General features: G+C 44.1%; 2 protein-coding genes and 1 pseudogene across 3 annotated transcripts; 1 reads left to right on the top strand and 2 right to left on the bottom strand.

The window, feature by feature from the left end:
- Positions 1–50,844: 50,844 nt before the first annotated feature.
- LOC123153487 (disease resistance protein Pik-2-like) lies at positions 50,845–55,290 on the top strand (annotated as a pseudogene).
- Positions 55,291–56,592: 1,302 nt separating this feature from the next.
- LOC123148287 (translocon-associated protein subunit alpha) lies at positions 56,593–60,205 on the bottom strand. Its single transcript, XM_044567668.1, has 8 exons — positions 59,961–60,205; positions 59,057–59,218; positions 58,668–58,718; positions 58,205–58,293; positions 57,663–57,740; positions 57,334–57,537; positions 56,963–57,034; positions 56,593–56,872 (listed from the first exon to the last, which is right to left on the bottom strand). The coding sequence occupies exons 1-8, from the start codon at positions 60,028–60,030 to the stop codon at positions 56,831–56,833; spliced, it is 768 nt and encodes a 255-aa protein (XP_044423603.1). The 5' UTR covers positions 60,031–60,205; the 3' UTR covers positions 56,593–56,830.
- A 906-nt stretch (positions 60,206–61,111) lies between these two features.
- LOC123148286 (pentatricopeptide repeat-containing protein At1g73710) lies at positions 61,112–66,221 on the bottom strand. Of its 2 annotated transcripts, none has more exons than XM_044567667.1 (2): positions 62,716–66,221; positions 61,112–61,688 (listed from the first exon to the last, which is right to left on the bottom strand). In XM_044567667.1, exon 1 carries the CDS (start codon positions 66,158–66,160, stop codon positions 63,389–63,391), a length of 2,772 nt encoding a protein of 923 aa, XP_044423602.1. In that variant the 5' UTR covers positions 66,161–66,221; the 3' UTR covers positions 61,112–61,688; positions 62,716–63,388. The 2 variants fall into 2 exon arrangements, with proteins under 2 accessions (XP_044423602.1, XP_044423600.1); XM_044567665.1 differs by having other exon boundaries at positions 61,112–61,617.
- Between the last annotated feature and the right edge of the window lie 5,868 nt (positions 66,222–72,089).

Raw genomic sequence — 72,089 nt, 5'->3', positions numbered from 1 at the left:
ATTATGTGGGAGAGGACACTGCTAGCATGTCATCCCTGACTTGGAATTCTATGCACTTATGATTGGAACTATTAGCAAGCATCCGCAACTACTAATGTTCATTAAGGTAAAACCCAACCATAGCATTACGGTATATTGGTCCCCCTTCAACCCTGTATGCATCAATTTCTATGTTAGGTTGAAGCTTCTGTCACTCTTGCCCTCCAATACATAGTCCTATCAACATACAACTAACCCTTGGGTGTGATCCACGCGCGCAATCATATGATGGGCACCAAAGGATAGCAACATAACCACAAGCAAATTAAATCAATCATAGCAATTCATCAACCACCGATAGGACAACGAAAATCTACTCAGACATCATAGGATGGCAACACATCATTGGATAATAATATGAAGCATAAAGCACCATGTTCAAGTAGAGGGTACAGCGGGTTGCGGGAGAGTGGACTGCTGTAGATAGAGGGGGAAGGTGATGGAGATGTTGGTGAAGATGGTGGAGGTGTTGGTGTAGATCGCGGTGATGATGATGGCCCCCGGCGGTGTTCCGACGCCACCGGAAGCGAGGGGGAGAGAGCGCCCCTCCTTCTTCTTCTTCCTTGACCTCCTCCCTAGATGGGAGAAGGGTTTCCCCTATGGTACATGGCCTTCATGGAACGAGAGGGGCGAGAGCCCCTCCGAGATTGGATCTGTCTCTCTGTCTCTCTTTGTTTCTGCGTTCTCAGATTCTTCCCTTTCACTGTTTCTTATATTCCCGGAGATCCGTAACTCCGTTTTGGCTGAAATTTTGACATGATCTCTATCCGGAAATTAGCTTTCTTGCGGCGAAAGAAGGGCACCAACCACCTTACGGGTGGCCCACGAGGGTCGGGGGCGCGCCCCCCTGCCTCGTGGCCACCTCGGGCACCGTCTCGCGTGGATTTTTCTTCCCAAAAATCATATATATTCCAAAAAAAATCTCTGTCAGTTTTTATCCCGTTTGGACTCCGTTTGATATGGATATTCTGCGAAACAAAAAACATGCAACAAACAGGAACTGGCACTGTTCACTGGATCAATATGTTAGTCCCAAAAATAGTATAAAAAGTTGCCAAAAATATATGAAAGTTGTAGAATATTGGCATGGAACAATCAAAAATTATAGATACGACGGAGACGTATCAGTCCAACCCTCCCCGGCGCCTACTTGACCCGCCCTCGACCCCTCGGGAACCCTAATCCCCCCTCTTCCTCTCCCACCTCGCGCCGCTCTCTCCTCCTCGCGCAAGGCCGAGCCGCCGTCGACATGCCTCACCTCACTCGTGCGCTCTACGTCGTTCTCATGCCCGGGGACCGTGCCACATAGCCTCGCTGTGCTCTGCTACGTCCTCTACGCCGACGAGAACAAGTCGGAGGCCACTCCATCGCCGGATCCTCGTCGTCATGTACCTCCGCCCCGTCGATCCGCCACCGTCGCTGCACCTCGGCCTCCTCAAGTCGGCTGCGGGCACCGCTGTGAGCCGCCGTTCGTTTTCCCTCTCTCCCTGTTGCTCAATCTAGTCATCGTAGCGCCTTTCCTGCCGAACTCGTGTGAGCACCGCCTTGGAACCCGATGTCGTCGATGAACCTGACCACGCCAGTCCCCACCCTCGCACCACCTGCGTATGAGCTCCAGCGGCCACCTCGCCCCACTGTGCGTCGCCGCCCCACCCTCGCGCCCAACCGCGCCATGGCCCGCTTCCGTCGTTGCTGCATATGCTTTCTGCCGCTCCTACCCTTCCCCCCGCACGCCCGCTGCTGCTACCGCCTGCTCGCACTGGGCCGCGCTCCACCACGTGCGCGCTCGCTACCTCCCGCGCCTGCACACCTCCTCCTTCGTCGCATGCCGCTTGCTTCGCCGGCGCCTCCGCCGCCCGCCCGCGCCACGCGCCGCTCGCGCCACCCGCCCGCACCGGCCACCGCTCGTCGGGCCACGCCCCTCGCCCCGCGTCGCCCGCCTCCAGCTGTTGGCCCCTGCGCCGGCGCCCCGTCGCTCCCCGTCGGCCTGGCCCGCCCGGGCACTAGCGGCCGGTGCCCATGCCCGCGCCCAATCCCCGTTTGTGGCCTGGGCCTATGACAACGGGCCCCACACCCCTTTTCCAAAAAAGGAAATAATGAAATTAATTATTTAATTAATTAACCAATTAATTAGATTAATTAACTTTGTTTAGTTTACCTAATTAACTTGATTAGTTAATTAAAACTATTAGTTAGTTTCTAGTCAATGACACACGGGCCCCACTGCCCCATTTGACCAGTCAATGGTCAGTGTTGACCGCTGACGTCACGATGAGATCATGCCGGTGCAATAACTTTGTTTTAGAATTAATAATACTTTCAGAATATTGTTAAATCTTTAGAAAAATCATAGAAATTAAATTGTAACTCCGATGAAAATGTTTTCTACATGAAAGTTGCTCAGAATGACGCGATGAATCCGAATGCACGGCTTGTTCATCCGCCACACATCCCTAGCATAGCAAACATCGAACTTCCCCTCCCCCGGTTCGTTTGTCCGAAAATGCCAAACTTCGGGAAAGCATTCCCGGATATTACCCCCCTTCGCCGGTAGCATGTAGCACCGCGTTAGAACACGTCTAGCTCTGCATGTTATCCTGTTATGCTCTTGCTTGCTATGTATTTACTATTTCTCCCCCCTCTTCTCTTCGGTAGACCCCGTGATGGCTGCCGATGCCACTGTAATCGACTACGTCACTGACGACCCCTCCTTCTCATCTGAGCAACCAGGGAAGCCCCCCTTTGATCATCCCGATATCGCCTATTCCATTCTCTCATGCTTGCATTAGATTTGCTACTGTTATTGTTTGCTCCTATTCTAATGCATAGTCTGTTTATTGTAACATGTTGTTGTTACCTACCTGCTTATCCTAAACTATTTAGTATAGGCTGGGTAGAGACCCATTAGAGACCCCCACTTTGTCCCGACTGCCCCGTTGGATTATCAGAAGACCCGATCAATGGGATTGAAGACCAAGCCCCGGCAACGCACATCACTTTCTCCTTAGTTGCTCGACACTACTGGGTTACTATCGAGTGCCGAGGGTGAGACCTCATTAGCACTTATGATGTTAACCCTGTAGTGTAGCTATTTGGTCGTGGTCATCGAGGGCGATTCCGCCTTAACCACTTCCGATATGACTCTGCCATGCAACCCCTCAAGTGTGAACCTAGAGGGTGGATCCTCTTACGTTCACCTTGATGATTACATCGAGTGGAATCCATCAAGGGTGATTCCTCAGGTTTTCCCCTTGGTGTTAGACACACGGTTACTACGGTTACTATGACTTTACACTGAACCATGTTACTAAAGATGGGTCGGCCCTGAGGGGTACCCGTGCGAGCATATTCGCGAGTGATGAGGAGTCGGGTTGACCTGGAGGGTGCCCGCGAGATAATTGTGAGGCGTGACCGGGCATTCCTAGCCCTTGCCGCAAGTCCTCGAGACGGGGCGACGGGGTCACATCTTTCGTGAGTCTCTGCTTGTTACCACGCGTTCCTAATCCACTACGATTTGGATATTTGATCCGGGGGGCCTCTGGCCTAATAGCACTAACCATCTCGTGGGCATAGTATGGGCGTTCTGTGTCGTATGCATCAGCTGAAGCTTAATAGATGTCAGCGACTGAGCGGCACGCGCCGGGTTGGACTGGTAAGCACCTGCCTTTTTGAAGGAGGTCGCTAGGTCTGCTCACCGGCCGCCCTCGCAACGTGCAGGAGTTCCCAGGGCGATGGCCCATGACCCCTGGGGGCATAGGTTTATTCCGGCGTGCTGACCTCTCTATTAAGCCTAGGTCGGGTTGTGATACGTCTCCAACGTATCTATAATTTTTGATTGTTCCATGCTATTATATTATCAACCTTGGATGTTTTATATGGATTTATATGCTATTTTATATGATTTTTGGGACTAACCAATTAACATAGAGCCCAGTGCTAGTTTCTGTTTTTTCCTTGTTTTAGAGTATCGCAGAAAAGGAAAATCAAACGGAGTCCAATTGACCTAAACCTTCACGGAACTTATTTTTGGACCATAAGAAGCCCACAGAGTATCGGAGTTGGACCAGGAGAGTCCCGGGCTGCCCACGAGGGTGGGGGGCACGCCCACCCCCCTGGGCGCGCCCCCTGCCTCGTGGACAACCCAGACGTCCACCGATGTACTTCTTCCTCCCATATATACCCATATACCCTAAAAACATCGAGGAGCACAACAGATCGGGAGTTCTGCCGCCAGAAGCCTCCGTAGCCACCGAAAACCAATCTAGACCCGTTCAGCACCCTACCGGAGGGGAAATCCCTCTCCGGTGGCCATCTTCATCATCCCGGTGCTCTCCATGACGCGGAGGGAGTAGTTATCCCTCGGTGCTGAGGGTATGTACCAGTAGCTATGTGTTTGATCTCTCTCTCTCGTGTTCTTGAGGTGGTACGATCTTGATGTATCGCGAGCTTTGCTATTATAGTTGGATCTTATGATGTTTCTCCCCCTCTACTCTCTTGTAATGGATTGAGTTTTCCCTTTGAAGTTATCTTATCGATCGAGTCTTTAAGGATTTGAGAACACTTGATGTATGTCTTGCGTGGGATACATGTGGTGACAATGGGGTATTCTATGATCCACTTGATGTATGTTTTGGCGATCAACTTGCGGGTTCTGTGACCTTGGGAATCTATGCATAGGGGTTGGCACACATTTTCGTCTTGACTCTCCGGTAGAAACTTTGGGGCACTCTTTGAGGTTCTATGTGTTGGTTGAATAGATGAATCTGAGATTGTGTGATGCATATCGTATAATCATACCCACGGATACTTGAGGTGACATTGGAGTATCTAGGTGACATTAGGGTTTTGGTTGATTCGAATAATCGTACCCTACCATAATCTCTTTGTTTGTTCTCCGCTATTAGTGGCTTTGGAGTGACTCTTTGTTGCATGTTGAGGGATAGTTATGTGATCCAATTATGTTATTATTGTTGAGAGAACTTGCACTAGTGAAAGTATGAACCCTGGGCCTTGTTTCAACGCATTGCAATACCATTTGTGCTCACTTTTATCATTAGTTACCTTGCTGTTTTCATATTTTCAGATTACAAAAACCTTTATCTACCATCCATATACCACTTGTATCACCATCTCTTCGCCGAACTAGTGCACCTATACAATTTACCATTGTATTGGGTGTGTTGGGGACACAAGAGACTCTTGTGTCTTGGTTGCAGGGTTGTTTGAGAGATACCATCTTCATCCTACGCCTCCCACGGATTGATAAATCTTAGGTCATCCACTTGAGGGAAATTTGCTACTGTCCTACAAACATCTGCACTTGGAGGACCAACAACGTCTACAAGAAGAAGGTTGTGTAGTAGACATCAAGCTCTTTTCTGGCGCCGTTGCCGGGGAGGTTAGCTCTTGAAGGTATATCTTTAGATCTTGCAATCGAATATTTTTGTTTCTTGTTTTAGCACTAGTTTAGTTTATAAAAGACAACTACACAAAAATATGGAATTGAGTTTGCCTCATACGCTTCATCTATTTAATATCTTACGTGAGTATGATGGAAAGGAAAATTGTGCCAAAGTGTTAGAAGAAGAATGCATTAAAATGTTTGGCACTAAATATTTGAATGATGAGCATGATTGCAATGTTGTTAGTATGAACTCCTTGAATATCCATGATGCTAATGATATGCAAAGCCACAAGCTTGGGGAAGCTATGTTTGATGAAGATGATATTTTTTGTCCCCCAAGTTTTGATGAGAAAATTTATTATGATGAAAGCATGCCTCCTATTTATTATGATTATATTGATGAAAGTGGATTTGGAGAGGTCATGACTTTATTTTATGATGAATCCACTATTCCGGAAGAGGTTCCAATTGATTATGAGAACAAAGTTGCTATCTATGATGATTATTGTGATGACTTGTATGCTATAAAGAATAATGATATCCATGAAACTTTTCATCATGATTTTAGTTTTCAATTGTATTATGCCTCACATGATAATTATTTTGTTGAGTTTGCTCCCACTATTATTTATGAGAAGAATCTTGCTTATGTGGAGTGTAGTAAATTTTCTATGCTTGTAGATCATGAAAAGAATGCTTTGTGTGATGGTTATATTGTTGAATTCATTCATGATGCTACTGAAAATTATTATGAGGGAGGAACATATGCTTGTAGGAATTGCAATAATATCAAGTTTCCTCTCTATGTGCTTAAAGCTTTAAAGTTATGCTTGTTTTGCCCTCCTATGCTAGTTGATTATTGTTACCATAAGTTGTTTAATCACAAAATCCCTATGCATAGGAAGTGGGTTAGACTTCAATGTGCTAGTCATATTCTTCATGATGCTCTCTTTATGTTACAATTCTTATCTTTTATGTGAGCATCATTGAAATCATCATGCCTAGCTAGGGGCGTTAAACGATAGCGCGTGTTGGGAGGCAACCCAACTTTATTTTTGTTCCTTGATTTTTGCTCCTGTTTAGTAATAAATAATTTATATAGCCTCTGTTATGATTGAGTTTTTATGTTTTAATTAGTGTTTGTGCCAAGTAGAACCGTTGGGAAGACTTGGGGAAAGTCTTGTTCATCTTGCTGTAAAAAACAGAAACTTTAGCGCTCACGAGAATTGCTGCCATTTTTATTTGAATAGCGATATTTAGTTAATTATTTTTGAAGATGATTTATAGATAAATTCCTCACGTCCAGAAATTTATTTGAGAATTTTATGAGTTCCAGAAGTGGTCGAAACCTACAGATTACTACAGACTGTTCTGTTTTTGACAGATTCTGTTTTCATCGTGTTGTTTGCTTATTTTGATGAATCTATGAGTAGTATCGGAGGGTATGAACCATAGAGAAGTTGGAATACAGTAGATATTACACCAATATGGATTTAGAATGAGTTCATTACAGTAACTTATGATGTTGATTTGCTTTCTTATACTAACGGAGCTTACGAGTTTTCTGTTAAGTTTTGTGTTGTGAAGTTTTCAAGTTTTGGGTAAAGATTCGATGGACTTTGGAATAAGGAGTGGCAAGACCCTAAGCTTGGGGATGCCCAACGCACCCCAAGGTAATATTCAAGGACAACCAAAAGCCTAAGCTTGGGGATGCCCCGGAAGGCATCCCCTCTTTCGTCTTCGTTCATCGGTAAGTTTACTTGGAGCTATATTTTTATTCGCCACATGATATGTGTTTTGCTTGGAGCGTCAGTTCATTTTATTTTGTTTTGCTTGCTGTTTGAATAAAATACCAAGATATGAAATTATTAAATGTTATAGAGTCTTCATATAGTTTCATAATTGTTCGACTACTCATTGATCTTCACTTATATCTTTCAGAGTAGTTTGTCATTTGCTCGAGTGCTTCACTTATATCTTTTTAGAGCACGGTGGTGGTTTTATTTTGTAGAAATAGATGAACTCTCAGGCTTCACTTATATTATTTTGACAGTCTTTATAACAGCATGGTAATTTCCTTTGGTTATGAAATTAGTCCTAATATGATGGACATCCAAGAGGGATATAATAAAAACTTTCATATAAGTGCATTGAATACTAAGAGAAGTTTGATACTTGATAATTGTGTTGAGATATGGAGATGGTGATATTAGAGTCGTGCTAGTTGAGTAGTTGTGAATTTGAGAAATGCTTGTGTTGAAGTTTGTGATTCCCGTAGCATGCACGTATGGTGAACCGTTACGTTAAGAAGTCGGAGCATGATGTATTTATTGATTGTCCTCCTTATGAGTGGCGGTCCGGGATGAGCGATGGTCTTTTCCTACAAATCTATCCCCATAGGAGCATGCGCGTTGTACTTTGTTTCGATAACTAATAGATTTTTCCAATAAGTATGTGAGTTCTTTATGACTAATGTTGAGTCCATGGATTATACGCACTCTCACCCTTCCACCATTGCTAGCCTCTCTAATACCGCGCACCTTTCGCCGGTATCATAAACCCGCCATATACCTTCCTCAAAACAGCCACCATACCTACCTATTATGGCATTTCCATAGCCATTCCGAGATATATATCCATGCAACTTTCCACCGTTCCGTTTACTATGACACGCTCCATCATTGTCATATTGCTTTGCATGATCATGTAGTTGACATTTTAGTTGTGGCAAAGCCACCATTCATAATTCTTTCATACATGTCACTCATGCATCATTGCACATCCAGGTACACCGCCGGAGGCATTCATATAGAGTCATGCTTTGTTCTAGTATCGAGTTGTAATCTTTGAGTCGTAAATAAATAGAAGTGTGATGATCATCATTAATAGAGCATTGTCCCAAAAAAAGGCCAAATAAAAAAAGGCCAAAAAAAGGAAGGCCAAATAAAAAAATAAAATAAAATAAGGGGGCAATGCTACTATCCTTTTACCACACTTGTGCTTCAAAGTAGCACCATGATCTTCATGATAGAGAGTCTCTTATGTTGTCACTTTCATATACTAGTGGGAATTTTTCATTATAGAACTTGGCTTGTATATTCCAACAATAGGCTTCCTCAAATGCACTAGGCCTTCATGATCAAGCAAGTTGGATACACACCCACTTAGTTTCTTTTGTTGAGCTTTCATACATTTATAGCTCTAGTGCATCCGTTGCACGGCAATCCCTACTCACTCACATTGATATCTATTAATGGGCATCTCTATAGCCCGTTGATACTCCTAGTTGATGTGAGACTATCTTCTCCTTTTTGTCTTCTCCACAACCACCATTCTATTCCACCTATAGTGCTATGTCCATGGCTCACGCTCATGTATTGCGTGAAGATTGAAAAAGTTTGAGAACATCAAAAGTATGAAACAATTGCTTGGCTTGTCATCGGGGTTGTGCATGATTTGAATATGTTGTGTGGTGAAGATGGAGCATAGCCATACTATATGATTTTGTAGGGATAACTTTCTTTGGCCATGTTATTTTGAGAAGACATTATTGCTTTGTTAGTATGCTTGAAGTATTGTTATTTTTATGTCAATAGTAAACTTTTGTCTTGAATCTTATGGATCTGAATATTCTTGCCACAATAAAGAGAACTACATGGATAAATATGTTAGGTAGCATTCCACATCAAAAAAATTGTTTTTATCATTTACCTACTCGAGGACGAGCAGGAATTAAGCTTGGGGATGTTGATACGTCTCCAACGTATCTATAATTTTTTATTGTTCCATGCTATTATATTATCAACCTTGGATGTTTTATATGGATTTATATGCTATTTTATACGATTTTTGGGACTAGCCTATTAACCTAGAGCCCAGCGCCAGTTTCTGTTTTTTCCTTGTTTAGAGTATCGCAGAAAAGGAAAATCAAACGGAGTCCAATTGACCTGAAACTTCACGGAACTTTTTTTTGGACCAGAAGAAGCCCATGGAGTATCGGAGTTGGACCAGGAGAGTCCTGAGCTGCCCATGAGGGTGGGGGCGCGCCCACCCCCCTGGGCGCACCCCCTGCCTCGTGGACAGCCCGGAGGTCCACCGACGTACTTCTTCCTCCCATATGTACCCATATACCCTAAAAACATCGGGGAGCACAATATATCGGGAGTTCTGCCACCAGAAGCCTCCATAGCCACCAAAAACCAATCTAGACCCGTTCCAGCACCCTGCCGGATGGGAAATCCCTCTCCGGTGGCCATCTTCATCATCCCAGTGCTCTCCATGATGCAGAGGGAGTAGTTATCCCTCGGGGCTGAGGGTATGTACCAGTAGCTATGTGTTTGATCTCTCTCTCGTGTTCTTGAGGTGGTACGATCTTGATGTATCACGAGCTTTGCTATTATAGTTGGATCTTATGATGTTTCTCCCCCTCTACTCTCTTGTAATGGATTGAGTTTTCCCTTTGAAGTTATCTTATCGGATTGAGTCTTTAAGGATTTGAGAACACTTGATGTATGTCTTGCGTGGGATACATGTGGTGACAATGGGGTATTCTATGATCCACTTGATGTATGTTTTGGTGATCAACTTGCGGGTTCCGTGACCTTGGGAATCTATGCATAGGGGTTGGCACACGTTTTCGTCTTGACTCTCCGGTAGAAACTTTGGGGCACTCTTTGAGGTTCTATGTGTTGGTTGAATAGATGAATCTGAGATTGTGTTATGCATATCGTATAATCATACCCACGGATACTTGAGGTGAGATTGGAGTATCTAGGTGACATTAGGGTTTTGGTTGATTTGTTTCTTAAGGTGTTATTCTAGTACAAACTCTAGGGTTGTTTGTGACACTTATAGGAATAGCCCAACGGATTGATTGGAAAGAATAACTTTGAGGTGGTTTCGTACCCTACCATAATCTCTTCGTTTGTTCTCCGCTATTAGTGGCTTTGGAGTGACTCTTTGTTGCATGTTGAGGGATAGTTATGTGATCCAATTATGTTATTATTGTTGACAGAACTTGCACTAGTGAAATTATGAACCCTGGGCCTTGTTTCAATGCATTGCAAGTTTGTGCTCACTTTTATCATTAGTTACCTTGCTGTTTTTATATTTTCAGATTACAAAAACCTTTATCTACCATCCATATACCACTTGTATCACCATCTCTTCGCCGAACTAGTGCACCTATACAATTTACCATTGTATTGGGTGTGTTGGGGACACAAGAGACTCTTTTTTATTTGGTTGCAGGGTTGTTTGAGAGAGATCATATTCATCCTACGCCTCCCACGGATTGATAAACCTTAGGTCATTCACTTGAGGGAAATTTGCTACTGTCCTACAAACATCTGCACTTGGAGGCCCAACAACGTCTACAAGAAGAAGGTTGTGTAGTAGACATCAGGTTGCGGCATATTGTTTACCGAGGCCGGGCATGACCTAGGAAAGTGTGTCCGACCGGAGTTAATCAAGCATGGTGGGTAAGTTGGTGCACCCCTACAGGGAAGAAAACATCTATCAATAGCCTGTCCTACAGTAACGGACACTTGGAGTTGTATCTCGATCGATACAACTAGAATTGGATACTTGAGATGAGAAATGGTTATGAGAAATGGATAGTATGGCTCTGGGATTGCTTTCTCGCAGGGAGTCAAGAAAGGATCTCTGGCCGAGATTGATAACACTACTACTACTACTTTACATTATGTTGATCTGTACTCTTCTATATGTGGCAAGATGCTTGAAGATGCTAGTCTTCTATAGGCTAGGCTTTTCCCTTCTTTTCTGCCATTCTGCAGTTTAGTCCACAGATACAGCCCATTTTCCGTTGATACAGATGCATACTTAGTTTAGATCTGATGTAAGTCTTGCGAGTACTTTGGATGAGTACTCACGGTTGCTTTGCTACCTCTTTTTCCCATATACCCGATTGTTGCGACCAGATGACGGATCCCAGGAGCCAGATGACACCACTGATGACTACTACTACCCCGAGGGTGCCTACTACTACGTGATGTCCGCTGACGACCTGGAGTAGTTAGGAAGCTCCCAGGCAGGAGGCCTTGCCTTTTCGATCGTTGTTGCTTTTGTGCTAGCCTTCATAAGGCAGACTTGTTTAACTTATGTATGTACTCAGATATTGTTGGTTCCGCTGACTCTTGTGTATTCGTGCTTATGTATTAGAGCCCTTGAGGCCCCTGGCTTGTAATATAAAGCTTGTAATATTTTAATTTGTGTCCAGAGTTGTGTTGTGATATCTTCCCGTGAGTCCTTGATCTTGATCGTACACATTTGCGTGTATGATTAGTGTATGATTGAATCGAGGGTGTCACACTTGTCTCCACGCTTCCGGTCCTCCTTGTTCCCTCAACATCGCGGATGTGCAGCAACCCCTCACTGACACGTCTCCAACGTATCTATAATTTTTGATTGCTCCATGCTATATTATCTACTGTTTTGAACATTATTGGGCTTTATTATCCACTTTTATATTATTTTTGGGACTAACCTATTAACCGGAGGCCCAACCCAGAATTGTTGTTTTTTGCCTGTTTTAGGGTTTCGAAGAAAAGGAATATCAAACGGAGTCCAAACGGAATGAAACCTTCGGGGACGTGATTTTCTCAACAGATAAGACCTGGGAGACTTGGACCCTACGCCAAGGCACGTAGCAGGAGGCCACGAGGTAGGGGGCGTGCCCTACCCTACCAGGCGCGCCCCCCACCCTCGTGGGCCCCCTGTTGCTCCACCGACGTACTTCTTCCTCCTATATATATATCCACGTACCCCCAAACGATCAGATACGGAACCAAAACCCTAATTCCACCGCCGTAACTTTCTGTATCCACGAGATCCCATCTTTGGTCCTGTTCCGGAGCTCCGCCGGAGGGGGCATCAATCATGGAGGGCTTCTACATCAACACCATAGCCTCTCCGATGAAGTGTGAGTAGTTTACCTGAGACCTACGGGTCCATAGTTAGTAGCTAGATGGCTTATTCTCTCTTTTTGGATCTCAATACAATGTTCTCCCCCTCTCTTGTGGAGATCTATTCGATGTAATCTTATTTTTGCGGTGTGTTTGTTGAGACCGATGAATTGTGGGTTTATGATCAAGTCTATCTATGAATAATATTTGAATCTTCTCTGAATTCTTTTATGTATGATTGGTTATCTTTGCAAGTCTCTTCGAATTATCAGTTTGGTTTGGCCTACTAGATTGATCTTTCTTGCAATGGGAGAAGTGCTTAGCTTTGGGTTCAATCTTGCGGTGTCCTTTCCCGGTGACAGTAAGGGCAGCAAGGCACGTATTGTATTGTTGCCATCGAGGATAACAAGATGGGGTTTTCTTCATATTGCATGAGTCTATCCCTCTACATCATGTCATCTTGCTTAAGGCGTTACTCTGTTTTTAATTTAGTACTCTAGATGCATGCTGGATAGCGGTCGATGAGTGGAGTAATAGTAGTAGATGCAGGCAGGAGTCGGTCTACTTGTCTCGGACGTGATGCCTATATACATGATCATACCTAGATATTCTCATAACTATGCTCAATTCTATCAATTGCTCAACAGTAATTTGTTCACCCACCGTAGAATACTTATGCTCTCGAGAGAAGCCACTAGTGAAACCTATGGCCCCCGGGTCTATCTTTATCATATTGTTCTCCTACTACTTTGCTATTTACTTTGCCTTTATTTTACTTTGCATCTTTATCATAAAAATACCAAAAATATTATCTTTATCATATCTATCAGATCTCACTCTCATAAGTGGCCCTATAGGGATTGACAACCCCTATTTGCGTTGGTTGCGAGGATTTATTTGTTTTGTGCAGGTACGAGGGACTTGCGTGTAGCCTCCTACTGGATTGATACCTTGGTTCTCAAAAACTGAGGGAAATACTTACGCTACTTTGTTGCATCATCCCTTCCTCTTCGGGGAAAATCAACGCAGTGCTCAAGAGGTAGCAAGAAGGATTTCTGGCGCCATTGCCGGGGAGGTCTTCGCAAAAGTCAACATACCAAGTACCCATCACATACCCTTATCTCCCGCATTACATTATTTTCCATTTGCCTCTCGTTTTCCTCTCCCCCACTTCACCCTTGCCGTTTTATTCGCCCTCTCTCTCTATCCTCCCTCTCTTTCTCTATTTGCCCCTTTTTGCCCGCTTGCTTTTTGTTTGCTTGTGTGTTAATTTGTTTGCTTGTTGTTATGGCTAGTCCTTTACCTTCTGCCTCTATGTCTGAAATTGGGGAAACTATCGTCAATAATTATTCCGATGCTCCTACTAGAGAACCCACTATCTCACGTATAAAAAGATTCTGTGTTGGTAGTGGTAACATTATTGGAAAACGAGTTATTCAAGATTTCTTTACTTGTGTTGGTGCTTTACCTTCTATGGGTAGTTCTATCCTTCATAGAACCAGTAGCCTTGCGGACGCTATTGCCATGCTTGTAGTTGAACTCGAAAGACAATTCATGCACTTGCATCCTTCCATACAAAGGATTTTTCTGGAATTTTCTAATATTGAGCATTCTTCTGTTAAGCGTGCCGCTACTATCTTTTTGGCTCATGAGTTTAGATTCATAATAAAAGAGGCCAAAGAAATCTTTGAACATTATAGGGTGGACGCTTGTCGTCCTCCCATAGAGGCTATCCTCTTTGATCAAGAAGAAATAATGCGTTTTCAATCTCTAGACTATGTTGCTTTCAATGAAAATCTTAGAAAAAGGGTTCCTACCAATGTTTTAGTTGACAGAATCTCTGAACTTAATGATGATTTGGCTATTCGAAATAATGAACTAGGATATTCTCTTGAATATAGACTCACAAAGTTCTGTCAAAAGAATGCTTATAATGATGAATTGGTTGTGCAATATGAAGGACCAAAGGAGGAACCTATACCTCCCAAGGTTGATCTTGGGGACTTCTATCCCATTAAATTTAGCCCTTTTGATTAATTTTTATTGCCTCAAAGAAAGCTTGCCGCCAAACGTAGAGAATATGAGATGAGTTTTAATAATCTATCTTACTATTATGGCAATACCTAGATCTATCCTTGCTTGTTATGCCTAGCTAGGGGCGTTAAACGATAGCGCTTGTTGGGAGGCAACCCAATTTTATTTTTATTCCTTGATTTTTGCTCCTGTTTAGTAATAAATAATTTATCTAGCCTCTGTTTTGGTTGTGTTTTTTGTGTTTAATTAGTGTTTGTTCCAAGTAGAACCGTTGGGAAGATTTGGGGAAAGTCTTGTTAAACTTGCTGTAAAAAACAGAAACTTTAGCGCTCACGAGAACTACTGCCATTTTTATTTGGAAAGTGATATTTAGTTAATTCTTTTTGCAGATGATTAATAGATAAATTCCTCACGTCCAGCAATTTATTTTAGAATGTTTTGGGTTCCAGATCTTGCGCTAGCCACAGATTACTACAGACTGTTCTGTTTTTGACAGATTCTGTTTTTCGTGTGTTGTTTGCTTATTTTGATGAATCTATGGCTAGTAAAATAGTTTATAAACCATAGAGAAGTTGTAATACAGTAGGTATAACACCAATATAAATAAATAATGAGTTAATTACAGTACCTTGAAGTGGTCTTTTGTTTTGTTTCGCTAACGGAGCTCACAAGATTTTCTACTTTAATTTTGTGTTGTGAAGTTTTCAAGTTTTGGGTAAAGATTTGATGGATTATGGAACAAGGAGTGGCAAGAGCCTAAGCTTGGCGATGCCCATGGAACCCCCAAGATAATCTAAGGACACCTAAAATCCAAAGCTTGGGGATGCCCCGGAAGGCATCTCCTCTTTCGTCTACTTCTATCGGTAACTTTACTTGGAGCTATATTTTTATGCCACATGATATGTGTTTCCTTGGAGCGTCTTGTATGATTTGAGTCTTTGCTTGTTAGTTTACCACAATCATCCTTGCTGTACACACCTTTTGAGAGAGCCATACATGATTTGGACTTTGTTAGAATACTCTATGTGCTTCGCTTATATCTTTTGAGTTATATAATTTTGCTCTAGTACTTCACTTATATCTTTTAGAGCACAGTGGTGGATTTGTTTTATAGAAACTATTGATCTCTCATGATTCACTTATATTATTTTTAGAGTCTTTAATAGCATGGTAATTTGCTTAAAATCTTAATATGCTTGGTATACAAGATTAATAATAAAACTTTCTTATGAGTGTGTTGAATACTATGACAAGTTTGATGCTTGATAATTGTTTTGAGATATGAAGATGGTGATATTAAAGTTGTGCTAGTTGAGTAGTTGTGAATTTGAGAAATACTTGTGTTGAAGTTTGTGATTCCCGTAGCATGCACGTATGGTGAACCATTATGTGATGAAGTCGGAGCATGATTTATTTATTGATTGTCTTCCTTATGAGTGGCGGTTGGGGACGAGCGATGGTCTTTTCCAACCAATCTATCCCCCTAGGAGCATGAGTGTAATACTTTGCTTTAATAACTTGTAGATTTTTGCAATAAGTATATGAGTTCTTTATGACTCATGTTGAGTCCATGGATTATACGCACTCTAACCCTTCCACCTTTGCTAGCCTCTCTAATACCGCGCACCTTTCGCTGGTATCATACACCCACCATATACCTTCCTCAAAACAGCCACCATACCTACCTATTATGGCATTTCCATAGCCATTCCGAGATATATTGCCATGCAACTTTCCACCATTCCGTTTATTATGACACACTCCATCATTGTCATATTGCTTAGCATGATCATGTAGTCGACATCGTATTTGTGGCAAAGCCACCGTTCATAATTCTTTCATACATGTCACTCATGAGTCATTGCATATCCTGGTACACCGCCGGAGGCATTCATATAGAGTCATACTTTGTTCTAAGTATCGAGTTGTAATTGTTGAGTTGTAAGAAAAATAAAAGTGTGATGATCATCATTATTAGAGCATTGTCCCAGTGAGGAAAGGATGATGGAGACTATGATTCCCCCACAAGTCGGGATGAGACTCCGGACGAAAAATAAAAAAAGGAGAAAGAAAAGAGGCCACAAAAAAGAGAAAAGGCCCAAATAAAAAATGAGAGAAAAGAGAGAAGGGACAATGCTACTATCCTTTTACCACACTTGTGCTTCAAAGTAGCACCATGATCTTCATAGTAGAGAGTCTCTCATGTTATCACTTTCATATACTAGTGGGAATTTTTCATTATATAACTTGGCATGTATATTCCAATGATGGGCTTCCTCAAAATGCCCTAGGTCTTCATAAGCAAGCAAGTTGGATGCACACCCACTTAGTTTCTTTTTGAGCTTTCATATACTTATAGCTCTAGTGCATCTGTTGCATGCCAATCCCTACTCACTCACATTGATATCTATTGATGGGCATCTCCATAGCCCGTTGATACGCCTAGTTGATGTGAGACTATCTTCTCCCTTTTTGTCTTCTCCACAACCACCACTCTATTCCACCTATAGTGCTATGTCCATGGCTTGCGCTCATGTATTGCGTGAAAATTGAAAAAGTTTTGAGAATGTCAAAAGTATGAAACAATTGCTTGGCTTGTCATCGGGTTGTGCATGATTTAAATATTTTGTGTGGTGAAGATGGAGCATAGCCAGACTATATGGTTTTGTAGGGATAACTTTCTTTAGCCATGTTATTTTGAGAAGACATAATTGCTTAGTTAGTATGCTTGAAGTATTATTATTTTTATGTCAATATGAACTTTTGTCTTGAATCTTTCGGATTTGAATATTCATACCACAATTAAGAAGAATTACATTAAAATTATGCCAAGTAGCACTCCGCATCAAAAAATCTGTTTTTATCATTTACCTACTCGAGGACGAGCAGGAATTAAGCTTGGGGATGCTTGATACGTCTCCAATGTATCTATAATTTTTTATTGCTCCATGCTATATTATCTACTGTTTTGAACATTATTGGGCTTTATTATCCACTTTTATATTATTTTTGGGACTAACCTATTAACCGGAGGCCCAGCCCAGAATTGTTGTTTTTTGCCTGTTTTAGGGTTTCGAAGAAAATGAATATCAAATGGAGTCCAAACGGAATGAAACCTTCGGGAACGTGATTTTCTCAACAGATAAGACCCGGGAGACTTGGACCCTACGCCAAGGCATGTAACAGGAGGCCACGAGGTAGGGGGGCGTGCCCTACCCTACCAGGCGCGCCCCCACCCTCGTGGGCCCCCTGTTGCTCCACCGACGTACTTCTTCTTGCTATATATATATATCCACGTACCCCCAAACGATTAGATACGGAGCCAAAACCCTAATTCCACCGTCGTAACTTTCTGTATCCACGAGATCCCATCTTGGGCCTGTTCCGGAGCTCCGCCGGAGGGGGCATTGATCATGGAGGGCTTCTACATCGACACCATAGCCTCTCCGATGAAGTGTGAGTAGTTTACCTCGGACCTACGGGTCCATAGTTAGTAGCTAGATGGCTTCTTCACTCTTGTTGGATCTCAATACAATGTTCTCCCCCTCTCTTGTGGAGATCTATTCGATGTAATCTTATTTTTGCGGTGTGTTTGTTGAGACCGATGAATTGTGGGTTTATGATCAAGTCTATCTATGAATAATATTTGAATCTTCTCTGAATTCTTTTATGTATGATTGGTTATCTTTGCAAGTCTCTTCGAATTATCAGTTTGGTTTGGCCTACTAGATTGATCTTTCTTGCAATGGGAGAAGTGCTTAGCTTTGGGTTCAATCTTGCGGTGTCCTTCCCGGTGACAGTAAGGGCAGCAAGGCACGTATTGTATTGTTGCCATCGAGGACAACAAGATGGGGTTTTCTTCATATTGCATGAGTCTATCCCTCTACATCATGTCATCTTGCTTAAGGCGTTACTCTGTTTTTAACTTAATACTCTAGATGCATGTTGGATAGCGGTCGATGAGTGGAGTAATAGTAGTAGATGCAAGCAGGAGTCGGTCTACCTGTCTCGGACGTGATGCCGATATACATGATCATACCTAGATATTCTCATAACTATGCTCAATTCTGTCAATTGCTCAATGGTAATTTGTTCACCCACCGTAGAATACTTATGCTCTCGAGAGAAGCCACTAGTGAAACCTATGGCCCCCGGGTCTATCTTTATCATATTGTTCTCCTACTACTTTGCTATTTACTTTGCCTTTATTTTACTTTGCATCTTTATCATAAAAATACCAAAAATATTATCTTTATCATATCTATCAGATCTCACTCTTGTAAGTGGCCCTATAGGGATTAACAACCCCTATTTGCGTTGGTTGCGAGGATTTATTTGTTTTGTGCCGGTACGAGGGACTTGCGCATAGCCTCCTACTGGAATGATACCTTGGTTCTCAAAAACTGAGGGAAATACTTACGCTACTTTGCTCCATCATCCCTTCATCTTCGGGGAAAACCAACATGGTGCTCAAGAGGTAGCACTCATGCATCTCAATGGTTTGAGGGTGTTGCAGGACCTCCACGAGGTAGGGGTTGATGACCTTCTCGAAGAACTTGTCCTTGGGGAACTTGAAGACGCCATGGTGATCTAGATCTGTCAGAAAAACAGCTCGAAACAAAGACAGAAGATATTTGCATGATACGGTGGTCAAAACATTCGGGAGATTATATAATGGATTTTTACTGACCAAAAGAAGTATCATGCAGAAAACGGAGTCCGGAGGGCACATGAGGTGCCCACGATGAAGGGGGTGTGCCCTCCACCCTCGTGGAAGACTCGTGTCCTTTCCGGACTACTTCTTATTTTCCTATTTACTTAAATATTCCAAAACGGATAAAAATTGCCATTAGAACTGTTTTGGAGTCGGTTTACCTATCGTACCATGTACCTATTCTTTTTCGGAGTCTGAAATGTTCTGGAAAGTGACTCTTATGTATTCCTCCGGGGTTACGGTTTCAATAACATTTGTTTCAACATTTATGGGATTACCTGAGATATAATGTTTGATTCTTTGACCGTTCACCACCCTCGGATTTGTGCCTTCAAAGTTGTTGATTTTTATGGCACCGGAACGATAGACCTCCTTGATGATGTAAGGACCTTCCCATTTAGAGAGGAGTTTGCCTGCAAAAAACCTTAAACGAGAGTTGTATAGCAATACATAATCACCTACATTAAACTCATGCTTTTGTATCCTTTTATCATGCCATCTTTTAACTTTTTCTTTAAATAGTTTGGCATTCTCATAAGCCTGGGCTTTCCATTCATCAAGTGAGCTAATGTCAAAAAGCCTCTTCTCACCAGCAAGTTTGAAATCATAATTGCGCTCTTTAATGGCCCAGTATGCCTTATGTTCTAGTTCAAGAGGTAAGTGACATGCCTTTCCATAAACCATTTTATACGGAGACATACCCATAGGATTTTTATATGCAGTTCTAGAAGCCCATAATGCACCATCAAGTTTCTTGGACCAATTCTTTCTAGATCTATTAACAGTCTTTTGCAAAATTAATTTAAGCTCTCTATTACTCAGTTCTACTTGACCACTAGATTGTCGATGATATGGAGATGCAATTCTATGATTAACATCATACTTAGCAAGCATTTTACAAAAAGCACCATGAATAAAATGTGAACCACAATCAATCATTAAATATCTAGGGACTCCAAACCTTGGAAAAATAACTTCTTTAAGCATCTTAATAGAGGTGTTATGATCAGCACTACTAGTTGGAATAGCTTCTACCCACTTAGTAACGTAATCAACAGCAACTAAAATATGTGTATACCCATTAGAGGAAGGAAACGGTCCCATATAATCAAAGCCCCAAACATCAAATGGTTCAATAATAAGTGAATAATTCATAGGCATTTCTTGATGTCTACTAATATTACCAATTCTTTGGCATTCATCACAGGACAAGACAAACTTACGGGCATCCTTGAAGAGAGTAGTCCAATAAAAACCGGATTGCAATACCTTATGTGCAGTTCTGTCTCCAGCATGGTGTCCTCCATAAGCCTCGGAGTGACACTTGCGTAGGATTTGTTCCTGTTCATGCTCAGGTACACAACGTCTAATAACACCATCTACTCCTTCTTTATAAAGGTGTGGGTCATCCCAAAAGTAATGCCTTAAATCATAGAAGGACCTTTTCTTTTGCTGGTATGTGAAACTAGGTGGTATAAATTTAGCAACAATATAATTAGCATAATCCGCATACCATGGAGCAGTACGAGAAGCATTTATGATATCTAGTTGCTCATCAGGAAAGCTATCATCAATAAGTAGTGAGTCATCAAGAACATTCTCTAACCTAGACAAGTTGTCTGCAACGGGGTTCTCATCTCCCTTTCTATCAATAATATGCAAATCAAATTCTTGAAGCAAGAGAACCCATCTAATAAGTCTAGGTTTAGCATCTTTCTTTTCCATAAGATATTTATTAGCAGCATGATCAGTGTGAATAGTTACTTTAGAATCAACAATATAAGGTCTGAACTTATCACAAGCAAACACAACTGCTAAAAATTCTTTTTCAGTAGTAGCATAGTTTCTCTGGGCACTGACTAAAGTTTTACTAGCATATTGTATAACATTTAATTTCTTATCAACTCTTTGTCCTAGAACAGCCCCTACAGCATAATCACTAGCATCACACATAATTTCAAATGGTAAATTCCAATCAAGAGGCTGAATAATAGGTGCAGAAATCAAGGCTTTCTTAAGTATTTCAAATGCTTCTACACAATCATCATCAAAAATAAAAGGAACATCTTTTTGTAAGAGATTAGTCAGAGGCCGAGAAATTTTGGAAAAGTCCTTAATGAACCTCCTATAAAAACCGGCATGACCAAGGAAAATTCTTATACCTTTAATGTCCTTAGGACACAGAAAATTTTCAATAGCATCAACTTTAGCTTTATCAACTTCAATACCTCTTTCAGAAATTTTATGCCCCAAGACAATACCTTCATTAACCATAAAGTGGCACCTCTCCCAATTCAAAACAAGATTAGTTTCTTTACATCTCTGCAAAACTCGATCAAGGTTGCTTAAGCAATCATCAAAAGAAGTTCCGTAAACGGAGAAATCATCCATGAAAACCTCAACAATCTTTTCACTAAAGTTAGAGAATATAACAGTCATACATCTTTGAAAGGTAGAAGGTGCATTACATAAACCAAAAGGCATACGTCTATAAGCAAAGGTACCGAAAGTGCAAGTAAAAGTTGTCTTTTCTTGATCCTCTTTTGATACAGGTATTTGAGAGAAACCAGAATAACCATATAGAAAGCAAAAATGTGTATGTTTGGATAATCTTTCTAGCATTTGATCAATAAAAGGTAAATGGTAACGATCCTTTTTAGTAGCTTTATTTAATTTGCAGAAATCAATTAGCATTCTATAACCTGTAACAAATCTTTGTGAGATCAATTCATCTTTATCATTAGGAACTACAATAATACCTCCCTTCTTAGGGACACAATGGACAGGACTTACCCACTGACTATCAGCAACGGGATAAATTATACCTGCCACCAGAAGCTTTAGTATTTATTTTCTTACCACTTCTTTCATCTTAGGATTTAACCGTCGTTCATGATCAACAACCGGTTTCGCGTCTTTCTCCAATTTTATTTTGTGCTGGCAGAGAGTGGGACTAATGCCCTTAAGATCATCAGAGTATATCCAATAGCAGCATGGTGCTTCTTCGGAGTTTTCAATAATTTCTTTTCTTCATGCTCTGAAAGGTTAGCACTAATAATAACAGGATAAATCTCTTTCTCATCAAGATAAGCATATTTAAGAGTATCGGGTAAAGGTTTAAGCTCAAACACGAGATCACCCTTGGGTGGAGGAGGATCCCCTAAGATTTCAACAGGCAAGTTGTGCTTCAAAATAGATCCCTATTTAAATAATACTTCATCTATTTCCCTTCTTTCATTCATGAACATATCATTTTCATGGTCTAGCAAATGTTGTTCTAAAGGATCACTAGGAGGCACGGCAATAGAAGCAAGACCAATAATTTCATCTTTACTAGGCAATTCTTTATCATGGGGTTGTCTACGAAATTTAGCAAAATTAAATTCATGAGACATATCCCCTAAACTAACAGAAACAATATCTTTATTGCAGTCTATCTTAGCATTAACAGTATCCAAGAAGGGTCTACCAAATATAATGGGACAAAAGTTATCTTGTGGGGAACCAAGAACAAGAAAATCAGCAGGGTATTTAACTTTCCCACACAAGACTTCAACATCTCTAACAATCCCAACTGGTGAAATTGTATCTCTATTGGCAAGCTTAATTGTAACATTAATTTCCTCTATCTCAGTAGGTGCAATATCAAGCATAATTTCTTTATATAAGGAATGAGGTATTGCACTTGCACTAGCACCCATATCACATAAGCAATGATAGCAATGATCTCCTATTTTAACAGAAATAACAGGCATGCCTACAACAGGTCTATGTTTATTTTTAGTATCGGGTCTAGCAATTCTAGCAGATTCATCACAAAAGTAAATAGCATGCCCATCGATATTATCAGCCAAGAGATCTTTAACCATAGCAACACTAGGTTCAACTTTAATTTGCTCAGGGGGCTTGGGTGGCTTAATATTACTTTTGTTGACCACAATTGAAGCTTTAGCATGATCCCTTATTCTAACAGGGAAAGGTAGTTTCTCAATATAAGCAGTAGGAACAACATGATCATTATAAGTGATAGTCTTTTCTTCAACTTTAATAGGTGCAACTACTTTTACTTCAATGGGAGGATTATATTTAAACCGCTTCTCCTTAGGGAGATCAACATGAGTAGCAAAGGATTCACAAAAAGAAGTTACTATCTCAGAGTCAAGTCCATATTTAGTTCTAAATTCACGAAAAGCATCAGTATCCATAAAAGATTTAACACAATCAAACTTAGGTGTTATACCTGACTCCTTACCTTCGTCAAGATCCCAATCTTCAGAGTTGCATTTAATTCTCTCCAATAAATCCCATTTGAATTTAATAGTCTTCATCATAAAAGAACCAGTACAAGAAGTTTCGAGCATGGAGCGATTACTGAGAGAAAGTCGAGCATAAATTTTTTGAATAATCATTTCTCTTGAGAGATCATGATTGGGGCATGAATATAACATTGAATTAAGCCTCCCCCAAGCTTGAGCGATGCTTTCTCCTTCGCGAGGCCAAAAATTATATATATAATTACGATCACGATGAACAAGATGCATAGGATAAAACTTCTGATGAAATTCCAATTTCAATCGGTTGTAGTTCCATGATCCCATATCATCACATAGCCTAAACCATGTCAATGCCTCTCCCTTCAAAGATAAAGGGAAGACCTTCTTCTTGATAACATCCTTGGGCATACCTGTAAGCTTAAACAATCCACAAAATTAATCCACATAGATTAGGTGCAAATCGGGATGCAATGTTCCATCTCCTATAAAAGGATTAGGTAGCAGTTTCTCTATCATACCCGAAGGAATTTCAAAGTAAACATTTTCAGTAGGTTCAGTAGGTTGAGGAGTAACTCTTTGCTCTACTGGTCGGGGTGAAGATACCTAGAACAAGCCCCTCAAAGGATTATGTTCCATAGTAACAAGTGACAGTAAATTCCAGCACACCATATAAATTTTTCCTTACCAAATTCCACCTAGCAAAGGCGCTTCACTCCCCAGCAACGGCGCCAAAAAAGAGTCTTGATTACCCACAAGTGTAGGGGATCTATCATAGCCTTTTCGATAAGTAAGAGTGTTGAACCCAACGAGGAGCAGAAGGAAATGATAAGCGGTTTTCAACAAGGTATTCTCTCCAAGCACTGAAATTATCGGTAACAGATAGTTTTGTGATAAGGTAATTTGTAACGGGTAACAAACAGTAAAAGTAAATAAGGTGCAGCAAGATGTCCCAATCCTTTTTGTATAAAAGGACAAGCCTGGACAAACTCTTATATAAAGGAAAGCGCTCCCGAGGACACATGGGAATTATCGTCAAGCTAGTTTTCATCACGCTCATATGATTCGCGTTCGGTACTTTGATAATTTGATATGTGGGTGGACCGGTGCTTGGGTACTGCCCTTACTTGGACAAGCATCCCACTTATGATTAACCCCTATTGCAAGCATCTGCAACTACAACAGAAGTATTAAGGTAAAGCTAACCATAGCATGAAACATATCGATCCAATTCAGCCCCTTACGAAGCAACGCATAAACTAGGGTTTAAGCTTCTGTCACTCTAGCAACCCATCATCTACTTATTGCTTCCCAATGCCTCCCTCTAGGCCCAAACAATGGTGAAGTGTCATGTAGTCGACGTTCACATGACACCACTAGAGGGATGACAACATACATCTCATCAAAATATCGAACGAATACCAAATTCACATGACTACTTATAGCTAGACTTCTCCCATGTCCTCAGGAACAAACGTAACTACTCACAAATCATATTCATGTTCATAATCAGAGGGGTATTAATATGCATAATGGATCTGAACATATGATCTTCCACCAAGTAAACCAACTAGCATCAACTACAAGGAGTAATCAACACTACTAGCAACCCATAGGTACCAATCTGAGGTTTTGATACAAAGATTAGATACAAGAGATGAACTAGGGTTTGAGATGAGATGGTGCTGGTGAAGATGTTGATGGAGATTGACCCCCTCCCGATTAAAAGATCGTTGGTGATGACGATGGTGATGATTTCCCCCTCCGGAGGCAAGTTTCCCCGGTAGAACAGCTCCGCCGGAGCCCTAGATTGGTTCCGCCTCGTGGCGGCGGAGTTTCGTCCCGTGAGCTAGCTTATGGTTTTTTTTCCTCGACAAAAGACTCCATATAGCCAAAGATGGGCATCAGAGGGCCACTAGGGGGCCCATGAGGCACGGGGCGCGCCCAGGGGGTAGCCCCCCCCCCCCCACCCTCGTGGACGGTGGGTGGCCCTCCTCTGGTATTTCTTTCACCCAATATTTTTTATATATTCTGAAACATGCTCCCGTGAAGTTTCAAGACTTTTGGAGTTGTGCATAATAGGTCTCTAATATTTGCTCCATTTCCAGCCCAGAATTCGAGCTACCGGCATTCCCCCTCTTCATGTAAACCTTGTAAAATAAGAGAGAAAAGGCATAAGTATTGTGACATAATGTGTAATAACAGCCCATAATGCTATAAATATCAATATAAAAGCATGATGCAAAATGGACGTATCACTTATTATGATGTGCATTACCGAGGGGGCCCAGAGATACCTCTGTGATACTCGGAGTGACAAATCCTAATCTCGATCTATGCCAACCCAACAAACACCTTCGGAGACACCTGTAGAGCATCTTTATAATCACCCAGTTACGTTGTGACGTTTGATAGCACACAAGGTGTTCCTCCGGTATTCGGGAGTTGCATAATCTCATAGTCAAAGGAATATGTATAAGTCATGAAGAAAGCAATAGCAATAAAACTTAACGATCATTATGCTAAGCTAACGGATGTGTCTTGTCCATCACATCATTCTCCTAATGATGTGATCCCGTTAATCAAATGACAACACATGTCTATGGTTAGGAAACTTAACCATCTTTGATCAACGAGCTAGTCTAGTAGAGGCTTACTAGGGACACGGTGTTTTGTCTATGTATCTACACATGTATCAAGTTTTCGGTTAATACAATTCTAGCATGGATAATAAACATTTATCATGATATAAGGAATTACAAAATAATAACTTTATTATTTCCTCTGGGCATATTTCCTTTAGTCTCCCACTTGCACTAGAGTCAACAATATAGTTCACATCGCCATGTGATTTAACACCAATAGTTCACATCATCAAGTGATTAACACCCTATAGTTCACATCGCCATGTGACCAATAAGGGTTTACTAGAGTCAATAATCTAGTTCACATCGTCATGTAATTAACACCCAAAGAGTACTAAGGTGTGATCATGTTTTGCTTGTGAGAGAAGTTTAGTCAACTGGTCTGCCAATTCAGACCATATGTATTTTGCAAATTTCTTTGTCTACAATGCTCTGTATGGAGCTAATCTAGCTAATTGCTCCCACTTTCAATATGTATCCAGATTGAGACTCGGAGTCATCCGGATCAGTGTCAAAGCTTGCATCGACGTAACCCTTTACGACAAACTCTTTGTCACCTCCATAACCGAGAAGCATATCCCTATTCCACTAAGGATAATTTTGACTGTTGTCCAGTGATCCACTCCCGGATCACTATTGTACCCTCTTGCCAAACTCATGGTGAGGTACACAATAGGTCTGGTACACAACATAGCATACTTTATAGAACCTATGACTAAGGCATAGGGAATGACTTTCATTCTCTTTCTATTTTGTGTCGTGGTTGGGTTTTGAGTCTTACTCAACTTCACACCTTGCAACACAGGCAAGAACTCCTTCTTTGGTTGTTCCATTTTGAACTACTTCACAATCTTGTCAAGGTATGTATTCACTAAAAAAATCTTATCAAGCGTCTTGACCTATCTCTATAGATCTTGATGCTCAATATGTAAGAAGTTTCACCGAGGTCTTTCTCTGAAAAACTCCTTTCAAACACTCCCTTATGCTTTCCAGAAAATTCTACTTCATTTCCGATCAACAATATGTCATTCACATATACTTATCAGAAAGGATGTAGTGCTCCCACTCACTTTCTTGTAAATACAAGCTTCACCTCAAGTCCGTATAAAACTATATGCTTTGATCAACTCATCAAAGCGTATATTCCAACTCCAAGATGCTTGCACCATTCCATAGATGGATTGCTGGAGCTTGCACATTTTGTTAGCACCTTTAGGATTGACAAAACCTTCTGGTTGTGTCATATACAACTTTGTCGGATCACGGGTTCTGGCAAACCCTCGAGGTTCGAACACTGGGTGCGCGTGAAGGTTTTCTCCCTATCGATCCACGCCCTAGCTCTCTAAGATCCCGCGGACGAACTCGACGAACTCACAGCATAGAAAGACTCAAGATTTATACTGGTTCGGGCCACCGTTGTGGTGTAATACCCTACTCTAGTGTGGTGGTGGTGGATTGCCTCTTGGGATGATGATGAACAGTATAAAAGGAAGAACAGCCTCCCGAGGTTGAGGTGTTCTTGTGCTTGGCTCACTTGTGTGGGTGAGATGATCTTGGATCCGTCCTCGATTCGTGATGAGGTCGATCCCCCCTACTGTGGTGGCTAGTTCTACTTATATAGGCCCTGGTCCTCTCCCCAAATATTGAGCGGGAAGGGAGCCAACAACGGCCAATTTGAAAGGGGACAGCTAGTACAACTTATCCTGACAAAAGTGGTCTTCGCCTGCAAAAGGCTCTGGTGGTGACGCCGTCTTGGGCTCCATGGTGACCTCCGTATGGTCGTCCCGCTGGTCTTGGTCTCGTTGCACCGATATGGAAACCTTTGCTTGATGCCTCGGTACTCCGCGCCTGCGCTTGCCCCCTTGGCACCAAAGAGGAAGCAAGGACACTACGCGCGCTGGCGCCCGCCTGGTCTCGATCGTCATGGCTCATGTCACGAGGACCTCGTGAGGTTTGCCTTGCCTTGATCTCTCCGCCCCTCATGAGCCTGCCTAGCGAGGACCACTCCTGAGGAGGTCTTGCGTCGTCCGCCTCGCGAGGCTTGGCCCCTCGTGAGGGTCTTGAATGCCTTGTCAATGAAGATGGGTCGTACGGGTCTGCTAGCTCAGCCACACCGTGGGCCGCAGGCAGGCAAGTCTAGGGACCCCCGTTCCCAGAACGCCGACAGTAGCCCCCGGACCCAAGGCGCGCTTGGGCTTGGCTTCGAGGCGAAGCCAAAGGCCAAGTGTGGAGCGCCGCGGTTCCCAAAAGCCTGCGACCTCGGTTGACGCGTGGCGGTTGATTGGATGTGGGCATCTCCGCTTCCCCACACTGCCTCGGCAACTGCCTGACTTGACAAGTCCCTGCGAGATGCAAGGAAAACCATCATTACATGTGATCGTGGGGGGCGCTGGTTGGCCTTCTCCTGCTATAAATAAGGAAGGGGGCGGAGCCCCTGTCCCCCACTTCTTCCCATTCCGCCTGCTTCTTCCTCCTTTGCTCTACTGCTAGTAGCAACTCCAATGGCACCGATCCGTAGGTTTTTAGCTGAGGAGAAGGGAAAGGTTCCTCTCGACATGCCAGTGCCGCTCCCGCCGAAGAAGAGGTCGGTCCACCGCCTCGACGCCGCGGAGATGCAGGTGGTGACGAGGCCTTGGTGCGAGCGGCCTCCTCCTGGGTATCCACTGCCCTTGTACGCCCAAGCCAGGGGCTCGGGAGGAAGGAGCAACGAGCATCGGCGCCTGCACAGCGGCCAAGGTCGACGCGCCGCGACGACGAGCATCGTCGCTCCTGGAGTCCATGCTGCGGACTCCTCACGCGAGCTCGTGTTGTGGCCGGTGATGCCCCCAAGCTCCTGGATCCGCTTCTCGCGCTTCTTCTCCGACGTGATGCCGCTGAGGGGGCCTCTCAAGCCCTGGCTGCAGCATGCCGACTGTGACGCTCCGGCGACCGGGGTAGAGGTTGAAGCAGTCTCCACCGGCAAAATCTTCATGACCCGCGGCTGGGGCGAGGTCGCGCGGGTTTGCTGTGCGGAGGGCGCCCTCGTGATCCACTTCGAGTACGATGGCGCCTCCACGCTGTTCTTCAATGTCTTCGACGCGGAGGGTCGCCGCTTGGAGTGTTGCCCCAAAGGGGAGCACCAGGATGAGGCACGCAGCAGTGACTCTTGGGAGTCCAGCGGTTCTCCCGAGCTCTGCGAGACTCCGGAGACGAGCGACGACAGCTACGTGCCCCCGAGCTCTCGTCGCGCCCGGAGCAGGGCCGCAAAGTCCGGCCGCCACCTCGTTGATCTGGATGAGGTTGGCGCCGGCCTCCCGCGGCCCACTGTTGATGATGGCGTCAGCCGCAGGGCTGTGTAGATAGGATTCTCCTAGGTTCTCATCTTTTGTTCCCTTGACGGTCTGGGGTCGATTCTTCGTGATGCGCCAGACCTATGCGCGAACATCCACAGCGTAGCTAGGTCAGGCCCATACGAGTCCTCCCCCTTTCAATGCTCTCCTTTGTGCTCTACGTCCTCAGGTTTCCGCCCTCAAGCGAGCTCAGCCGCCGCTGGTATGCTAGGTCGCGTGTCGTGGTCAAGGCTAGGAGGTGAGGGCTGGAGAGCCAGTAAGAGATCCCGTGAGTCGCGATGCTCAAGAGCCCCCATTTTAACGTGCAAGCGGATTACTTGGAAGAGGTGGGAGCTCGCAGTGCCGCTCGGTGCTATCCTCGTGAGATTCCTGTAAGCCAGCACAAGGAAGAACACGATCTGTTGTTATGGTTGCCAGCCTATCGCTGGTTGCTCCGCAAGGGGGTGAAGGCACTGAGGGTCTGGTGAGGCGACGTGCACAGGGCATGCCGCGAGCCAGAGCTCGACCGCTTAGGTTTATCGACATGGTAGGGACGGACCCGTGCACCATCGCTGTGCCGGCGTGAGGAGGCCCCGTGGGAGGCGACGGTTGAGCAGGTAGTAATCATAGGTAGATCAAACATGAGAGTAGCAGGCTTAAGTAAGTGCATGGGATATACATGCCACTGGATCAGGCCCGAGCGGCTTGGGGATGATGCAGCCCGAGGGGCGCCCCCAACACGATAAGTTGAAGACATAAAAAAGGGATACATGCCATAGGGACGGACCCACACGGCTTGGGAATGACGCAGCCCGAGGGGTGCTCCCAGCTAAATGAACTTGGAAAACGTCACCTGGCTCTGTTGATGAAGGAGAGTTGGGGCAGCTGAAGGTGCACGGCGAAAGGGTTGCTCCTCACGAGCCACCGGGGCCCTGAGCCTAGGAGGCTCTGGGGGCTCAGGTGGTTCCTTGAGGACCGTCTCCATCTCCATCGGGACGGCATGGTGTCTGGCCTCCTGAGCCGCTAGGATGCACCGCAAGCTGCGCTGGTAGGTGGACGATACACTCGGCAGGCCAAAGGGCATGCGAACGTAGTTGTTCGGTGGGCCCTCGCAGCGTCCCACGCGGGAAGGCTAGAAAAGCTCCTGAGAAGCGGCCCTGTTGAGCCATGGAACGTTGATGCAGACGCGCAGCCCGCCATCCTCACCTGGATGGGAAGCTGCGCCTCGTGAGCGGCGGTCGCCGCGCATGGCCCTTGCATCTTGCAATTCCTGGGTGGTCTTGGTGATGAACTCCTGAACGGTGGGCAATCCTTGCCCTGCGCCCTCCTGAGGGAAACGTGACGCAAAGCACGCCTCCAGGTGGTGCCCGAGCGCCTCCCTCGTGATGCGGGCAAGGTGTGAGGCCTTCCAGAAGAAAGCCCCCGAGCCCTGCCCGAGAAGGGCGTCGGGCGTGCCTTCCTATGTGATGGAGGGAGGCGCCCCTAGAGTGGGCACTGATCCTGACGAGGCTCCGGCTGTGACACCACCCTCCTTAGGTCCTGCGCGTCGCAGCTGCTTCTTCTTCTTGGGGATAGCCTCAGGAGGGCCCTCGCCCTTGCTGTCGAGATCATCGATTGCTGCAGCTTCGAAGGCACGCTCGAGGGAGCACACCGCATCCCTTTCTTCACATGGGGTCGTGATGATCCCGCCGCTTCCCGGCATCTTGAGGACATTGTAGCCGTGATGGGTCACCACCATGAACTTGTCCAGGGCTGGATACCCGAGGATGGCATTGTATGACAGGCGGATGTGCGTGACGTCGAAGTCGATGAGTTCGGTGTGGTAGTTCTTGCGTTCCCCGAAGGTGACAGGGAGGCAGACCTGCCCTATCGGCGTGGTGGAACCGTCGGTCACTCCTGAGAAAGGCTTGGTGGGTTGAAGTTGGTCATATGGCACTTGGAGGTTGTCGAACGTGTCGACGGACAGGACGTTGAGCCCTGCGCCACCATCGATGAGGGTCTTGGTAACTTACACATTGCTGATGACTGGGGAGCAAAGCATCAGGAGGGCACCAGCGGTGGCTGCGCACTTGAGCTGATCTGCCGAGTTGAACATGATGGGGCACTGGGACCATCTGAGCGGGTGTGTGGCTTCGAGCTTGGGGAGGGCTGCATTCACTTCACAAGCAAACTGCTTGAATATACGCTGCAAGGCTAGGGCCTGGGATACGCCCAAGATGCAGGCGATAGCACGTGGTTCCTGGAAGCCCCCAGCCCCCTCGTCTTGATGGTGTTCATCATTCCTTCTTGGTAGTGGTGGCAGCGGAGGGAGTTTGGCGTTGCCTCGAGGACGATCCTCATGAGGCTGATCCCTCCAGGCTCCCTCACGAGGCTGATCCTGCCAGCAGTCCTCACGAGGCCGGTCGCGCCACTCCTAGCGCGGGCACGGTCGTCCCAGCATCCGCCACCACGTCCTCCTCCTCGGCTGTAGCCCCGGTCGCCGCGCTCGGGGCGTCGACCGAAGCATCCTTTGCGAATGGCTCTGAGCTCTTGATAGTCACTAGTGTTGTGGGTGTTCAGGTTTTGGAAGGCGCAGAACGGACGGCTGCTCTTAGATGACTCTGGCTGGTCTCTGCCATGCTTGGTGTCTGGTTCCACTGCGAGCACGGCTGCTCCCTTGTACTTCACGTCCTTGGCCTTGGCTTTCTTCTCCTCTGGGTTCGCAGCAGGGAGCTCGAGGAGGGAGAGGCGCCCCTCCTCAGCCCTAGCACACTTGGTCGCGATGTTGAACAGCTCCAGGGTCATGCACAACTCTTCATGGATGGCGAGCTCCTCCTTCATCTTGACATCACGGACACCGTCGGAGAATGCTGAGATGATGGCCTCGTCGGTCACCTTGGGGATCTTGATCTGTGCGCTGTTGAAGCGTTGAATGTACTTTTGCAGGGTCTCTCCTGGTTGTTTCTTGATGCGACGCAGGTCGCCCGTGACCGGGGGGGCGGTCGCGAGTGCCCTGGAAGTTGGCGATGAAGCGGTTGTGCATTTCGTCCTAGGAGGAAATTGAGCCTGGAGGCAGGTTCAGGAGCCAGGAGTGAGCGCCCTCCTTGAGAGCCATGGGAAACTAGTTCGCCATGACTTTCTCATCGCCGTTGGCCGCTTTGATGCTCAGCTCGTAGAGCTGCAAGAACTCCGCGGGGTCGGGGGTTCTGTCATAGTGAGGAGGCAGATCCGACTTGAACTTGCTCGGCCAGGCGAGCTACGCAACTCGTGGGTGAAAGCGCGGTAGCCAGCTGTGGTCACCGGGGCCCGCCTTGGGGTGGAGCTTGGTCTTGAAGGGGTCCGCGCCCTACCGCTACAGGTTGCGCACGGTCTTGTCGCAGCAGCCGGTCCCGATGCGGGGAGCAGCGGAGCGTTTTCTTGCGGTCAAGGGACTTCTCGACAGCTTCTTTCTTCACACGCGGGCGCGGGATGCAGCGGGTCGCGTCGCGGAGCCGCGTGCCTTGGCGCTAGGGCGCCGTCTTGGGGCAAAGGTGATGGAGGCGCTCCGTGAGCTACGTCGCCCGTAGCTGGTGGAGGGCGAGGCGGAGAGAGGGACGGCGCAGGGGAGCCCCATGCGGCGCGGACAAGCTCGGCGATGCGGTCGAGCCAATCCTCGTAGAGGTTGTCGATCGGGCGGTAGCACAGGAGCTCGTGCGCTATGAGAAGCGTGGCCCATGCATCCATGGGAGGGTGATGTGCATGGGAAGAAGAACCAGCCGGGGTCAGCGATGGAGAGGCGGTGCGGCCGTCCCGCCGCACCGAGGGGTGCAGCGAGGATGCCTGTTGCTCGTTCCCCGCCGGGCCGGTGGCGGCGTTGGCCACAGGCGATGGGGAATGACGAGGTGGCCCGCCGACGGGAGCCGTCTGAGCGACGTGGGCGGTGAGGGCAGCCCGCCGCTCAGCACGAGCGCGGCGCGCGGCTGCCATGGAGACGATGGAGCGACGGAGCGACGGAAGGAAGCTTTGGCAAAACCTCGAGGTTCGAACACTAGGGTGCACACGAAGGTTTTCTCCTGTCGATCCACGCCCTAGCTCTCTAAGATCTCGTGGACGAACTCGATGAACTCACAACACAGAAAGACACAAGATTTATACTGGTTCGGGCCACCGTTGTGGTGTAATACCCTACTCCAGTGTGGTGGTGGTGGATTGCCTCTTGGGCTGATGATGAATAGTACAAGGGGAAGAACAGCCTCCCGAGGTTGAGGTGTTCTTGTGCTTGGCGAACTTGTGTGGGTGAGATGATCTTGGATACGTCCTCGATTCATGATGAGGTCGATCCCCCCTACTGTGGTGGCTAGTTCTACTTATATAGGCCATGGTGCTCTCCCCAAATATTGAGCGGGAAGGGAGCCAACAATGGCCAATTTGAAAGGGGACAGCTAGTACAGCTTATCCTGACAAAAGTGGCCTTCGCCTGCAAAAGGCTCTGGTGGTGACGCTGTCTTGGGCTTCATGATGACCTCCATCTGGCCGTCCTGCTGGTCTTGATCTCGTTGCACCGATATGGAAACCTTTGCTTGATGCCTCGGTACTCCGCGCCTGAGCTTGCCCCCTTGGCACCAAAGAGGAAGCAAGGACACTGCGCGTGTTGGCGCCCGCCTGGTCTCGATCGTCATGGCTCACGTCACGAGGACCTTGTGAGGTTTGCCTTGCCTTGATCTCTCCGCCCCTCATGAGCCTGCCTAGAGAGGCCGCTCCTGAGGAGGTCTTGCATCATCCGCCTCGCGAGGGTCTTGAATGCCTTGTCGATGAAGATGGGCCATACGGGCCTGCTAGCTCAGCCATGCCGTGGGCCGCAGGCAGGCAAGTCTGGGGACCCCCGTTCCCAGAATGCCGACAAACTCTTCTTTAATAAAAACATTAAAGAATGCAGTTTTGACATCCATTTGTCAGATTTCATAAAATCTAGCAATTGCTAACATGATTCGGACAGACTTTAAGCATCGATACGAGTGAGAAAATCTCATCATAATCAACACCTCAAACTTGTCGAAAACCTTTTGCGACAATTCGAGCTTTGTAGATAGTAACACTACTATCAGCGTCCGTCTTCCTCTTGAAGATCCATTTAATCACAATGACTCGCCGATCATCCGGCAAGTCAATCAAAGTCCATACTTTGTTCTCATACATGGATCCCATCTCATATTTCATGGCCTCAAGCCATTTTGTGGAATCTGGGCTCATCATCGCTTCCTCATAGTTCGTAGGTTCGTCACGGTCTAGTAACATGACTTCCAGAAAGGATTACCATACCACTCTGGTGCGGACCATACTCTGGTTGACCTACGAGGTTCTGTAGTGACTTGATCTGAAGTTTCATGATCATCATCATTAGCTTCCTCACTAATTGGTGTAGGAATCACTGGAACTGATTTCTGTGATGAACTACTTTCCAATTCGGGAGAAGGTACAATTACCTCATCAAGTTTCTACTTTCCTCCCACTCACTTCTTTCAAGAGAAACTCCTTCTCTAGAAAGGATCCAATCTTAGCAACAAATATCTTGCCTTCGGATCTGTGATAGAAGGTGTACCCAACAGTTTCCTTTGGGTATCCTATGAATACACATTTCTCCGATTTGGGTTCGAGCTTATCAGGTTGAAGCTTGTTCACATAAGCATCGCAGCCCCAAACATTAAGAATGATAGCTTAGGTTTCTTGCCAAACCATAGTTCATAGGGTGTCGTCTCAACGGATTTAGATGGTGCCCTATTTAATGTGAATGCAGCTGTCTCTAATGCATAACCCCAAAACGATAGTGGTAAATCGGTAAGAGACATCATAGATCGCACCATATCTAATAAATTACGGTTACGGTGTTCGGACACACCATTTTGTTATGGTGTTCCAGGTGGCGTGAGTTGTGAAACTATTCCACATTGTTTTAAATGAAAGCCAAACTCGTAACTCAAATATTCGCCTCCGCGATCAGATCGTAGAAACTTTATTTTCTTGTTATGATGATTCTCAACTTCACTCTAAAATTCTTTGAACTTTTCAAATGTTTCAGACTTGTGTTTCATTAAGTAGATATACCCATATCTGATCAAATCATCTGTGAAGGTCAGAAAATAACGATACCCGCCACGAGCCTCAACACTCATGGGACCACATACATCGGTATGTATTATTTCCAATAAGTCAGTGGCTCGCTCCATTGTTCCGGAGAACGGAGTCTTAGTCATCTTGCCCATGAGGAATGCTTCACAAGCATCAAATGATTCATAATCAAGTGATTCCAAAAGTTCATCCGCATGGGGTTTCTTCATGCACTTTACACCAATATGACCTAAATGGCGGTGCCACAAATATGTTGCATTATCATTATCAACTTTGCATCTTTTGGCATCAATATTATGAATATGTATATCACTACGATCGAGATTCAATAAACCATTTACACTGGGTGTATGACCATAGAAGGTTTTATTCATGTAAACAGAACAACAATTATTCTCTAACTTAAATGAATATCCGTATTTGCAATAAACATGATCCAATCATATTCATGCTCAACGCAAACACCAAATAACATTTATTAACGTTCAACACTAATCCCGAAGGTAGAGGGAGTGTGCGATGGTGATCTTATCAACCTTGGAATCACTTCCAACACACATCGTCATCTCGCCCTTAACTAGTCTTTGTTCATTTTGCAACTCCTATTTTGAGTTACTAATCTTAGTAACTCAACCGGTATCAAATACCCTGGGGTTGCTATGAACACTAGTAAAGTACACATAAATAACATGTATATCAAATATACCTTTGTTCACTTTGTCATCCTTCTTATCCACCAAGTATTTGGGGTAGTTCCGCTTCCAGTGACCATTCCCTTTGCAGTAGAAGCACTCAGTTTCAGGCTTAGGTCTAGCTTTGGGTTTCTTCACGGGAGTGGCAACTTGCTTGTCATTCTTCTTAAAGTTACCTTTCTTTTCCTTTTCCTTTTTTCTTGAAACTAGTGGTCTTGTCAACCATCAACACTTGATGTTTTTTCTTGATTTCTATCTTCACTGATTTCAGTATCGCGAAGAGCTCAGGAATCGTTTTCGTCATCCTGTGCATATTATAGTTCATCATGAAGTTATAGTAGCTTGGTGATAGTGACTAGAGAACTCTGTCAATCGCAATCTTATCTGGAAGATTAACTCCCACTTGATTCAAGTGATTGTACTACCCAGACATTCTGAGTACATGCTCACTGGCTGAGCTATTCTCCTCCATCTTGTAGGCAAATTATTTGCCAGATGTCTCATACCTCTTAACATGGGCATGAGTCTGAAATACCAATTTCAACTCTTGGAACATCTCATATGCTCTGTGTCGTTCAAAACATTTTTGAAGTCCCGGTTCTAGGCCGTAAAGCATGGTGCACTAAACTATCAAGTAGTCATCATACCGAGCTTGCAAAACGTTCATAACGTGTCGTTCAAAACACTTTTGAAGTCCCGGTTCTAGGCCGTAAAGCACGGTGCACTAAACTATCAAGTAGTCATCATACCTAGCTTGCAAAATGTTCATAACGTCTGCATCTGCTCCTACAACAGGTTCGTCACCTAGCGGTGCATCAAGGACATAATTATTTTGTGCAGCAATGAGGATAATCCTCAGATCATGGACCTAGTCCGCATCATTGCTACTATCATCGTTCAAGTTAGTTTTCTCTAGGAACATATCATAAATAAAATGGGGAGCTACATCGCAAGCTATTAATCTACAACATAGATATGCAAATACTATAAGGACTAAGTTCATGATAAATTTAATTCAATTAATCATATTACTTAAGAACTCCCACTTAGATAGACATCCCTCGAATCATCTAAATGATCATGTGATCCATATCAACTAAACCATGTCCGATCATCACATGAGATGGAGTAGTTTTCAATGGTGAACATCTCAATGTTGGTCATATCTACTATATGATTCACGTTTGACCTTTCGGTCTCAGTGTTCCGAGGCCATATCTGCATATGCTAGGCTCATCAAGTTTAACCCGAGTATTCTGCACATGCAAAACTATCTTGCACCCGTCGTATGTGAACGTAGAGCTTATCACACCCGATCATCACGTGGTGTCTCGGCACGACGGACTGTTGCAACGGTGCATACTCAGGGAGAACACTTATACCTTCAAATTTTAGTAAGGGATCATCTTATAATGCTACCGCCGTACTAAAAAAATAAGATGCATAAAAGATAAACATCACATGCAATCAAAATATGCGACATGATATGGCCATCATCATCTTGTGCCTTTGATCTCCATCTCCAAAGCACCGTCATGGTCTCCATCGTCACCGGCATGACACCATGATCTCCATCATCTTGATCTCTACCAACGTGTCGTCACATGGTCATCTCGCCAACTATTGCTTTTGCAACTATTGCTATCGCATAGCGATAAAGCAATTATATGCCGCTTGCATCTTATGCCATAAAGAGACAACCATAAGGCTCCTGCCAGTTGCCGATAACTTCAAAAAAACATGATCATCGCATACAACAAATTATATCACATCATGTCTTGATCATATCACATCACAACAGGCCCTACAAAAACAAGTTAGACGTCCTCTATTCTATTGTTGGAAGTTTTACGTGGCTACTACGGGCTTCTAGCAAGAACCGTTCTTACCTACGCATCAAAACCACAACGACTTTTCGTCAAGTGTGTTGTTTTAACCTTCAACAAGGACCGGCCGTAGTCAAACTCGATTCAACTAAAGTTGGAGAAATAGACACCCTCCAGCCACCTGTGTGCGAAGCACGTCGGTAGAACCAGTCTCCTGAACGCGGTCATGTAATGTCGGTCCGGGCCGCTTCATCCAACAATACCGCCGAAGCAAAGTAAGACGTTGGTGGTAAGCCGTATGACTATTATCGCCCACAACTCTTTGTGTTCTACTCGTGCATATATCATCTACGCATAGACCTGGCTCGGATGCCAATGTTGGGGAATGTAGCATTTCAAAAAAAATCCTATGATCACGTGATATCTATCTAGGAGATGCATAGCAACGAGAGGGGGAGAGTATGTCCACGTACCCTCGTAGACCGAAAGCGGAAGCATTAGCTTAACGCGGTTGATGTAGTCGAACATCTTCGCGATCCAACTGATCAAGCACCAAATGTACGGCACCTCCGAGTTCAGCACACGTTTAGCTTGATGACATCCCTCGAACTCTTGATCCAGCAGAGGGTCGAGGGAGAGTTTCGTCAGCATGATGGCATGGTGATGGTGATGGTGAAGTGATCCATGCAGGGCTTTGCCTAAGCACTACATGAATATGAGCTGAGGCATAAACTGTGGAGGGGGCGCCGCACACGGCTAACAATGTTTGTTGTGTGTTCTAGGCGCCCCCTCCCCACATATATGTAGGTGGGAGGGGAGGGGGACAGCCATGGGGCGCCCCAAGTAGGAGGAATCCTACTTGGGGGAATCCTCCAATTCGGCCACCCCCTTTCCTTATCTCCGGAGGGGGGAAGGAAAGAAGGGAGAGGGGAAAGGAAGGGGGAATCCTATTCCCTCTATTTCCTTTCCTCCTCCCCTTTTCCTTTCTCCACTTAGATCAGCCCATATGGGGACGCACCAGCCCACAAGCGGCTGGTCTGTCCCGCCCTAGGACCAATAAGGCCCATATCTTTGTCGGGGGGTGCCCGGAACCCCTTCTAGTGACCCGATACGTACCTAGTACCCCCGGAACAATTCTGGTGTCCGAATACTATTGTCCTATATATGAATCTTTACCTCTCGGCCATTTCGAGACTTCTCGTCATGTCCGTGATCTCATCCGGGACTTCGAACAACATTCGGTCACCAAATCACATAACTCATAATACAAATCGTCATTGAATGTTAAGCATGCAGACCCTATGGGTTCGAGAACCATGTAGACATGACCGAGACACATCTCCGGTCAATAACCAATAGCGGAACCTGGATGCTCATATTAGCTCCTACATATTCTATGAAGATATTTATCGGTCAAACTGCATAACAATATACTTTATTCCCTTTGTCAACGATATGTTACTTCCCCGAGATTCGATCGTCGGTATCCTCATACCTAGTTTAGTCTCATTACCGGCAAGTCTCTTTACTCATACCGTAATGTATCATCCCGCAACTAACTCATTAGTCACATTGCTTGCAAGGCTTATTATGATGTGCATTACCGAGAGGGCCCGGAGATACCTCTTCGATACTCGGAGTGACAAATCCTAATCTCGATCTATGCCAACCTAACAAACACCTTAGGAGACACATGTAGAGCATCTTTATAATCACCCAGTTACGTTGTAACGTTTAATAGCACACAAGGTGTTCCTCCGGTATGCGGGAGTTGCATAATCTCATAGTCAAAGGAATATGTATAAGTCATGAAGAAAGCAATAGCAATAAAACTTAATGATCATTATGCTAAGCTAATGGATGCGTCTTGTCCATCACATCATTCTCCTAATGATGTGATCTCGTTAATCAAATGACAACACATGTCTATGGTTAGGAAACTTAACCATCTTTGATCAACGAGCTAGTCTAGTAGAGGCTTACTAGGGACACAGTGTTTTGTCTATGTATCCACACATGTATCAAGTTTCCGGTTAATACAATTCTAGCATGGATAATAAACATTTATCATGATATAAGGAAATATAAAATAATAACTTTATTATTGCCTCTAGGGCATATTTCCTTCAGAACTTTGCTGCATAAGCTGATCGAGCCGAGTATACTCCATTACCTTCCCACGCCCAACCAGTCACATCGTCCACTCCCGGCCGCAGCTGGACATGCTCCGTCCACTCCCAAAGAGCAAACACTTCGATAAGAGCCAGGTGATCAATATTCGGCCCAACATCACTGGCCCGGGCCCCCTCCATTAGAGCATCATGAACTGATCTGGTCGTTCTCATTCTCTTACGTACACTCTTATATAGGTTAGGCGCGATCTCTTGCACTCTCTAGCCTTGCAGCCACCGTTCTTCCCAAAAACGAGCATCCCAGCCGTCGCCCAATCATGTGACCACAACTGACTAGAAAATTTGTCGTGCCTCCTCCGGGATTGGGATCTCAAAATCAGCCCAAGGCCTCATACAATCCGTCTGTTGCAGCCATGGCCATATAGCTTGCAGCAGAGTCTAACCAGGCCAGATCAGGGATACCAAGTCCACCTGCCCACTTTGGTGTGCAAATCGATTTCCATGCCACTGCACATTGGTCGCCGTTGGCCTCACTTTTGCCACACCACAGGAAGCCTCTACAGATTTTTTTCAATGGCCTTGATAGTTGCATGCGGCAGGTTGAGCGCGAGCATGGTATGCAAAGGAATGGAGCATAGCACCGACTATATGAGGATTAGCCTACTGCTCTTGGGCAAGGTCGCGCCCTTCCAATGTGGCAGTCTGTTCGCCACTTGTAGCACTAGATCTCTGAGCTGCGTGGCTATCAATTTGCGTATGCTCAGCGGGAGGCCAAGATACTTGCAGGGGAAGCTCCCAATGGTGCATCCGAGGTAGTTTGCAATAAGGTGTGTGTGTTCTTCAGAGCATCGTATTGGAATTATGGAGGTTTTATTGAGATTTACCCGCAGTCCTGAGGCATCACCAAATATCTCAAGCATGGACAAGCACAGTTCCAGCTCTTGTTCCATCGGTTTCAGAAAGATCATCACATCATCCGCAAAGATATACATCCGCTGTTGCATTCCATTGTGGGTCAGAGGTGCGAATAACCCTCGGTCGGCCGCCGGAGAGAACAAACGCTGGAGCGGCTCCGTCATCAGAATAAAGAGCATAGGTGAGATGGGGGCGCCTTGCCTGAACCCTCTCCGATTGCAAATTGGTGCCCCAGGCACTCCGTTTACCAGAACCTTCATTGAGGACGTGTAGAGAAGACCATATATCCAATCCATCCACTTTGGCCCGAATCCCATTGTTGAGAGCACCTCCATTGCAAAGGGCCATTGTACCGAGTTGAACGCCTTCGAAATACCCAATTTGATCATGACTGCGGGGCTTTTAAGTGCATGCAGCTTCCGAGCGATGCATTGGATGAGCATGAAATTGTCATGGATTGAATGCCCACGCACAAAAGCACTTTGGTGCAGGCCCACAAGTCTTGACAGATCGGCAGTTAATCTCACAGAGAGAATATTCTCAAAAATCTTGATCACCCCATGCACCATGCTGATCGGCCGGAAATCACGAAGCTCAACCGCACCATTTTACTTTCGTAGTAGGGAGATAAGTGCCTTATTGATGGCGTGTAGGCCCCTCATATCCACTATGTAGAAAGTGTCCAACGCTCGCATGAAGTCACTCTTGATAATGTTCCAGCAACACGCGTAAAAACGGCCTATGAATCCATTCGGCCTTGGTGCCTTGTCCCTTGGCATTGACTTAAGTGCCTTTGCCACTTCTTCTTCAGTAAATGGCACTTCAAGGTGATCCAGGTTCAGTCTTGGTAAGCCTGGCATATCGAGGTTTAGGGCATGATCACGTGCCTGAGCCGCACCAAGAATTTGTTGGAAATAGTAATCCACCGCATCCGCAATTTCATCTTGTCCAGTGAGCATTTGGCCATTGTCATGTAGGGTCATGATAGCATTACACCTCCTTTGATGATTGGCATGTTGGTGAAAAAATTGTGTACCCGCGTCTCCTTCCCGCAGCCACAGCAAGCAAGATCTCTGGCGAGCTATGGACTGCTCCAGCGAGCACAGCCCCAGCAGTTTGCGCTTCAACAATCGTCTCAGAGCAAGTTCACTTTCCGTCAGCGCCCGGGACCCTAGCGCAACATCCAGGCGCAAAATGAGCTCGAGGGCCAAGGCGATTTGGATCTTCACATTCCCTATCCATTTTTCACTCCAGCTTTGCAAAAAAATTGTCGTGGCCCTCAGCTTGTTGTCCAAGACCACATACGGGTTACCGATCGAGGGGACGGAAGCCCAGGCGGCCGCCACCACTTCCTGGAAACCATTCGCCTTGGCCCAAAAAGCCTCGAAACGAAACCTCCTCCCGGCCCGATAATCGGCGTTGAGATCCAGCAGCAATGGGCAGTGGTCATACACAGCCGTTCCCAGGGCTGAGAGGAAACTAGCTGGATATAGGTACTCCCAGTCCGTTGTGGAAAAGACGTTGTCAATCTTTTCAAGGGTGGCATTGCCACGCTCATTAGACCATGTATATCGCCTACCATTTAGGTACATCTCCTTGAGTTCCAGTAGGTTGAGCTTAGCCCGAAAACGCGCCATCATACGCCGATTTAAGGAACCGTTGTCCTTATCCTACGGGTTGGTTAACAGATTGAAGTCACCAACCACTGCCCAAGGGCCAGTGATGAGCTCCCGTATATCAACCAACTCCTGCATGAAATCCACTTTTTGCGCATCAGAATTAGGTCAGTAGACACCAGTTAGCCACCAATGTGATGATGATGATCCCACAGGCTTGACAGTTGCGCTAACACTAATGTTAATGTGAAGGCCCAAATTTGTGCTTTACTGAATATCATGATAGAAGCGCTCAATGATAAGTATTTGGGATTGTCGTCTAAAGTGCAGATTGATAAAACAGACTGTTTTCAATACTTGATTGATCATGTCATGCAGAGGGTGAATGGTTGGATAAAGAGGCAATTATCATTGGGCGGTAAAGAAATCCTTCTCAAGTCAGTTGCACAGGCTATACCATCATATGAAATGTCAGTCTTTAAAATTCCTAAAGAAGTTTGTAAAGGAATATCCGACTCGATGTCACACCATTGGTGGGCGGGATAGTGACAACCAAAAGAGAATGCATTGGATGGCATGGTGGAAATTGTTTCATGCTATGGTTAGATTTATCTTACTTTTCTCTTGTATCCGTGAATGCTTGCGGGAAGGGGTAAGCATAAGTAGGTTGATTGTTCAAGTAAGAACAACACCTTAGCCCCGGTCCACCCACATAACAACTTATCAAAGTAGTGAATGCGAGTCAATGAATTGTGATGAAAGCAACTAGAAGAAATTACTGTGTGTCCTCGACAATATTTTGATCACTATAAGAAGTACTTCCAGCTTGTCCTTTGCAATAAAAAGGATTGGGCCACCTTGCTGCACCTTGTTACTTGTTATAATTTTTTCTATCAAACTATTGATACGTATAAGTTATGAAGTATTCATGCTGTTATTTTATCATTTTTGGGTGTTTTACAATCATTTTATAGCAACTTTATATCATTTTCTGGGACTAACCTATTGACCCAGTGCCCAGTGCCAGTTGCTGTTTTTTGCTTGTTTTTTACATCGCAGGAAATCAATATCAAACGGAGTCCAAACACCGCAAAACTTTACGGAGATTTTTTTGGACCAGAAGGAACCCAATGGGCCAGAGTTGCACCTGGGGGGTGCCCCAAGGGGGGCACAACCCACCAGGGCGCGCCCAGGTGGGTTGTGCCCACCTCGGTTGCCTCCTGTACCCCTTCTTTGCACTATAAATTCCCAAATATTTCGAAACCCCTCGGGGTTAACCTAGATCAAAAGTTCCGCCGCCGTAGGGCTCCGTAGTCACCGAAAACCAATCTAGACCCGTTCCAGCACCCTGCCGGAGGGCGGAATCGTCTCCAGTGGCCATCTTCATCATCCCGGCGGCCACCACGATGAGGAGGGAGTAGTCCACCCCCGGGGCTGAGGATTTGTACCAGTAGCTATGTGTTTAATCTCTCTCTCTCTCTCTCGTGATCTATATCATGGGATTTGTTAATATAGTCGGATCATATGATGTTTCTCTCCTCTATACTCTTGTTGTGATGAATTGAATCTTTACCCTTTGAAGTTTTGTCATGTCGGATTGAATATTCAGAGATGAGAACACATGATATATGTCTTGCGGTATGAATAATTGAGGTGACAATTGGGGTATCTTATTGATTCACTTGATATATGTTATGGCATTCAAGTCGCGGATTCTCGCGGTGATATTGGGGTAATATATGCATAGGGGTTGATGCACGTCTTTCTCCGACAGAAACTTGGGGGTCTCTTTATAGTTCTTTGTGTGGATTGAGTATTATGAATATGAATATGCTTTGGTGTTACTCTAGTACGAACTCTAGGATAGATTGAACGAAAATAATAGCTTTGTGTTATTTTAGTATAAACTCTTGAATAGATCGATCAGAAAGAATAGCTTTGAGGTGGCTTCGCACCCTACAAACAATTCCTACCTTTTGTTCTCCGCTAATAGGAACTTGGGAGTGATTCTTTGCTGTACTTTGAGGGATAATCATATGATCCAACCATTGTTAGCATTGTTGAGAGATTGCACTAGCGAAAGTACGGACCCTAGGCCTTGTTTTTAAGCATTGAAATACCGTTTTTGTGCATGTTTACTATTTGCTACCTTGCTGTTTTTATTTATTCAGATTATAAATATATATATTTCTATCATCCGTATTACACTTTTATCACCATCTCTTCGCCAAACTAGTGCACCTATACAATTTTTCATTGTATTGGGTGTGTTGGGGACACAAGAGATTTCTTGTAGTTGGTTGCAGGGTCGTTTGAGAGAGACCATCTTCATCCTACACCTTCACGGATTGATAAACCTTAGGTCATCCACTTGAGGGAAAATTGCTACTGTCCTACAGAACTCTGCGCTTGGAGGCCCAACACGTGTCTACAAGAATAAAGTTGCGTAGTAGGCATCAACTATCAGTCACAACTACTTTACAGCACTTGCAGTGAATACACTGTTGAAAACTGCTTATCGATTCCTTCTGGTCCTCGTTGGGTGCGACACTCTTACTTATCGAAAGGACTACGATTGATCTCCTATACTTTTGGATCATCATATGACAATTCTCCATGCTATAGCATGGCAATTCCCCTATTGTGGATGGCAAATCATGAACATTTGTGGCAAACTTTTCCCTTGTTGTAAGATGGTAACTTTTTTTGCAATGTATGAATCTCTGTTACAGATGGCAATTTACTCTGATGTAACATGGCCAATTCACAATTCTTTCTGTTGGCATGGCAATTTGTTCTTTTTAACATGACAAATTTTGTGTAATAGCATGGAAAATATGTCTGCTATAGGATGGCAATCCCTTAGTGTATCAGAGTGAATTGCAGGGTGTCGACTCTTTTCACTTGGGTGGCGGTATCGTCGGCTTGATTGGTGCACAACATTGGGGTTGGCATGTGTGCTTGTTGCAAATGTATTGTTTTTCGGATAGCTTTGTTTCTAAACTGGTCAATTCAATTCTTCTTAACATAAATGCAGATTTGCTGCCGATTTCCTAAAAAAACACGCGCACAACTATTCTACTCATTTGTCCTTCCTTTAGACCAACTCTAGCATAATCTCCATCCATAAAATTCAGGGGGCTGTCGAGGCACTAGGCAAACTCAAAGGCGTCATATCTTAGCCTGTATTTTTGTCTTGTCTTCATTCAAACACTTCGATTACATTCAAAATTAAACATTTCACAACATTTTTAAAGCAATCATGCAAATAATTTTTAACAAGTTGCATGAAGAAGGCATTTAACAGACATGTACAAATCACATGGCTCCAGCTTCAGACTGTGGACTATCCCCTCCTCGTGTATGCATCGTTCCCTTCTCCGACAGCGTGTGCACTGTCCCTTGCTCCTGTGTGGGCACCTTTCCCTCCTCTAGCATTTGCGATCCTAGAACATTTGATCAACGCCCGTGTGTCCTCCCAAAATGATCTCACCACTGGATCCATGGTATTTCAACATCACAGTGGGTACCCGCAACTCGCGAACCCGATGGGTAAAAACCTTATTAAGGTAAGGGTTTGGGAAAAATAAATGTCCATGGGTTTATAAATAGGAAAAAATGTACGCATCATCAGGTAAGCTGGGTACGGGTAGGGGAAGACAATACCCATACCCTCGTACCTGCATACCCATATACTAATTCCTTCTAACAGGTAGGTCCCATGCGCCACTCACTAAAGAAGAAAAATCTAGCCGCTTTACCCTAGGCTAAGCTGCTAGCCTTGACCCTAAAAGTGAATGATCTTGTTTATATGTGTTGATCTTGTTTTGTCACTCATGATTATGTATCTACTTTTGTTGATCTTATTATATAGTCTCCTTCATTTGACCATTTCGAAGTAGGGGTTGTAGAAGTATCTTCAATAAAAGAAAAATAGAAAAAATGCGTCCCTCTTTTCCGTCTTGTAAATGGAAAAAAGAAGAAAGAACATATGTGAATGTTTCTCTAACAAAATCACTTATAGGCTGCTCATTCATGAATGTAATTGGACATTATTTAGTGCCATCAAATCGTGATATGTGTGTGTGCGCGTGCGCGCTGAAATGCTAAAATGTGGCATATATGTGCTGAAATGTTGAACTATACATGTTGAAATGTTGTGTATATATGCGGAAATGCTGAAAAATACATGATGAAGTGTGAAATGGGTAAGGTGGCCGAGATGTGCATTCTTACCCACGGGTACTACCCACACCCGGCAGGATACGAGTATGGGAACAGTTTGAAACCCGAGGTGTTGGTAAGAGTACGTTTTTGGGCAAAAAATATTGAGACAAGTACGGGTTTGGGCCACCATTACATGCACATGAACCGGCGGGTGCCATGTTAAATGGTATTCAGATCAAACACAATGAACTGGATCTTCTTGGCTATCTGATCTTGTGCCAGCTGTTGCTCTTCAATTTGGAGCCTATGCATCTCCATCTCTTCCTTTCGTCCTGTGCTCCTATATAACATGTCATCTTGCCCTCTTCTCTTGTTGCTTCTTCTCTTCCATCTCTAACTTTTCTTTCTCCCTCTTCTTCATGTACTCATTTCTTGACCTCATCAACTCGATGATCTTTTTTCCATCGCCTTCACCTCTCCTTGTCTCTTGAGCATCTGCTTCGCTCCCTTCCTCCCGTCAGGCCAACCCATGCTAGACGCGGGCTGGAGCGAGACTTGTAGCCACCTTTCCTCTCCACTACCCTCGTACATTTGTGGAGATGAATTGCTCCACTTACCATATATTGGAGGAGCCGCCAGATTTTTCGATTTCCACTTTTCATTATCTTCCAACACATTCAACAATGTTGGAGGCCAAACGATTTCCCTTTGAATTGGCCATTTTCGATACCTTTCTTAGGCTATGTTATCTTAAAACATAAAAATGCTCACATTGATGAAAATGCTCAAAGGGTTGCAAATGTAGCGATAAAAACAACAAGATTGCTTACATATTAGTCAATGGTGACACCGCTAGGAGGAGTGTACTACACTTGGTACAAACAACCGGCCCAATGGTTGCAAATCTCTTGAATCTTACCCCATCGGTTTGTGAGAGATTTAAGGGTATTGTTCGTTTGATACCCCAGGTGATGTTTGAAATTTTTCTCGATACACTTTCAATCCTTTGCATTTGTTTGATCTTTACGTGTGCCTACATCAAGAGTGATGTCTTTCCATCCCCTTACAAGAGCAACATCATCTTCTGCGGTGTAGTTTGATGAAATGCTTTCTTCCTCGATTAACTGGAGTGTTGGAATTGATTGATTCCATATCTTTGTCGTTCGCATCCAATTGTTCAAAATGTGACCATGATGCACCATCTAGATCGAAATCATTAGTCCCGATGGAATCACCCATCATACTATGGTGAAATGATTTGTCGTTGTTCACTGATCTCCCCAAATTCACAAAATCATCGCTAAACACAAACATTGCACATGTGTAAACATTTTTGCATTCAATCGAGCCATTGCAAATAGAAGACAAAGGAGTTTTTTTTACATCCTCAACATTTCTCCTCCCGTGATTAAACTGAGAAATTGCCCAAGTTTCACCCGCCACCGGGACCAAGGAAGAAGGGGCACGAGCAGGGCCTGGCCCCGTCTTCTTCCTCAGTTTTTTTCCCTGCGAAGGGAGGCCGATGCGTATGGTGACGGCATAGGGTTTGTCACCTATGCGGTTGAGTCACTCTCGGCGGCGTGAACAATGTGTTCGCCTGGACAATGGCGGGGTGCCGTCAGGACCTGCAGAGGAGCAACGGGTGTTGAAGTCACGGGATCTGCCTCCAAACCAACAAAATGGGACACGGGGGTCGAGGTGCAGTCCATGGAATTGTCGGTGTGGACCGCGGACGGCCGTAAGCGGTCAGAGGCGGCGCTACGGCAAATCAGCTTAGGCGCCGATGCGGGCGCGGGAGGGGGCAATGTCGTCCTACCAAACCATTTTTGGGATAGAGTGCGATCTAGATATCCCCGTAGCCTCCAAATACAAAGGCTCGTCCGCTCAGTTCAAAATGACCTCAAGAATTATGACGTTCAAGCGTAATGCCAGACTAGCCTTTTCGGCCAAAATAGTCGAACGAGAGGTATTATTATGGAGATCGGTCACTTCTGGTAAGTGTGCTGGAGACCTAGAGTTGCTCTTATCCCTGAACAGGATGGTTCTTCTGCAGGTCATACCTTCGTCTGCAAGCATATCATTTTCCCTTCGCCATACCGTCCGAACGTGCCGAGTACTATTGTTTTTCTCCAGCTTATAGGATCGGAACGAGGCGGACGGCTTTCTCTCGATCGTGCGTTGTTTCTGACAAGTGGTCTCAGCGCTCTCGAAACTCTTTGGATTTAGGATCAGTTTTTTGTATGGCTTTTTTGGACTTCTAAAATAAGTTGCCTTCCTACCCAGCTTGTTTTACAAGCCCAACCGAAATTATATTTTTAGAAGTCTACTACTCAAGTCTTTTTTTTTTGCGGGTAAAAAATAGCTACTACTACTACTACTCAAGTCTTAACTAGTAGGCTTCTAAAAAATAATCTTGCTTGGCCTCCTAAAATAAGCTAGATAGAGGACAGTTTATTCTAGCTTATTCTAGTCTAGATATGCGCCAGCAGCACTGCCCACGGGTACGTACCACCAATCTAGCGGGCTGGTGAGTTGCTTCTCAAGGGCGGTCAACAACATGATCGTCCGGGGCGAGGTTTCGATTTGATTAGTGCTACTAGTTGCCTCAAAAAAAAGATTAGTGCTACTAGTGGCGAGTACGTTCTACTAGTAAAGCTAGCCTACTGATTTTTTTTATTTTTTTGCAAATAGCTAGCCTATTGAATTTAGGTGCGGAATAACACGATGTATCGGGGAGGTTTCGACCTACTCCACTTGATAGTACCACGACGAGCGTTAGGTGGCGAGTGGTACGTAGGTAACGTAATTAGCTATGCCCACTTGGTCACCAATGCAAAAAAAAAGCAAGGAAGAAAAAGACGACGCGGATTTTTGGGACATGGTGCCATGCGATGCTGAAATCTCGGCCGCCCGCTTGTGCTTTGAGATTACTAATTAATATAGGACATTTTCCAATACGATCACAACTACTCAATAATACATTGGAATACGCAGCAGTGAGTGGGCCATGACACTTTAAATTCGTATGCACTTTGTCTGGTAGTTGGGTTTTGGCACTCTGTCAGATGTGTTGAATTAATCCCTGTTGAGTACTTGATGGCCTGCATAGCATTTACAAGTCTTTATGCAGCCAGTACGAGTTAATGGGGGTGGCTTGTGCAGGGCATGTATTTTAGATATGCTTCATGCATGTGGGTGTATGAAGGACATTGTTGAATCTTATCATCGGATTGGCTGGGTATAGAGCAAATTTATTTACACGGGATTACTTGACGTGTGAGCTATGATTCAGCCACATTGTAAAAAAACTCCCATGGGAGGAGCTGGAGAATCGATGTAGGACATTGATGAAGACATGAATAACACTATGACATGAACATAAAATGTTGTTGTTGTAGGAGCTGATGGATATAAAAAGTTGGCACGACAGAGAAGATCTGAGAGAAAGAGAGGGTGAGGAATATGGATTGCTCTTAGACAGTCATTGAGTGACACATAACTACCAAAGCTGAGAGAGAGAGATGAACTACTGTAGCTACAATTCCACATCTCCATTTTTTTGAAAAGAAACTCTAAATCTCCATGTATGAGTTCTAGCTAGCCATGCCCTGAACGAAGAGCAAAAACAAGAGAAGCAAGATGAGTGCGAGAGGAGCTGTAGAATGAACAAGGGATGGGGAGAAAATACATGCAATGGTGCAGGTTGTGGTTAATGTACGCTGCAAATAACTGAAAGAACTCCTCTAATCAATAATGTGGGATCAGTGTGGTCATCAATGGGGCTTTAACTGCACTTGTGCAGATCCGTGGGCCATACTCATCTATTATCCATGGAATACGACCAATATATGTTTTGGCAATGTAAATACAACATGAATCACGGAAAATGAATGGTGTGGATACCATTCTCGCGTGGCACCATGTCCACTCGTGATTTATCAGGATATATAGCCTCTATAAACGAAGTCGATGCCAGGGTGAATAGCACATGCTCTGCCCATCATCAACCAAGCCTTCCATTCAATTGCTACTTCTCCAAACACCAGCAAGCTAATTAACCACCGACCGAGCATGGCGCAGCTCGTCATGACGGGCACCCTCCTGCCCAAGCTGGCCAGCCTGCTCACGGAGGAGCGCGGCCTTCACAGGGCCGCCAGGGGCGAGATCATGTTCCTCAAAGTCGAGATGGAGAGCATGCAGGCGGCCCTCGTCAAGGTATCGCTGGCGCCGATCGACAAGCCACCCGACGTCCAACTTAAGCTCTGGGCCAAGGAAGTGCAGGACCTGTCCCGCGATCTCGAGGACAGCGTCGACAGGTTCATGGTGCGTATGTGGACCGATGGGCTGGACAAGTCTCACATCTTCATGGGCTTCATCCACAGGAGACTCAACCTGTTGACGACGGCCAAGATCCGCCACAAGATAGTCAATGATATCAGAGACATCAAGAGCCGTGCCAAGGAGGTCGGTAGACGGCGTGATGCATGCAAGGTCGACATCCTTCCCGCTAGGCCAGCTTCCATGACCACTGATAGCCTTCGCCAGTTAGCCTTGTACAGAAAGGCCACGGAGCTCATTGGCACCGAAGAGAAGAGCAATGAGCTAGTGAAGATGCTGAGAGTGGGTGATGAGGTGTCGGCGAAACAACTCAAGATGGTCTCTATTGTTGGCTTTGGAGGGTTGGGCAAGACAACTCTTGCAAATGCGGCGTTTCAGAAGCTTAAAGCGGAGTTCGATTGTGGAGCTTTTGTCTCCGTGTCTTCTACTCCTAATATCGAGAAGATCTTCAAGAACTTACTCCATCAACTTGACAACAAATGGTATCAAAACATTAATGAATCGATGTGGGGAGAAACAGAACTCATTGCTGAAATAAGAGAATTCCTTCGGAACAAGAGGTATATGTTTTTCATCCTCCTAGGGTTTTGATATGTTGACTGTGAGTTCTTAATTATTAGCTCCTTATATTGATGTTTGTGGTTAAAGTGTAAGCCAGTATTGTCTTACAACTACTCGTGGACATGTTCCCTAGTAAGGCTGGATTTAAAGAAATCAAATACAGTAGGTAGTATAGGTAATTAAGACTAATGTCATATATGTAGTCGTGATTCTACATATGGTTCCTATCATTGACTTGTATACAGACGCAATATTATTTGTAGAGAGGTGCTAACCGATGTGAGCCTAATAACTACTGTTTTGAAACTTTGTATGTGCTAATAGCATATACATTGGTTACCTGTGACAAAAACTATGACTATGTAATTATATAAATACATACTTCTTTTTTGCTAAACCATTAGTATTGATTATCCAATTGTATTATATTGTTCTATGAGTATTGCTAAGCTAATTTCTTTTGACTTCATCCTTTTCCTACCCCTTTGATCCTCTTAAACATTTAGAATATCGTACCTTTAACTCCAAATCAAGTGACCCTTCTACACTAAAACCTTGTAGAATTATAATATGGAAATACCATAACAGATTGAATTTCTAGTTTGTGCTTAATAAATATTTTAGGAAATTAATATTCCCAAAAAAATGTGAAATCCTTCAAACAGAAATCTTGTATGCATAAGTTATAATATTGTCGTGATTTTTAAATATTAGGGACGAGTGTCACTCAAGTCTATGCTAAAAATTGAAGACATGTGTTTTTTGTTTCCCAACGTATATAACATCATTCATTTTTATTTGTTCCCAATATGTTGTGATGTTTTGGGAAATTCTAGCAGGTGAGTCTTAGATTCATCAAGATGGAAAAAGTGGTTTGGTAGGGTAAATGTAGAATAATGAACTACTAGAATGTAAAAGAATAAATTATAATTTAGAACGCGTTATCTATAGCACTTTGGGAACGAAACTAAGGGTTTAAACTAGTCAGTTGGAGCAAGGCTCTTATTGCGTGCCTTGTCAGCCCAACACCTATACGCTGCACACCCAAACTTAATACCTTATACTCTGAGACCACATAACATTGATATTTTTCTCTTCCCCGATGAAGGCCACCAAACCAACTTTTTTCATTCGTATAGGTGGTACCATCACCAAGTACTTATTATACACTTGTTTGTTCCCTTGTCAATTATATGTTTGATTGAAATTTCTTAATGGTACTCAAATAATTAGAACATATAAAAATGCATCTACTAATATATATGATCATCTGGTATTTCCCCATAGGTACATCATTGTTATTGACGACATATGGGATAAATCTGTCTGGAAAAATATTAGATGTGCTTTGATTGAGAATGAATGTGGAAGTAGAGTAATCACAGCAACTCGCATTCTAGGTGTTGCCAAAGAAGATGGTGATGTTTATGAAATGAAACCTCTTTCTACCGCTGACTCAAAAATATTATTCCACCAAAGAATATTTGGAAAAGGAGAAAAATGCTCTCATAAACAGTTGGTCGAAGTATCAGAGAAAAATTTAATGAAATGTGGTGGAGTACCATTAGCTATCATTACAATATCTAGCTTGTTGGCGGAAAGAAATGACAGCGCACATTGGTCCAAGGTTTACCAATCTATGGGCACCGGGCTGGAAAATAATCCAGATGTGAATGACATGAGAAGGATATTATATGTTAGTTACTATTATCTGCCTCCTCATCTCAAGATTTGCTTGTTATTTTTAAGTTTGTATCCAGAGGATTGCAAATTTAAGAGAAAGTATTTAATTTGGAAGTGGGTGGGTGAAGGTTTTATTCAGCCAGAACAAGGAAAGAGCTTGTACGAAGTAGGAGAGGAATACTTCGACGAGCTTATTAACCAAAGCTTAATCCAGCCAGTAAGTAGTAAATGGGATTTGCATTCTGCTTTTTCGGCTGGCTCAAAAAAGAAGGCAAGTTATTGCCGTTTACATGACATGGTTCTTGATCTCATCACTTGTTTGTCGCGTGAAGAAAATTTTATGACAACATTAGGTGGTCAACAGTATGAGTCTGTACCAGGAAAGATCCGTCGACTATCCCTCCATACCAGCAAGCAAGAGGATGCCAAGGTGCTCTCTACAATGAATATGTCCCATGTCAGGTCACTTACGGTGTTCAGGAAATCATTTTCTCTGTTGCCAACACTTTCAAGCTTTCCACTCTTAAGTGCACTGGATTTAACCAACTGTAAGCAGGTGGATGATCGGCACTTTATGCTTATATGCAATATGTTTCACCTAAGGTACTTGTGGCTATTTGGAACCTACATCACAGAGATCCCGAGAGAGATTGCAAATCTCCGGCTTTTGCAGGTACTCGACATAGGTGATACTAAAATAGAGGAGCTGCCATCAACTTTTGAACAATTGTGCCAGCTGGTCTATCTGCGTGTTAATACTTGGATAAGAGTACCATATGGATCCGAGAATCTGAAACCTCTACAAGAGTTGAAGTCGGTGATTGTCATGTCCCCATCTGTCCTGCTTGATCTGTCCGGGCTGGCCGAGTTGAGGTGCCTTGATATGAAAGTCATTGAATGGGACAAGAGTTTTGAGGAGCCCTTCCGCCAGTGTCTGTCCAAGCTCATCAACCTCCAAACCTTGAAAGTGAGTGGTTGCGATATTGCCCGGAGTCTGGATGTGGAACTTTATTGTTGTCGGGGCCTCAACAGCTTCAGCGCATCCTTCAGTGCCAAGATGGATGTCCTCGCTCTCCTCTCTGTCGCACCTTGTGATCTCCTTGTACACACTGGGGGAGGAAGACCTTCATGTCCTAGGTTGCATACCATCCCTCCGTCATCTCGACATGAGTGTGTTCGGAGCCACACGTCGGCAGAGACAAGGATGGCCCGTCATCGATGCTGTTAGCTACCCATTCAGGTGTCTAACAGAGTTGAGATATGCTCACAATGCGGAGGTGGTTTTTGCATCTGGAGCCATGCCGAAGCTCCGGATCCTGGAGCTGCATATCGGAGCGCGGGATACCATGCATCAGTCTGGCTATTTTGACTTGGGCTTGGAGAACCTCTGTTCGCTTCAGCAGGTAATTATCAATCTGGAATGTTACGAGGCTCAGCCGGAGGAGATGGAGGCCAGGGAGGCTGCATTCCGTAAAGCGGTCCAGATGAATCCCAACAACCCCACACTCAACTTGAATAAGGTACTGCCTCCGGTCCTTTTTACTCTGTATATAAAAATTGTCTGAAGTCAAACTTTACAAAGTTTGATCATATTTATATAAAAAAAATATCAACATCTACCATGATAAAGTTATACAACATGAAACTTTAAGTCATGACGCATCTATTAGTATTGATTTCACATTGTGAATGTTGGTATTTTTTTCTATAAAGTTGGTCAAACTTTACGAGGCTTGACTTCAGACAAATCTAATATGCAAACTAAAAAGGACCGGAGGGAGTAAATAACTCGATCTAGTACTACTGCTGATCTAATTCTTGAAGCACGTATAGCTACCTGCTACTCCTTCTGTAAATAAATATAAAAGATCATTAAAATAGTGATTTAAAATGTCTTATATTTTTCTATAGAAGGAGTACGTCCTCACTAACTAATTCTCTAACTAATTACCTACTTGCTTTGAAATGTGACACAATTATCACAAATATGTCGTGGATTGAACGATGCTGCTAGTATTTCTGTAGTACTACCATTTAGCTATACCAGCTCACCCGATTGACTACTGATCCTTCAAACATCTTGTCTTTTTTTTTACTCAGTGGTAATGTCCCTTTCCATAGCGCCGGCGATTCATTCCAAGCTACAACTATTACTGAGGCGTGCAATTTGGGATTTGGCATCACAAACTGGTGCAGTACGTTTGAACCTTCGAACTTTGAAGTTCAAAGGGTGGTGCCGATGGTCATGCGAAGCCAGGTGATGGCGGTCCATTGCTGCTCATGGAAGCGTAGTGCTGGTTACCTCCTTTGGTGTGATTTGTGTCATGCTTTGTTTGTAATAAGTAGTTATCTTGAAGTGTTATCCACTGCTAGCAGGTTTTTGCCCCGTAGGGGATGTTTCAAATTCGAGCATCTCCAGCGGGTTTCCTGCTAGTGCACCAACTGGATAGCTTGGTATGATTCTGCTTCAATTTCATATCAACTTTTTCCACGGATATCTTTCGGATTTAGTTTGCAAGCGGTAACAAACATCTGAATAGCTTATAGAAGCAAGCAACCGTCAATTTGTTCCCAACACTGGATCCTATTCTAACGATGCTAGCAGGCGATGTCAAGCTAGCTAGCATTCATACTTCATGCTTCTCTGTTCCTTGGATTCAGAGTTTTCTATGTGGTCTTCTTATTTTGGAAAATACTCCGTCAGACGAACAACCATGTTTCCACCTAAGAGCATCTCCAGCAGTTTCCATATAAATCATCTCCGATAAAGGGTTCATCTCCAATAGAGGGTTACCGAGCTGCAGCAAGATGGTACAGGCGGCGAGGCAGGAACGGAAGTTTCCGATTGGCTCCTGCCACGGCTTGCAGAATCATCGAGGGAGATACAACTCCCCTTGTTTCTTTTTTTGACCTCTGCAAGGTAAGTTGGGAACTTGGGATACTCCCTCTGTGAGAGGTCTTGCCTGTACTCTGAGAGCCGTGGCCAGGCATTGAAGAGATTGCATTGAATCAAAGTTCAAAATAAACGCTGTATAGTACTAGTTTGCTAAAGACTTGCCGAGGGTTTAAAAATTCATTAAACAAGGACAGGCTTTAAAGTTCGAGTATGAAGATATCTACACCGGCTGGCCAATACCGTTCTATAAGAATGAGAAGATGAACAAAGAAAAAACAAGTATGCTGACCTCCAAACATACTTTGGCTAATGCCATAAGTGTATGCCAAACCACGCAGCTCTAGGATCAAAGATCAGAAATCCCATAGATAACATATACCTTCAACAAAATTGTGTTTCAAGGAAAACTATCTGTAAAGTACACAGCAAGGTCGAAAATGGTGTCAACAAGATGTGCAGCCACGAGACTAGTTCAAACACCTCTGCTCTCTCATCTATCCAGGTTACTTGTGAAGGGCTACCCTCGATTTGTCTCATTCTAGATCCTGAAATGTCTAGCTAGGCCCATCAACCTCGAATCTATTTGTTTTTCTTGGCCTTGTCCTTTGCAAACGCGGTACCCTGCAAGGCAGAACAGAATGGTGTCATATCAATAAGCTTCGGCACCAGACTCAGCTGAATAAAGATATATTGGTGGAGGTCGAATGATACCTCCAGCCACTCGTCCATGTTGGCGTCAGTTGTTCCAGTTCCGAGTTCCACCTTGGGGCCTTTCTTTGTTTTCTACATCACATAAACAAGTATAGAATAAATACACAACACTGAGATGAGTGCTAAATAACAATTATGCATCTCAAAGCATGCGATCCTGCTATATCAGCTACAGGGTCTTAGGGACTCCTAAACAGTCACCAGGAAGTAGCCTGGATTAGCTGTTCAGATGATTCCACAATGGATATCTCATATTTCCAGAAGAAAATGAAAAAAAAAAAACTAATGGCACTACAGAAACATAGTGGGGGAATGCAAATGAACAATCTCAAGAGTTCAGCATAGCATATCACTGTCAAATAGAGGATTACCTTCGAGAGCTGTTGCACTTGACCATAAGCCCACAATCCTAGGAGACCAAGAAGTGCAATTCCAAGGGTAATAAGGAACACAGATTCAACACTCAGTAACCCTCCGACCTCAACAACCTCAATGGTGCCATTGTAGAATACGTTCTGGTAAGGGTGCTGATCAATCTCGTACACAATGTAACCAACAAGATCATATGCTCCAGGCTGCAAGGGGACAAGCATCAGACCTTCCAGAAGTAAGAAATGAGCATCTTCTCTTTTTATGAGAGGCATCTTCAGTCTTTAGTTGTTCCAAAGGTAAAGAAAATAGTAAGCTTGAGAATTGAAACCTGCAAGAATTTGCTCACGGCAAATGTATAGGGAAAGGTTGCTTGCACAGAGACAGGAACTGACGCGTTGTAGAAACTCTGCAAGAAAGAAGACATGAAATCTTCAACATTGTAGAATTGGTCTGACTGTTTAAAAACATGCTTGGCTCAGTAAAGTATAAACACATGGCGATCACTTTATGTCCACTCACTCAACTAATGCCATGTTAATAGTTTCAGAAATGAGATTGCCAAATCATAGTAGGATTCAAACATTTCTAGAACCCTTGCTACCCTGCACCTTGCCCACATGTTGACCAGTAGCTCCTTCCACTTCACACACCCTACACCTACTCCACTAGGGGTCACACCCATCCAATCCAGGGCTATAATTATTTCTCAGACTTCTGAAGGTAAAAACAAGTTCTCGAGCAATCAGAATTAAGTAAATGATGACTGAGTAGGACAGTTAAGATGGTCCATAATTGACAAATGAGAGTTTCAGTTACTTCAGCTAGCATAGAACATAACTCAGCAAGCAACAAAATCATATGTTTCCTCACCTGAACTGTAAGGTTTTGTCCATACATTTTGTGATCATAAGGAAGATGCAGGGTTGAATGGACAGCAACAACATTCAAAGTTGATTCACCTGTAAACACAATATACAAGTGTGAGCCCGGTCAACAGGAACTAGCATGGAAATGAAATATTCAGTGCAGAAAATTGTGTTTCTATCAAAAATATGCAGTTTACGTAAGAGTGGCTTTGTAGAAACATACAAGCAAGAATGACAGAGAACTGAAGTACTGAACTACTCAAACAATCTCATACATTGCATACCAACCAAATGTAGAAGAATTTGCAGTAAGTTGACATAAAGCAAAAAACAACTGGCAGCACACATGTGCATAAAAGAAAGAGAACTTCCACTGAGTAGTCCCAAGCACACCACAATCCAAGCCTAGTAGTGAATGTAGGTGCTAGAGAAAATAACCGTAAGTTGGAGAAAACAGCATTAGTTACCCTCATTTTGCAGGCCAACCAAAAGCTCAGTTTCTTCACCTGCTGGTACAACTGCAACCAAATAAAAAGATGGGACATATTATTGATTACTGAACTCAAGAAAGATGGGATACAAATTTTCAACATAAATGGTTGCTCTAGAAGTAATTCATATTTTAGTATGTAAATAGTAAATACATACCAAACTCTACTTATATTCATGGAATCTTTTCAGCTCAATAAAAGTAACAAGTTTATGATCTTCTGAAAGTAAAATGAGTGGCAAACATACATGGTCATATCATATTTAATATCAAGACACATAATTCCAGTTGCTTAGAGATGGTGATATAATTCTTATGACTGATCATGAAAGAAGAGGCTTCACAAAATTGCACAATAGAACTTACTTTTCCCAGCGTTTTTGGGGAAGACGCAAACAGTCTCCACACCAGGAGCAGGGCTTAAAGGCTCTTCACTGGAAACCGGAGTATCATCACCCACATATCCTAGATCAGCCCCATCAACAACTTCTTGCATAGCAGCATCTTCCTCAGACTGAGCTCTAGCAACTGTAGGAACAGAATTAACATATCAATCAGTCTAGATGAAACATGAAAGGAAAATGACTTGGGAGCATCCATGCTTGGTAAAAACAGAACACCACGTGAGAGCACTCAAGCTACTAAGTTCGATCTCCTATTCAAAAAAGAGTAAAATAAATTGCAAATTCAAACTGCTTGCTGGGACCAATTAATTTGTCCGTCAACAACGGCCGCCAACATAGCTACGACATTTCACTATGGTAAAAATTAGAACCGAGAAACCATCATATCAATCTACCGCTGAATTGCTAACCATACAGTATAGAGAACACGGAACATTTCAGAAAATGCTACTAAATTCCCACGAAGATTCACTGCCGCAGCATGCAACCACAGATAGAGCATAGCACACATGCGCGCTCAAAATAGCGTCCTCGTTCAAATTTCGCCCCAAACCCCGCACCAACCAAACTGGTCTCGAGTCTCAGCCGGCCGCACCCAAGAGCTCACTCCGCCGCACCGCACCTACGCCGCGCGCTACACCCCGGCGAGCGGACCGATCTAGCCCGCCCGCCCGCTCCAAATACCAGCCAGCTCCGGCGCATCCCCAACCCCATCAGAGCCCGATCGGCTCCAACGTTAGCTCCAGATCGGCGCGCAGCCGGCGGATCTAGCGCCGCCCCGCCGCGGAATTCCCGAGAGTACCAGACAGAGGAGCGGATCTGGGCGGCGGAGACCGGGAGGGGAACGAACGGGGACGCGCGGTTACCTTGGGCGAAGGGGGAGGCGGCGAGGAGGAAGGCGAGGAGGATGGCGGAGACCCAAACCCTAACCGCCATGGCCGGCTCAGTCAGATCGGATCAGGAGGACGGAGGGAGGAGGTGGTGCTGCTGCTGGTCTTGGCGCGTGGGTTTTTCCGGGGGGGTGGACGTGGTGTATCTACTAGTAGGAGGAGCAGAGAGAGGGAGTTGCTGCCCACGCCACGAGGTCCACGGCCTGTAGTGACATGGCAGCCGGTGGCGTCATACCTTGCCGCGTTGGATTTTCCATTTCTTTTTTCCTCGGGTTTGTTGCTTTGGTTTGGCACATTCAATTCGGTGTCTGGGGGGTCGTGATCCGCGCTGTAGACCCTCTGACAGGTGGGGCCCGCTAGGCCTATCGTGCACGTTTTTTCTATGCAAAAACTGGAAGACTAACACTCCCTTCCTTTTTTGCTCCGTATATGAACCTTTTTTTAAAACTATATTAACTTTGTTCTAAGCCAAGTGCTATATAGTTCGACTAAATTTATGAAAAATACTATAAATTTCCAATCATATTAATAATTGTATATGATGTGAAATATATTTAATGATGAATTTAATGGCACTAATTTAGTAGCATAAATGCTATTAAATAGATGAAACAGATGAATACAAAAACATTCGTTACTGTTAATGATGTATAGCAAACAATTTCTACATTATCCTTGCAAAAAAAACAATTTCTACATCATCAACATTGAACTAAAGTTTGCAACAGAAAGTGTGAAAACAGCTCAAATGTTTTGTCATATATGGATGTCATCTGTGCATCACACCTCGAGGGCCACACCAATCTTAAAGCACAAAGGAATACTGGATTCAACCTTAACTCCAACCCAAGTGGTGAAACATTGCGTGGAGGCACAGCTACGGAAAGACGAGCTCAAGAGAGTGGAAGCGAGTATATGCAAAACATTTCGGTTATTTTTAACGGCGCCAACAGTAAAACAGCAGCTGAATTATATCGTTCAGGTCGGAAGGATGAATGGAGCTACGATCATACTCCCTCCGTCCCATAACATAATCGTTTTTGCAGCTTGCAAAAACGTCTTATATTATGGAACGGAGGGAATACATTTCTACGGGTTTCACTATCACAGATAACGGAACAGCAAAGTTCAAACAAAGCATCCCCAAAGTGCTGCGTCGTCTCTTATGGACTTAAGAAACCAACCGGACAAATGCGTCCAGCCTTTACACACTCAAGGTACAACAAATGTATGTCAGGGTTGCGATTACGACATACCACGTCTAAGATAACAACACTTCACGATTTAGTTTCGCGACACGAATCACAGACCCCAAAACATTGCATCACCATCTGTTATTCGGGACATCCAGGGATATATGTATTTTCCGCTGCGGCGGCAATATAACTGTAAGTGACATCAGTTGGACAAGTGCAGGTTTCTTATCTGGTGTGTCTGTCTTCCACCAGTTTGGATGGTTCAAATCCATGAACATGCACTGCTCGCTCATCACCTGGAGCTGAACGAGTGGACGTCCTTCTTGTCGACCATAGCACGTAGCCTCAAGTTTTCCTCCATCGCCTTCTGGACCTCGACTTCTTTCTGTGCTTTCTCAGTCTCGAGCTGGTTAGTCCTTCTGGACCTCCGCTTCTTTCTGTGCAAAGGCAGACCAGCAGAAAATCAGACTTCTAGACTTACCCAAGTCTATCTGCATCTTGTTGACCACTACAAATATCAAAAAACAGTTGGGACACGATCGAAGCATAAAACTGCTGCATTTAGGAGAGCGGTGCATTGAATTTGAATCTACTTGAAACATTTTATATGGCAACAGCCTCCCTCAGATGTCAAGTGATAGAACAGTATTAACTATTTTAACCGATGGTTGCAATATATATAGCCAACGTAACTCTAAAAAAGCACATACAAACCTCTACCCAGATCCCTCACAGACAATGAAGTGGGTGAAGAAACTGCTAACAAATGTGATACTGAGAGAAATCTAGGCATGACATTTAAGTGCTAATTATAACAGACCATATGGTTGTGTGCCCTAAAGTCCATAGAAAAGATAGGGCCCATTTAGTAAAAAATAAATTGGAATTGCCAACAGAAAATTAAATATATAGTACTAACACAGCATTAGCATCATATATACAACAACAACAACAAAGCCTTTAGTCCCAAACAAGTTGGGGATAGGCTAGAGCTGAAACCCATAAGTTCTCGAAACCAACTCATGGTAACTCTGCCTATGTTGTCTCAACATAGCCGGTCCCAAGCCCGGGTAAAGGAGGAGAGTTGTCATAGTCTTGGCGAGCCAACGTCAAAACTCAGCCACTCTTATGGAGATGAAACCCAGAAGAACATTAGCATCATATACTAAGACTATTTTTGTTTTGCATCTCAAAGATACTAATGCTGACCGTGTTACAAACTAGTTCAATGCATAGCTGATTGAATATATTGTTAAGATGGTAATCATAGTAATTACCAGTCTACCAAACTGATGCGTCAAAGTATCATAAGACAATAGAAGCACATCATAACATGCATGCCAGAATTTATGGAATGAATGGTTAGTGCTGCTGCTTTGTTCAAAATTGGGAGGTTGAAATGAACTATTTCTACTCTTCCTTCATCTGCCATTTTCTTATAAGGGTTTTGCAAGGAAAATGAACCTATCACAATACTAGAAACAACATGAGACAGGATGTAATTACTAGAAACAACATGAGACTTGTGAAAGTACCTGTCAAAAATCTTCTCCATTGTCTCAAATTGCTTCTCCGACGGAAGAAGATTTTCTCTGACATTAACGAGTGTGCTGGCATAAGTTCTGGGCGAGTCAAAGTCATTCTTCACACGATTAAGCTCCTGCTCATTTTCAGCAGTGCGCTGCCTCTGTCATGTGGTCTCCAGCACCATATCTTCAACCCTATGAGATTTCATCCAGCATACCATTTGTACCCACTGCAAATTTCTCCATCTCCTCGACTGTCACCGACATGGACTCAACCTGTGTGGTCTTCCTCCTGATCTCTTCCAACCTAATCCTCACATTCCTTTCTCGATAGCAGTTTCAGACTCAACCACAATCACTCTCTTCACAAGAGACTCTATGACGTCAGTCACCACACGGATGAACTTGAGAATGACTTCATCCACAGAACTGCAGTTTCCATGTGGCAGTTGTCCACACTTAGCATGGAGCCATCAGCCATGGGCGTGTCCAGCCCCTTAACTCCAATCATCAATCTCATTAATATTTCTGATCCCCTTCTTTTTTTATCTTGAAGCAAATATGTGTCACCTCCAATAATCAATTACATTACCACAACAAAGTTAGACCTGGGAAGTCCACAACTAAGTCATCATCACCTTGTGAGCTTACCAGGTCACACGAGGTGAACTATCTTAACATCTCATTTGTTGACTAACTGAGCAGCAAAATCATTGCTTCCAGTTTCTCTATAGGAAACCAGTGCTTTATGTAAAGACTTACTAAACTCGCTGTTTCTGTATGCAAGAAGACCACTTATCCTTCTCATGCCTTCTGACATTCCAGATATCCCATAACAAGTTGACAAATCGATGCAAGTAACAGTGTCCGGTTTTAGCCCTAAAGCATGCATCCGCATGAACAAACTGAAAGCTTTATCCACCTCTCCACAGGAAGCATACACCTTGAAGGCAACATTGTATGCACATGGATCAATTGTCAACTCAGGCTTTGAAAGTTGCTCACAGACATTTAATGCAGCAGCATGCATGCCGGCCATGGAAAACAAGAATGCAAGTATAGCATGCTTGGCAGAACTCCTGCCATCACTGTATGCTGATTCTAACTGCAAAACTTCCTCTGATGAAATATTAATTTTATTCACCACAGAAAATATCATCTGAAAGGTTGACGCATCTGGAAAGATGTTATCTTCCACCATTTTTTGCACCAGCTCTGCACATTCTCTCAAGTTGCCCTTGGCCACATAACATGCCATAACAGCATTATATGCAGCACAGTCAGATAGTAAGCCTGAATTATCTAATTCATGAGCAATCTTAATGGACTCGTTAAGCAAGCCCATGTTCTTGTAGAGAAACATCATGATAATGTATGAAACATCATCTTCCTGATTATTTCTCCTCAAATTGTCAAAGATTGCCTTAGCCTCAATGACCATCCCAAGTTTTGCATACAGGTTTAGCATGGTATTCGAGGCAATGATATCAGGGCCACCATCCATGTTCCTCATCCTTGTATACAAATCCTGCGCTTCCTTCCAGCAATTGATCTTGTTGTAGGCCTTGATAACCGAAGTTAAGACAATATGGTTTGGAGTGATTCCAGATTCTTCCATCAAGTTGCTATAATCCAGTGCCTTCTCCACTTGTCCTGTCTCCGCAAACATATTAATCAGCAAACCATAAACAACCACATTTGGTTCGACACCTGAGGCCTTCATTTCACTGTACAGATCTATAGCTTCAGATGCCAAGGAATTGCGAGAATAAGCTCTCATAACAGCAGAGTATGTCTCACACACCGGTTTAAATCCTGTGTCCTTCATTTTATGCAAGAGCTTCTTAGCTCTGTGTGGAAATCCACCGGCAGAAAACATCTGAATTAAGGAATTGTAAGTGCACTCATCTGGTGAGATGCCAGAGCCCTTCATGTTCTCAAGTAGAGAAATGACTCTATCATATTTTCCTGCCAAACCATAAGCCTTGACCATCACATTATATTCCACTATCTCCCTCTTGCCCCCAATCCCTCTATCACAGTGGAAAATATGCTCGGCTTCTTCCCAAAGATACCTATCTGCATACGCATCCATGATGGCAGCAAAATTCTTGGATGAGACCTCCTTGCCTCTGCAATGCATTTCAAAGAATGCATTTGCCTTATCAAGCAATCCCTGATCAATATACATCTTCATGACAACTGGTATGGACTGTTCATGGATGCTAGTGCCAGACTTGATAATTCCTTCTATCACATCTTCTGCTTCACGCACCAACTTCCTCTCACATAGCACCTGTAGCACAATCCTATAGCTCACAGCATCAGCACATAACCCGATCCTCCCAATTTGATGGTAGTACTTCAAAACTCCCTCCGCATCCCCCATTGACGCAAACAGCGTCATCATCACATTATATGTCCTAATATCTGGAGTGACCCCCCTGACGACCATGTTAGCTAGCAGCGCCTCTGCCTCCTTGACGCTGCCACGTGACCCAAATCCGTAGATCATTGTATTGAACGTACATACGTCCGGCATAACCTGATAAGCCAGCATGTCCATAAACATGTCCATCGCATCCTTGTGCCTCCCGGCCTTTCCATAAAGATCAATCATCGTGTTATAGGTTTCCACAAGCTTTGGCTTCCTAGGAACTTTCTGAATGCCCAATGCACCAGCAGAATCAAGTTTACCATGAAACACGTCGTCTATCAAGAATTGCATTGGTCCGTGCAAATCAACCGCTCTGTATCCAAGATGAAGAAATTCAACATCAAACCTGCCAATGCACCAGTTATTGAAAAGGACGAGCGCGTCCGTGTAGCGGCCACTGTTCTTGAGGATACGGACGAAGGTGTTCATGGATATCTCGTCGGGGGCAACACCCAGTGCGCGCATGTGCAGGAGAAGCAGGAGGGATTCCTGTGCCGAACCGGCCTTGGCGAGGGCATCGGCGAGGGCGGCGTAGGCTGGATTGGAGGGCCGGATGGCGTCGTCCCGGGACATCATGAGCCAGACGCGGCGGAGCTCGGACCACCGGCGCGCGCGGGCAAGGTGGCGGAGGAGCACGCTGTAGTGGACAGGGTTGGGCGCGTAGCCTGGGAGCGCGCGCACGCGGTCGAACAGGTCGTGGGCGCGGCGCCAGTGACGCTGCCGCGAGAGAAGGGCGGTCTGCTCGCGCGGAGACATGGCGGAGAGGGAGTCCTCGGACGGGTAGAGGGTGGCGGCGGTGGGGTTCCTGGAGACGGTGGAGGTGGTGGCGAGGACGGGGGCGTGGTTGTCGCACGAGAGGGGAGGTGGCGGGGGCAGGCGGGGGAGGTGAAGACGGGACGCGGAGGAGGGAGAAGCGGGGAGGAGGTTGGCGTGTGATCCGGCGGTCGGTGGCTTGCTGTTGCTGGCTCTGGTGACGGTGGTGCCGGCGGCCGGAGGGTAGGGGGCAGCGGAAGCCATGACGGCTTCGGGGAAGAGAGACGGAGAGAGTGAGTTTTCTTTTTTACGGGGAGACGAGGGAGAGTTGCGCGTATTTGGTGCACACTTTTCCTATGCAAGTATGGTGTTTAACCTCTAAAACAATACGTATCATTTTTTTTGCTATAAAAAGGGCTGCTCACCCCTCTCATTTCTCACACTCAAGCCCCGTCTCGTTCAAGTTTCAAAAAAAAAAACCGTCTCGTTCCCCACACTTAAACATGGATGATCCCAAGCAGTGCAACCTCCATGTAAGTGATTTATATATTCACATATTCGAGTTTGTCGACCCCACTGTCCACAATACCACCACCTATCCTTCTTTCAACGAGAATACACGGGCACAATCCAACACTCATTCCACTACTGTCAACACTTCCTCCAACATCATCGGCACAAAAAGGGTTCGTCGCAAAAATTCAAAGTGATGAGACTACTTCGTAGTGGGTGGTGTCAAAAGATACGGGGACTTGTATTTCGCAAGGGGAAAGGTGAAACAGTATATTCAGGTGGGTGATTCATCCTTGCCCCTCCTCCCTTGGAATATTCGTCCCCCACATCCTTTCCACCTAGCTTTAAGCATGTTGATACCACCCATCCACAATTATTTCTTCATTGAAGTAGTCCTAACAATTTGAGGTTTTGTGACAAACCCTTCTTGTACCGATATTGGTGGAGATAGTGCTGGCAGTAGTGGAATGGGTGTCGTATGGTGATTGTGTATTCTTGTCGGAAGAAGGATAGGTGGTGGTATTGTGGGCAGTGGGATTGACAAACTCGGGTATGCGCATATCGAAGTTACTTGCATTGAATTGGAACCGGTTGGGATCATCCATGTGTTGAGTGTGGGAAATGAGAGGGGCTTTGAGTGAGAAATGAGAGGGGTGAGCAGCCCTTTTATAGAAAAAAAAATGACATTTTTGGACCAATTTAGCCCTCTAACGATCAAATATTTGAAATTCGATGCTAAACGGACACTAAACCCCTCTAAACCGTCCCAAACCCCATCCCCCTAAACCTTTCATGGTCCCCTCGCTCCTCCCTGCAACGTCTCTCTATTTGTGTGTGTCTCCATCTCTCTTGCCTGACATGCGCACAAGACAAGTGAGTGAGACGCTCCTCGCAACAACTCTCTCTCCCTCGCTAACGTGCCAGACGGGCCGGGCATGTCATGTCGGGTTGGGCTAGCATACGTGCCTGACCAGGTAACTCAAGCACACCCCTATCTGGCCAGTGTCGGGCACTACCCTTTAATCTGTGTGCCATGCCAACTCATCACGAGACGGGTGATAACCCACAAGTATAGAGAATCGCAACAGTTTTCGAGGGTAGAGTATTCAACCCAAATTTATTGATTCGACACAAGGGGAGCCAAAGAATATTCTCAAGTATTAGCAGCCGAGTTGTCTATTCAACCACACCTGGAAACTTAATATCTACAGCAAAGTATTTAGTAGTAAAGTAATATGATAGTAGTGGTAACGGTAGCAAAAGGTAACAGTAGCAAAAGTAATGTTTTTGGAATTTTGTAGTGATGATAGCAATAGCAACGAAAAAGTAAATAAGTGAAGGACAATATATGGAAAGCTCGTAGGCAATGGATCGATGATAGAGAATTATGCCGGATGCGGTTCATCATGTAACAGTCATAACCTAGGGTGACACAGAACTAGCTCCAATTCATCAATGTAATGTAGGCATGTATTCCGAATATAGTCATACGTGCTTATGAAAAAGAACTTGCATGACACTTTTGTCCTACCCTCCCGTGGCAGCGGGGTCCTAGCGGAAACTAAGGGATATTAAGGCCTCCTTTTAATAGAGTACCAGACCAAAGCATTAACACATAGTGAATACATGAACTCCTCAAACTACGGTCATCACCGGTAAGTATCCCGATTATTGTCACTTCGAGGTTAACGGATCATAACACATAATAGGTGACTATAGACTTGCAAGATAGGATCAAGAACTCTCATATATTTGATGAAAACATGTTAGGTTCAGATCTGAAATCATGGCACTCGGGCCCTAGTGACAAGCATTAAGCATGGCAAAGTCATAGCAACATCAATCTCAGAACATAGTGGATACTAGGGATCAAACCCTAACAAAACTAACTCGATCACATGATAAATCTCATTCAACCCATCACCGTCCAGCAAGCCTACGATGAAATTACTCACGCACGGCGGTGAGCATCATGAAATTGGTGATGGAGGATGGTTGATGATGACGATGGCGACGGATTCCCCTCTCTGGAGCCCCGAACGGACTCCAGATCAGCCCTCCCGAGAGGTTTTAGGGCTTGGCGGCGGCTCCGTATCGTAAAACGTGATGAATCCTTCTCTCTGGGTTTTTTCTCCCCGAAAGCAAATATATAGAGTTGGAGTCGAGGTCGGAGGAGCTCCAGGGGGCCCACGAGGTAGGGGGTGCGCCCTAGGGGGGCAGGCGCGCCCCCCACCCTCGTGGCTAGGGTGTGGGCCCCCTAGTCTTCATCTTTTGCAAGGATTTTTTATTATTTTCAAAAAGATGTTCCGTGAAGTTTCAGGTCATTTCGAGAACTTTTGTTTCTACACATAAATAACACCATAGTAATTCTGCTGAAAACAGCGTCAGTCCGGGTTAGTTCCATTCAAATCATGCAAGTTAGAGTCCAAAACAAGGCCAAAAGTGTTTGGAAAAGTAGATACGACGGAGACGTATCAACGGGCACGCGGGCTATTGGGTCGGCACGCCAGGACCAACCCATTTGGCCACGTTTGGGTGACACGCATTCTGATCAATCGTGAGTTAAGTCTATTTTTTCTTAGTTATTACAATTACAGATGAACACTTCTACATCGAAAATTGAAGAACTGAAATGAACTGAGTTGACATATATTCTTCATTTATTAGGTTTATGGTGATTTAGTGTTTAGCTGTTTGTGAACATGTGTATTAATGATTTCTATCTTACATAAACCGAATTGACCATCAAACCACATACACAAATATGGACCTCACTTTTCTCTAGCTTCCCTACTTTGCTGGCACGTTCAGACATAGCCCTAGGCATACAATTCATGGATCCCATACAACCCTATTCACTCGTGCATCAATCTCTCTCCTTGCACCAGTTTTTGTGCCCAAAAAGATTCCCTCTCAACCTAGTCATCTCTCAACCTTGAGGTCAGATATACTGCCATGAGGCCTAACTACAACTACTCTTCGACGTGTGCTCATGTTGGCTTGGATCTCCAGCGCCAGATCTTTCTATTCTAGCTCTCCCCCAACGCTAGCACGACGTGGGTCTTCCACTGTGAATCCATTGCCTAAGGAGCCTGACGGGGAAGACGCAGAAAGCAGTGACCCGACGCTCGGCTGAGATTAGAACCGGCAAGTTGGCGTCACCTCCTCACAAACGCATGAAGCAGAAAACCAATTTACCCCTCCCCCGCCAGCTAAATATCCCACACGCATTGGAGGCCCTATTCACTGTGTAACATGTCGAAGGACGGCTAAACATGCACTCCTCATAACACTCGCTTTGGTTGGCTGGCCAGTCATCCTATTGGGCCTTAACCCATTCGCAGAAGCGAAGGAAAAAAAGCGGAAGGAAAACTTAAAAAGTAAAGCAAATGTTTTAAATGTTTCAATAAAATAAAAATATTCATAAATTTTAGAAAATATTTTAAAAATAAAAAATGTCTATGGATATTGAAAAATGCTTGTAAATTAAACATGTTTGTGGATTTTTTTGCTAATTTAAAAATGCTCATGAATTAAAAAAATGTTACCAGATTTCAAAAGAAGTTCTCTGATTTTCAGAAGTGTTAACACATTTTTGAAAATATTCACGGATTTTAAAATGTTCATGAATTTAAAGATTTGTCTATAGATCATCGTAGGAGCTCCACGTTCATGTATGAATAGGCCTAGTCACAGCCCACAACATAAGCATTCCTTGACCCGTGAGGCCACAAATGCAAAAGGTACCTCGATGAATCGAGATTTCATTTCTAGGGAGCCTAGTAACTTTAGATTAAAAGGGTTGGGTGCGCTTCGATGTGTTTATGGTGTTGTTGAGATTTCATCAAAATAAAAATTGGTTTGACGTGTGAGGAAGATGATGAAGTGTGTTTTCTTTTCTTTTTTTATAATGTGTTGTGTAGTGGGCTTTTTTGGCGTTGTGACTATGTGTTATATGCTAATCAAGCAACACTTATGTGAAGAAGTTATTTGTGTTCGTAACCGCATGTACTATATTTGTGCTATAATGTCATATGTTGGCGCTTCTTTTTTTAGATGGTGAGAGGGTGCACATGCCTGATGTGTTTTTACGCCGATTAACTTGGTAAATCATTGACCCAGTCAAAATTGTGAATAAAATCCATAATTGAATACCTCAACTGAGTGAGAGAGCCTGTTAAGAGATAGTTGATCCGGTCAAAATCATGAACCAATAAGGAACATAGTGAATTAGATGATATGCATACAAAACCCAAAACTGCAACATAATTGTTACTATGTACTAGTAAGTATGCACGTGCAATGCACGTATCATAGAGTTATGAAATAGAGAGAAAATTGGATCGCGGGAAGGGGAGCGATGGCATAAGTGTCGAGGGAGGAGGATTGATTATTGCGGCGGCCATGCCTATAGGTTCCCTTGGTATTTCCAGGTTAATTTTAATGACTCCTTTGATTATGTTGGACTATTGTAGAAAAGATTATTGAGAACTTTTTTTGTGTGTAAAATAGGTAATCAATAATTGAAAAGCATGTCCGTGCTGGATGGAAGAGGTAAAAGAAATTTCCAAGGTAAGACCTGAAGCTTCCTTGAACTAAATATTGGTTATGTAAGCAGTCGAAGTTAGCATCTAGCGTGTCAGTTATGCACTCTGAAGAATGTAAATCTTTGAACTTGTCTATCAAGTCAAGGATACATGATCCAACTATTGACATACTTTATAAAATTTGTCAGAACACTATCTATAGTAAATATAGCGAAAGCAAACACATGTAAGCACAATGTTTGAAAATGTCAAACTGTGTACAAGTCAATTTTACACTAAAAGTAGAAATAGATTTTATGCATTGTAAATGACTCTGAAAATGTCAAACTGTGTACAAGTCAATTTTACACTAAAAGTAGAAATAGATTTTATGCATTGTAAATGACAAAATCTACCAACAAAGCTTAAAGGCATTGACTGGCAATATATATTTGTGAACCGAACATGACATAAACTGGCAATATAACCTCACGCCAAAGTTTGGAAATAAATATGATGATACATGACATTAACACTAAAAGTAATGTTAAAGAAATTTCAAGCCATCTGACAAAAATAGAATATCACATTAACCAACAGTCTACCCTGTTTTTCACTCTAATTCAAGGGAAATAAACATGTTTTTACTCCTAATGTGCTTGCTCCTTTTTAGTGGCAAAATAATTTCACTCCTTAAGATAAGTGTTGGAAACATGCACATCTTATTTGACACCTGAACAAGCAATTGGATTGCTTCCAGTATTATAAGGACCAAAGGTCATGAAATATCAGTGTGAATCCCATATCACATCAAATTGGATTTTCCCTTTCATATCTGCATTGTGTAAAGTTGGATCAGATTGTAGTATTTATATGTAATTTAGCAAAAGTTCTACCAAGCCATTAACTATAGAATCCATATTTATTTCTTAGGTAAACATTGATATTACTTAGGAGTGAAAGACATATGCTAAGTATGGGGCTCTGCTCGTACCACAGTACCACGTACGAACCAGCTGCACCGAGCTTAATTACTATTGTTCCGCTTGCTGCGAAGGGATTCCCATCTTAACTGGATGGAGATTACGTGTGTGGCGTACGAATTCGCTGGCCCGGATCAATCGGGTGGATCCGCTACTTAGCGGGTGGTACGT

This window comes from Triticum aestivum, chromosome 7A, assembly GCF_018294505.1.
Source record: "Triticum aestivum cultivar Chinese Spring chromosome 7A, IWGSC CS RefSeq v2.1, whole genome shotgun sequence".
Taxonomy (NCBI): Eukaryota; Viridiplantae; Streptophyta; class Magnoliopsida; order Poales; family Poaceae; genus Triticum; species Triticum aestivum.
The sequence above is the reverse complement of the archived record's forward strand: the minus strand, read 5'-3'. Positions and strand labels throughout refer to the sequence as shown.

Coding starts and splice junctions, on each gene's coding strand:
- LOC123148286 (XM_044567667.1), bottom strand. CDS start 66,160: ATGGCTTCCGCTGCCCCCTACCCTCCGGCCGCCGGCACCACCGTCACC.
- LOC123148287 (XM_044567668.1), bottom strand. CDS start 60,030: ATGGCGGTTAGGGTTTGGGTCTCCGCCATCCTCCTCGCCTTCCTCCTC. Junction 58,294..58,667: donor GGTTGGCCTGCAAAATGAGG/GTAACTAATGCT, acceptor TTGTGTTTACAG/GTGAATCAACTTTGAATGTT. Junction 57,741..58,204: donor GACAAAACCTTACAGTTCAG/GTGAGGAAACAT, acceptor TCTTTCTTGCAG/AGTTTCTACAACGCGTCAGT.